This window comes from Ptychodera flava, assembly GCF_041260155.1.
Source record: "Ptychodera flava strain L36383 chromosome 3 unlocalized genomic scaffold, AS_Pfla_20210202 Scaffold_27__1_contigs__length_13241970_pilon, whole genome shotgun sequence".
Lineage (NCBI taxonomy): Eukaryota > Metazoa > Hemichordata > Enteropneusta > Ptychoderidae > Ptychodera > Ptychodera flava.
Genome location: NW_027248281.1, coordinates 7,496,909 through 7,568,997, shown reverse-complemented (window position 1 = coordinate 7,568,997; position 72,089 = coordinate 7,496,909). Strand labels below are relative to the sequence as shown.

The 72,089-nt window shown below is 39.2% G+C and overlaps 4 protein-coding genes across 4 annotated transcripts; 3 read left to right on the top strand and 1 right to left on the bottom strand.

The window, feature by feature from the left end:
- The first annotated feature begins 20,834 nt into the window (after positions 1-20,834).
- On the top strand, positions 20,835-22,139 carry LOC139126215 (uncharacterized). Its single transcript, XM_070692262.1, has one exon. It carries the CDS (start codon positions 20,835-20,837, stop codon positions 22,137-22,139), a length of 1,305 nt encoding a protein of 434 aa, XP_070548363.1.
- An 87-nt stretch (positions 22,140-22,226) lies between these two features.
- On the top strand, positions 22,227-43,221 carry LOC139126214 (uncharacterized). The gene is made up of 4 exons (XM_070692261.1): positions 22,227-22,826; positions 23,003-24,020; positions 38,106-38,348; positions 43,199-43,221. The coding sequence occupies exons 1-4, from the start codon at positions 22,227-22,229 to the stop codon at positions 43,219-43,221; spliced, it is 1,884 nt and encodes a 627-aa protein (XP_070548362.1).
- A 10,342-nt stretch (positions 43,222-53,563) lies between these two features.
- On the top strand, positions 53,564-57,163 carry LOC139126212 (uncharacterized). Its single transcript, XM_070692260.1, has 5 exons — positions 53,564-54,121; positions 54,496-54,555; positions 54,965-55,036; positions 55,863-56,195; positions 57,135-57,163. The coding sequence occupies exons 1-5, from the start codon at positions 53,749-53,751 to the stop codon at positions 57,161-57,163; spliced, it is 867 nt and encodes a 288-aa protein (XP_070548361.1). The 5' UTR covers positions 53,564-53,748.
- A 3,216-nt stretch (positions 57,164-60,379) lies between these two features.
- On the bottom strand, positions 60,380-62,127 carry LOC139126323 (uncharacterized). Its single transcript, XM_070692398.1, has 2 exons — positions 61,843-62,127; positions 60,380-61,288 (listed from the first exon to the last, which is right to left on the bottom strand). The coding sequence occupies exons 1-2, from the start codon at positions 61,948-61,950 to the stop codon at positions 60,605-60,607; spliced, it is 792 nt and encodes a 263-aa protein (XP_070548499.1). The 5' UTR covers positions 61,951-62,127; the 3' UTR covers positions 60,380-60,604.
- Positions 62,128-72,089: the final 9,962 nt, after the last annotated feature.

Below are 72,089 nucleotides of genomic sequence, written 5' to 3'. Positions count from 1 at the left end.
TGTGATTGGTTACCACTCTTACACATCAGGGAAACTGTTCCATCTGTATCAATTACATTTCCGCCATAAGCAATGAGCCTGACTTTCTTTGAAGTGTCTAACTTCTCAGTTGTTTTCACCTGCTTGTATACATTCATGGGCATTACATTACACTTTGCACCAGTGTCGATTTTCAGATCAACATAATTACCATTAATTGATATAGTGCTGTGAATTTCATTTTTATCGGCACAATTATTTGCTCCAATTGATTCAACCTCTAAATCTTCCACCACAAATTGGTACAAATCATCATCCTCAGATGCAGGTTCGAGTTGGTAAACAGACTTGCCCCAACTCTTACCTTTAGATTGGCAACATTTCTGGAAGTGGTTCCATTTTTGACAAGCATGGCACTGTTTTCCATACGCTGGACACTTCCTAGGTGGATGAGTACCACTACAGTTCTTGCAGTTAGATATTTGCCTTTGTCGAAAATCTGTTGACTGTTTGGGGATGTACCTCGATTTATTGGCATGTTCTAATTGTTGGCGAGATTTCACATGCAAGGCATCTACACTTGGCGTAGCTTGTAAAGTGTGCAAATGTTGTTCACTAATTTCATGTACTTGACAAATTTGTATCGCTTTTGCCAGAGAAAGTTCATGTTCATGAAGTTAAAGTTTTCTAACAACTTCATTAGTTATCCCACAAACGAGTCGATCACGAATTAACTCATCTAGTAATTGACCAAACTGACAAGTTTTTGCTTTATTGCGAAGGTCGCTGACATATGCTTGGATGGTTTCGCCATGTTTTTGATTTCTTGTGTTGAATTTGTGACGTTCCATTGTAATATTCGTTTGGGGGTCACAAATTTCTTTGAACTTGCGCTTAAGACAGACTGGATCCTCACGCGATTCTGCAGGAGTTACAACTTCACCGTCCTCATTTATCACCGCAGGTGCATAGATGAATGACCGCTCCCTTTCAATTGCCTCAGTACCAGCCAAATTGAGCAAAATGTAAGCTTGGGTTTTGAGAGGTTTATCACTATGAGCTGCTTGTATGAAAATATCAAATTCCTGCTCAAAAACTCTCCAATTTTCGGCGACATCACCTTCAAAACATAGTGGGTTTGGTTTCCGGAAAGCATCTGCCATTGTGCTAAAATAATCGATGGCTTATATTTGCATCAGATTCTGCAGATTTGAATTTGGCGGTCACTTGTAAAAGTTCTTTGTTGTTGTTGTTCAACTAACCTGTCCAGTTTCTTCTTTGATGAATCCACAAATTCACCAAATACAATCTTCTGAAACACTGTTATACTTGTATCCCACTCCTGACACCATGTAGATTGATGGATGACAAAGATTGATTGTGATTTCATAAGATGTTTACTTCAGACCATTCTAAGTTACATGTCAGCCATACTGGTCCAGGTGCATGTGTAGGTCAAGCAGTGACCTAGAAGATCTATTCATATCACGAACTCATTTGCATATTACATAACTATTCTACAGGTATAGCTATGGCATACTGTGTGAAGTGGTCAGTTATAATCAAAATGTCCTTATAATTGCCTTTACATGGTTCCAGAGTTAAATAATCCATACAGACTAAATCAAGTGGCTGCTTTGACTCCAGTTTACACAAAGGTGCTATGGTTCTGGCTTCTTGAGTCATTTGCCTGCAATTACATCTTTCACATGTCTTCAGCTTTGTTTCAATATCGACACTCATCTTAGGCCAATAGAACCTGGATCTGATCAAATCAGTAGTCCTTTCTTTTCCAGGATGACCCATGTCGGCATGAAGAGCCTCCATAGCTGTACCACGATATACCTCTGGAAGTGTCAATTGATAATACTCTTCACCATGAGGGTCTCTTCTCTTCCGATGCAATATACCATTGCGGTAGCACAGGTGTTCCCATTCCTTCAGACCAATTTGAACCAATCTGGACTCCTTGCCTCTTTCTCTTGGAGTTGGACGTCCACATCTATTGAAATACCAACAGAGTCTTCCTATCACAGGATCTGATCTTTGAGCCATTTTCCATTCTTCTATACTGACATTTGGTAAAGACGACTGTTCAGACCACTCTTTCATATCATCATGAACTTTTCCTAAAGTTTTTGCTTCGGTTCCCATCACTTCAACTGTAGGAAGGACTGAAACTTGACTACTTTGGTTAATTGCATCTACTGTATCACGATTCAGAGTTTCTCTCTCTGCAGGGGGCAGCCAATCCAACCAATGTGAATTACCATCACTGTCTGTAGAGTAGCCTTGGCAAGGTTTCCTGGATAATCCGTCTGCATCACCATGAAGAGTCCCAGGTCTGTACTGAACTTCAAAGCTATACTGTGCGAGTGCAGCCAACCACCTGTGTCCAGTGGCATCAAGTTTTGCAGTAGTCATCACATATGTTAACGGATTGTTGTCAGTTATCACCACAAACTTCCTACCATACAGATAATCCTTGAATTTTTCTGTCACCGCCCATTTTAATGCCAGGAACTCCAACTTGTGAGCTGGGTAATTTCATTCACTCTTTGACAATCTTCGGCTTGCATACGCAATCACCCTTTTTACATCCTCTTGTTGTTGATACAGAGCTGCACCTAATCCGAGGAAACTTGCATCTGTATGCAATTCAAATGGCTTGTTCGTAGTCCGCATATGCCAATATGGGTGGATTTGTTAATCTCTGAATAAGAGTCTCAAATGCTAGCTGACACTCGTCAGTCCACTCAAACTTTGGTCTGTCTTCTTCTCTGACTAGTTTCATCTTACCAACAGGGTTTACCCGCTTGTACAGGCCGACTGTGAGATCATTCAGAGGTTTTGCAATCTTTGAGAACCCCTTCACATATCTTCGGAAGTAGCCGGTTACACCAAGGAAAGTTTTCACTTCTTTCGCACTAGTAGGCACTGGCCAGGTCTTCAGGGCTTTAGTTTTCTCTGGGTCTGTCTTCACACCCTCTTTTGACACGATGTGTCCCAAGTATTTCACTTCTTCTTTGAAGAAAGAGCACTTCTTCGCCTGTAGTTTTAATCCAGCTTCTATCAATCTCCTGAACACTTGTTGTAGTCTGTCTAAATGTTCTTCAAAGTTGCTCGAATATATGATAATGTCATCTAAGTATACGAGGCATATCTTGTAGTTAAGGTCTCCAAGACATTTTTCCATTATTCGCTGGAATGTTGCTGGACTTGTGGTCAATCCCATAGGTAATTTCAAACATTCATAATGTCCAACAGGTGTGATGAATGCAGTCTTCTCAACATCATTTTCATCCATCAGTATCTGCCAATAACCAGACTTAAGATCAACTGTACTGAATAGAGCTGCTCCTTTTAAAGCATCAAATGTCTCCTTAATACGTGGTAATGCATAGGCGTCTTTGATAGTACGACCATTAAGCTTGCGATAATCAATACATAGCCTTATACTGCCGTCTTTCTTACCAACTATTACGATAGGGGCTGCCCAAGGACTGTGTGATTCTCTAATCACGCCACTGTCAACCATGCCTTGTAAAACAGTTTTCAATTCATTATACATTGCGGGGGTACACGTCGGTGACGTTCACTGATAGGAGTGTCATCTGTAAGTCTGATACGGTGTCTTTCTAATCCACAAGTACCAAGGTCATTTTCACCTTTTGAAAAGACATCCTGTTCCTGTGTAAACATTTTCTTCACTTGCAGTAACTGCTCAGAAGTCAAATTAGCACTCGTCATATCGAACTGTACACCACTAACTGTAAACTTGGCCTCAGAATGTTGTTCAGCATCCGAGTTATCTTCAATTGAAGCTAAAGCTGAATTCTGTCCTGGTTGTGTTATCCATGTAACTGCTCTCGCTTCTCCAATGATATCGCCAGGTCTAACAGTGATGGGTTTATCAGTTGTATTGCTGATACGCACTGGCACTTGAGACTTGCGTTTGTGGCATGTCAACACTCCGGCAGTGGGACTTGTCGCTATATTACATGGAGTTTTCATGCTTGGTTCCACTGTAACAATATATTCATCATTAGGAGTACCACCACGAACTCTTCCCCAAACCACTCGATCACTCTCCGGCTTGACAGTTATTGGAGACTTGCACATAGCCTTCACATCTCCTAGGAAGCCTTCCTTTCCGACAAAAGTCTCTCTTTTCATCAATAAGTCACATGTCCTCTTGCCTGTAGTAGACATACGCATTGACCGAATTTTCTTCTGTTTCCTGGTCAGAGTACCACTGTCCATGAAGAAACTCAACAAGTTAGTGCCTGTAGTCACTGGTACTTGTACATTGTAGTCATTGTCAGCAGCAACCAAAACTAAGACATCATGGCTCTCTTCTGATGCAAACACGGACATGGGAAATGACATAGTCGCTTCTATGTATCCAAGGTATGGTAGATGTTCTCCTCCAGCACCGGTTACTACGAAAGAATCATCTAACAGTTTCAGTGGTACATCAGAAAGATTTTGTCTATAAAATGTGTACGATACTGTGGTGACTTGTGATCCCGTGTCAATCAAACAAGGACACTTCACTCCATTTATAAAAACAGACTCCTCAGGTGTTGGTCCGACAAGCTTGTGCCATTGTCTACTATTCATCAGAATTGGATTTCTACTTTGTGTACCAGTCTTTACTTGCCTTGTGATAGACTTCCTCTTGTGCTGAAAATTATGCTTCAATACTGATTTCTCCGAGGCTGGATGACTAACAGATGGACAAACTCTTTGCACATGCCCTCTTCCTCCACAAGCATAGCACACAACTGTAGTCACATCATGCTGCACACGTAAACTCTTACTGCCAGACTGTGTAGACTTCTTGACTTGTTTATCTTTCTTTTCGGTCTTGGGATGGGGACATCGCGTTGATATGTGACCTTCTTCTCCACAATTATAACAGACAACAGACTTCTTTGACTTCTTTACAGGACACTGTCTCGAATAATGACCTTTACCTCCACATGTGTAACAGATGTCAACTGGTGCAGAAGGCAGTGTGGATACTGGCTGAAACTGTTCTGTTTTCTTTTCAAAATTCTTTTGTCTCTCTTCCAACATTTCTATCTTTTCCTTCATCTCTGACATCATCAATGTATTAGCCTGAAGGCTTTTGTTATCTTGGCAATGTCACTTGCACTCACCGATTGTGCTCAACTGGGCGCTCCCCCTCCAAATCTTCACCATCACCTGTTGCTTGCTGTGTTTTAACAGAGGCTTTACGGACTGGAGTAGCTGTCTTGAAGGCAGAACGCTCTATAACTTCTTGTTCAGCACTTCTCACAATACGCAGAAGTTCATCATAAGTCCTTGCTTCCCTGTACCCTTACGAAAATAGTCTGTAGATATTCTATTGAACTCTGATATTCTATAGAAATTCTGTATATTTTATGGAAATCTGATGGAAATATGCTTCTATTGAAATTCAATTGAAAATTTTCAATACAATTCTGTAGAAAAATTTAAATTTTATAGAATTTAATGTGTATAGAAACTTTAAATTCTATTGAAGTTTGCTGACAATTATCTGTAGAAAATCTGCAGAAATTAAACATATTTTTATGGAATTTTTCGATTCCATAGCTTTTGTGGAATTTTTTCTGTTTTTCCCTACTGTTTACACTGTTTCAGACTTAAGTTCATGTTTTTGCATGTTGGCATGAGCTTTGATAAGAACTCAGTGACATATATATAGCTGGTTTCAATATGGAAAAGTTAGTGACATTTACTATGAGAGTTCTAAGCACATTCTCGTGTACCCTTTAATTCTGAAAAGCTATTTTCATTTACACACACGTGCCAGGAAAATGTATACAGTTTCAATTGTACCTTGCCATTGCTTTTGTACATTTCATGACAGTACACAGACCAACCAGACTCTCTTTGCTCGATCCTAGGTCAAGTGAGCTGACCTGTGCCATTGCTTTGTTATGCAAATAGTTTCCTGCCTTTACAATGGGCTGATTACATAATAGTGTAGCCGCGCATTATTCATTTGAACTTGAGGCAGTCCACAGTGCACATGGCTCTTATGAAAAGTACTAAAGTTCAACTCCAAATTGCATGGAACATTAGGATCCAAGGTCCGTTAGCAAGATTCTAACAGTGTTATGGAGAAGGGAGCTCACTAATATGTCACAACTGTAAGGATCCACATTGCAGCATCAACTGAAATTTACGTGAGTTAAGATACACAACACTTTAATTATGCACTTGGCTGCGGTCAAAACTGCTGGACTGGAGAGGTAGGCCTTGCACTCATATATGTAGGTTGCTTTTTATTTTGTAGTCCCTGTATGTTTCATCAAGTTTTGATCGATTGTTAATCATAATTCTTTTAGAAATAAACTACATGTTTATAATTTACTTGCTGACTGATTTTTGTAAGTTTTGCAGTAATTCATTGCTCTGGTATCTATGGCAATATCATAAGGTGGTTTCCTTACTGAATAAAAGTTTAACACATATTGTTGTCATACTTTCTAAGAGTTTGAACTCATATAAGACAAACAAACTTCTGTAAAAGAGTGCAGAAATTAAATATAGTTTTACAGAAATTCTACATAAAAATTCTGTAGAATGTGGTAGAAATTCAATATAGTGCTACAGATATACTGTAGAACGTGTATTGAATTTACATAGAAATTCTGTAAATTCTATAGAAAAGATACAGAAATTCTGTTGAATATCTACAGAAAAAGGGGGCCAAAACTCCATTAAACTCCGTTAATTTCGATATAGGTTCAGTAGAATTTCTGTAGAAAGGTTATACCTTACCATTGAACTGACGTTACGCCCACGAATAGCCGATCATTTCCGAATAAAGCCAACGTTTGTTTCTCTCAAACGCGAAAGAGAAGAAAGAGTCTCAAACGCAGAAGACAAAGTCGACGTCTGAGAGCTTTGGTTTTCTGCTGAAGAGTAGGGCCTTGTCTGATGGGTTTGGTAGGTTTTTGATCAAATGTGAAGCGACCAAAAGTTACTGAGTCTCATTTTTCATACTTTTGAAACGCCACGTCAATCCATCCATTGTCGATCATAGTGTCAATATTCAAGTCGATCGACATCGCGTTTTGTGGAGGGGCCGTGGTTGTGTGCATAAGGGAAGAGAAAGTCGACGCTCGAAAACTTTGATTTTCTGCATAAGAGCTGGACTTTGTCTGTTGATTGCCGGAGATTTTAGATCAAATCTAAATAAACAAACAATTACTTGGTCTCATTTTCGTACATTTTTCGTACTTTTGAAACGCTACGGACAGTCACGGAAATTTGTCCATTGTCTTCTGGTTCTGTGTCAATAACTCTTGCGACCGTCCACCAGCCGGCCTCGTCAACTGCCTCTACCATTTCTCCTTTCTTATGTAAGAGTGGCCATACTGTATACAATAGGTTTCTTGCTAGCAATTCATTCATGCGGAGATGTCACAGGATACGCGCAGCTCTTGGAGTAAAAACCTAGGACACGTTACGTTGTTAGCATGTGCATGAAAAAGCTGTACACGTGGAAAGAACGTTCCATGCTGTTCTGATCACATTTGCATATATGATCAATGTGCCTTTTACTGAAGTGAAGCGTCCGAAAATAGGAAACTTGAATGAAAATGAACGAAGAACGATATTTTGTTTCACCATATTTCTAAAACTTAGTGTAGAGCCTAAATTAAAGAAGAAACTAGATTACTTGACGTTGAAAAGTGGGAAGTTCACTTTTTCCTGTCAACATAGTTCCATGTGCAAGCATATGTGTGTGCCCGTGGTATTGAGTGAGTCGTTACAGCCCTGACGTTCCTATCATAGCACCAGCTGGATAAGATAAACGCAACAATGGAACGTTAACACCTTTAGGGATTTAAAGTCTTCTGTTTGTCACCCGAGTTGAACAGCAGCAACTCGGGTTTCAGGTACCATCCAAGTAATGTAGCCTTCCCGTAATGTTCTGGAATCAGTAGGAGGGATTCGTATCTTGGCCAATCTAAAACAGGCAAAACATTTACACTGTAAAGAAGTACCGGGTCGTTTGTTAAAACACGTATTACCACCAGACAGAATCGCTACATTTACGAATCTCTGGGTAGTTTCCCAGTCTCCCCATCAAGGAAAGGAACTGGCAAGTGAACAAAAGAGGGTAATCGATCAGGAACCAGCCCGTTTTTATCAGCTAATCCAAATTAACGAGGACCAGTTAGCACCTCCCGGCAACTGAAGGAAACTGTACTTGATAGTCCGACGTCATAGGCTAACCTGCCATCACACTAATTTATGTTAATACATAAACAGCCAGATAGACGGTTCATTTTCTGGCGGTAACGTACTTTTTTCATGAAATTTGAAATAATTGTGACATTGGCCGTCTCCGCGATGCTATTTTCACCTCGTAGAAATTTGGTTAGGAATCCTAACTGATAAGGGCACAAAATAGTTTTAAGGGGTAGCCCAACCTTCCTTGAGTGATATTGGTCATTTTTTGTTTTGTGTTAAAGTTTGAATCCGTGTAATATGGCCTTCGAGTAGACGATAAGTTTGAAACCATAACATACTCGGAAATGTATTAGCTTTTAACAAAAATGAACACTTTGGGCCAGTTCGTGTGCCCTCGTTTATCTTATGTCTGAATGGTTTCCAGATTAGTCAAGATTATATCAAGAGCATAAGTAGATTACGTTAATTCCATCTGGAGGAGTGCGCATGCGTCAGTCTTCTTCCCAGCTACCAGCTGGAAGTATGTCATGGCTAACGAAGGCAGCCGTCGTGTGCAAAAGCATGGTCCGCAAAAGCGAAATATCAAGCATATGGCCGGGAATGAGAGAACAGTTGAAATTTGTCAGAATTACAATCAAGCTTAACACACTAGTACAAAAATTTGCGAGAAATGTGCGAGAAATGGACACTGTCTCGCTTTTTGCGAGAAGTAAGCAAGAACACATAACTTTCTCGCAATAACCTAGCGAGAATTTAATTTTCTCGCAATCAGCTGGCGAGAACTGTGTTTTCTCGCTCAGCATCTGCGAGAAACTGAATTCTCGCAATCAGTCAGCGAGAAATTTGTTATTCTTCTGTGTAAGCATTTCACAATTTCTCGCAGATGTAGAGCGAGAAAACATAGTTCTCGCTGATTGATTGCGAGAATTCAATTTCTCGCAGATGCATGCGAGAAAGCACACTTCTCGCAGCTTGATTTCAAGAAAGTATGTTTTCTCGCTTACATCTCGCAAAATAGCGAGAAAGTGTCCATTTCTCGCAAATGTCTCGCAAATTTCTGTACTAGTGACACTCCAGTTTCCGATGCGTTAAAAAGGTGTAAACTGGAACTGGTCGCAAGCGCGCACTGTAACGTAGAAAGCTAAGCTTACTCAGTCAACATTTAATTTAGTAAACCCAGGTTTGAACAAAAGCTGGTGATAAATTTTGCGCACAACTGAGAGGCTGCTTATTATAGTTTACGTTATTTTTACCTCATTTTCCTATAACACGTATTTAATAAAACTGTTCCTGTATGAAACAAATAATGACCGAAAATCCAAATATTACGTCTTTGTCTTATGCTTTACATGTTTGCCATATAAAGTACAACATTCAAAATTAATTGTCGCCGAAAACCAAAACGTACAGACGTGTCCGCTAACAAGTGACGTGGACTCAATGCAAAATATAGTCTGACATTCAAGATGACCCCGCGCCAATCAAACTAGGCCTACTCCGAAAATAAAAAAAATCCGTCTTTTCCTGATTACAGTTTACATGTTCGTCTGCACCTAATGAAGTCCGACATTCAAAATTGATCCCGCTCCGAACTAATTGCGACTAAAGATAAAACCGTCAGATGATTTTTATGGCTACAAATGCCCAGTGAACTCCGGCAACCGATACTGTTCCCGCAATATACGATACGGTTTAAAGCATGCAATGAAGATTACGTTCCTGTACGTCACCATAAGTTTTCTGTCTTTTTTTGTGAAAATGGTTGCGACGTCTTTGTGTTTCGACAGTTGGCAAATATGCCAATAGTTTGAACTTTTATAGCCACTAAATCGCGCCGATGTCTGCTCTGCCCGGTTTGGAAAAAGCTTATTGTTTGGAAAATTCTATGCTGGCACAGAGGGAACGTGATACTGTAACGCACGTAGAGTTTTGCTATATTAGATTAGAAGCTATGACTTACAATGTAAACACAATGCTGACCTAGCATTTGTTTTTCAATCTGTACCTGAGCTAATCATAGAGCAGACATAATTTGTCCCCACCAACTGAACTGTTATTGGTGGACTGCTCATGAAATGAGTGGAAGTCCAGGGTCGAAGTCAATCTCGATTGAAAAGTATGCGATATTTCTCTGTACAAATTCATGTCAGTATAGCTTTAAAATGATTGCGATTGAATTGTTATTAAGTAATTATACAGTCTTATGCAATAAATTTAAAGAAACCAAACTAGAAAATAATAGAATAATTTCAATGAACTTGAAAAAAATTAAACAAGTCATTGACAATGACACAGTCCCCACTTTTACTTTAATTACAAGTCCTCTGAGAGGAAACTTTCAAGAGTCCTCTTCATTAATTAGGTCTGTGATTAAAAATACTGCGATACAGATGGGGCTTAATGGTCCAAAATGGGTTCCATGGTGGTGAAAACAAAAAACCGATGTAAGCCGCCATACTAATTACAAATGGTCATTAAAATGAATCAATTAGTACTTAATCGACAGGATGCTGCCAAACATTTTCGCATCCTTTCCTAACACTGACAGATTATCACCCGTACCATATTTCATAAAGTTTGATGCAGTACTTTGGACAGTCACCATAAAAAAATCAATTATATAAATGCAAACAAGCAATTAATTTATATCTATAAATGATACCACTTGGTGTCATTGATTTGTTTTTACAACACTATGAGATCAAAATCTGTACCAAGTTTAATAAACCTTAACCCTTTTCCAGCCAGACAGCATCACTTCCCCATTAGCCAAGTCAGTAAGAAGCGGTATTGAGCCAAAGCATGATGTATTGTCACCCACTTGGCTTGGTCTGTTGTAGCGTCCTTAGTAAAACAAAATCAAGTTTACGGTATTAATGTTTTCAACAGCCTTCAAAAGTTCAATGTTATGTTAAATACACCATATGGAATATGTTGTGTTTCATTATTTTAAATCATCTTGACCTGATGGTGAAATATGGACTTGGCAGGAAAAGGGCTACCGCAGTATTTGTGGATATATCACTTTAATTAGGAAAGTTTATTACATAGCAATTAAAAATTAATTAATTTGACGCTGATAAATGTCTTTTTCACTGTTAAAGCAATGTGAGCTTAACATCTCTACCAAGTTTCATGGAATTTATTGCAGTATTTCTTGACATATCAGACTGATAGCGAAAATTCAATAATTGACATGATACTGCTATATGCCGTTAAACAAATTGATTTGCATATGTATGACATCTGCCAATGTCCTTGTGCCAACTTTGAATGATACTGGTGGAAATATGTCTGAGTTATAGCTCTGTACATGAAAAAATCGTAACAAAGTGGCCACCAGGCAGCCATTACATTGCATTGGACTGTGAAACCAATAGACATGCATATTTATGACATGAAAGGTCAATGTCCTTTTGCCAACTTTGAAAAAATCAGTTGATACATATCCAAATTATGGCTTGAGAGATGACAAAATCATAACAAAATGACCACATGGCAGCCATATTGCATTTGTTGTGAAACCAATTGACACGCATATTTATGACATTGGTCAATGTTCTTGTACCAACTTTGAATAAAATCCGATGATACATGTCTGAGTTATGGCTAAGGACATGAAAAAAATTTAACAAAATGGCCGCCATGCGGCCATATTGGATCATATAGTGAAAAAAATTGACGTGCATGTGTATGATATAGGTCAATATCCTTGTACCAACTTTGAATATAATCGGTTGAGATGTGCCTGAGTTATGGCTCTGTACATGAAAAAATCAAAAACCAAAATGGCCACACGGTTCCATATTGGATCCTATGACAAAGCAAATCAATGTGGATATGCATGACATAGGTGAATGTCCTTGTACCAACTTTGAATAAAATCGGTTGAGACATGCCTGAGTTATGGCTCTGTACATGAAAAAATTTAACAAAACGGCCGCCATGCAGCCATATTGGATCATATCGTGAAACAAGTTGACATGCATATGTATGATATTAGTCAATGTCCTCGTACTGATTTTGAATAAAATCAGTTGAGATGTGCCTGAGTTATGGCTCCGTACATGAAAAAATTGTAACAAAATGGCCGCACGGCGGCCATATTGCATTGTATCACAAAACAAATCAATGTGGATATGCATGATATTAGTCAATGTCCTCGTACTGATTTTGAATAAAATCAGTTGAGATGTGCCTGAGTTATGGCTCCGTACATGAAAAAATCCTAACTAAATGGCCGCCATGCCGCCATATTGGATCATATCGTGAAACAAATTGACGTGCATATGTATGATATAGATCAATGTCCTTGTACCAACTTTGAATAAAATCGGTTGAGACATCCCTCAGTGTTGGCTCAGTACATGAAAAAATCATAACAAAATGGCCGCACGGCGGACATATTGGATCGTATCAGAAAACAAATCGACGTGCATATGTATGACATATGAAGTAATCCTTGTACCAAGTTTGAATGAAATCACTCCAGGCATCTCTGAGATATCTGTGTGAACGGACAGACGGACGCATGGACATGACCGAATCTATAAGTCCCCCCGGACAGTGTCCGTGGGGACAAAACAGAATTGGCACAGGTATATCTTAGATATCTGCATTCATGAGCCCCTATGAATGGACACAGCATTAATATTAATTTCATCCTGGAACGCCTGTGGATCATACCTGGTGAGTCTGTGGATGGATATCAAATACAGGAAAGAAAACGGCCGTCACACAGCCATTTTTGATCGAATCATTACAAAAATTAGCAGCCTATATATGTGATAAGGATTAATATATGTACCAACTTTCAATGCAATCGCGCCCGGCATCGCTGAGAAATTTACGTGAATGAACGCATAGTATTTCATGGATCGTTCTCGAGAGAACAGATCGTCTGGTTATTGAAAAAAACCAGATTTTCGCGCGATCCGACGGCTGAGCGAGGTCGTGCAAACCTTAGTACAAAGGAAGCAGTCGCCGCAGTGTTAACATAAATACGTGAATCCCAGAACGGCATAAAAACAAGTAAAACATCCAGAATAGCATGCTAATGCGACATTACGGCTATCTAGGTGCTTCCTCAGTTATCGCTGGGAATTTGCATATTGGTTCGCTACTTGATCTGCGTTCTTGCTGACAGCTGGCAGCCCGGTCAACTTGCCGGGGCGAACTTCTTATGTTGTACTTTAATAGATATGTAGGAAATACCGTCAATGACGCTGTAGCTTCTCTAGTGTGTGGCTTGGTAACGTAATTGGTTGTTGGCATTGAGTTGGTGGCAAATAGTTGATGATACAGCTGCATTAGGAGGGATATGGATCCAAAGAACGACTAAGTATATGGATGATCTATCAGAAAAAAAATAAAGCTACAGTAAATTGCCGAAAGATAGATTAATGTTGAAAGAAGTTAAATAAAACAGAAATAAGAATCCATGTTGACCGAGTGCATGTTAAAATACACAAACTTGTGTTGTAAATTTAATGTATACCAAGTGAACATTTTAATGTAAATCTTTGAAGTGCGGAGTATGTAAAACGTATAGGATAAAGCCCGAGTACGAGGGCTCTTCTGGTATATAAAGTCCAACCCAACAATAAAATATCGAGGCCACAGGCCGAGACATTTTATCATAGGGTTGGACTTTATATACCAGAAGAGTCCGAGTACGAGAGTTTTATCCGACTTAAAAACTATCGCCCATAACTGATATATTTTCGTGTCCGATGTGTTTACGTCAACCGTCCCCTTTGTCAATGTAACATGTTTAGGATATGAATTAAAACTTTTATTTGTGAAATAGCCTTCCAATGTAATGGAACATCCTATAAATGCCCTAGGGCACATTAGTTTATGCTTGTACCACCGGATTTTGTGTTGCAGCTGGTTTCCGCTGTGTTACCAAATTTCAATATTAAAACGTACCAGATGTCTACAGAATATGACATATTTACTTTTGATTGGACAGTACTTTACTACGGCGCTGTCATTCGTTTCTGGAATTTGGTGACCAAGGCTTTACGAGTAAATAAAACACCCTGAATTGAGCACTCTGATTTGTCAATCAACAGTAGATAGTTTTTAAATTGAGTTTACTAACTGCTAGTCTAAAACAGTGTGGGTTTTTGTAGTCGTCTGGAAAACATTAAAATTAATACAATAATAATTTCGGGACAATCATACATGTTATTAACACATTTGTACAAAAATATTGTATCTAAAAATTGTCTCCGACGATAAAGAGGCGAAAGGTTAAAACGCTGGCACTATTCTTCATAATTATGTCGGTTGTAAGAATGCTTCGTTTTGAAACAAAGGACTTTAAGGTATTTCATGCTCTATTCTTTCCTGTTGTTATTTTTGCCAAGGAGACCAAACTACAGACGCATATTCTAAAATACTTCTTACATGAGCTATTCATAGTTAATTGAGGGAGTTGATGTTAGAAATGTATTACAACTCCGCATTATAAAACCTACTATGCGAAAAGGTTTACCAATAATAAATGAGACAATGTGCAGAAAAACTCAAATCGCTAGCAAAGATTACCCCAGATCCTTAATTTTATCAACTCTTTTCAGGTGGGTATTATTTAATGAGTAGTAAAAGTTAATAGGGTTTTTCTTTCTAGTGAACGAGATGACTGAACATTTAGTGTCATTTAAGGTTTTTTTCCTTTTGAAACACCATTCGTTTAGTCGTGTAATATCCTCTTGCAACAGCATGCAGTCATCCCTTGAATTAATTATTTTGTATATTTTTGCATCATCAGCGTACATATAACATAACGAATGTCTACAAAGTCAATCCATATCATTAATAAAAATACAAAAAGCAAGGGACCAAGAAGTGACCCCAGGGGAACACCAGAAGTTACCGGGCTCCATGACGACGAACATCCATCCACAAGAACTCATTGAAATAGATTGGTCAAGTACGAGTTAAACAAGTTTTAAACTGTGCCAGTCACACCGTAATGTTTCCATTAATAAATCAGATCCTGGGGCTAACTTTATCAAAAGTTTGCTAAAATCCGTATAAAATGCATCAACCTGGCCCCTAGTATTTAGTACCGCCGCAGTAAAATCGGAATAGTGAACAATGTTAGTTTGTGTTGATCTGTTTTTCATGAACCCATGCTGGGAGTCACAAAGGCCTTCCTCAACATGACCATAAAGTTTTGAATAAACATCATTTTCGAACACTTTACTAATTAGTGGGAGGAATGAAACGGGTCTATAATTTGTAAAGTTTGACTTGTCACCGGAATTGTGAACTGGAATTACATTTGCTTGTTTGAAGCGAGATGGGAATTTACCTTCTGAAAGTGAACGATTAAATAAATGTATAAGGGAATAGATAATTCCTGAGCATACTCTTTCATGATAATACCAGATATGTTATGAGGCCCAATTGCCTTGTATATGTTAACTTGAATCAACTGTTTATACACTTCTTCCAATGATACAGAAATGTAAGAAAGTGAATCAGTTACAGCATCACTAAAGACAGGGTATTGAACAGAGTTGCAGTCTTTTGTGAAAACTGAACTGAAATACTGGTGAACAGTTCAGCTGCCGAGTGTGCATTATCAGCATATGTTGTACCATTGTTGACTGTACTTAAAATGGACCGAGTGTTCTTTTTATTTCTGATATAACTCCAAAAACGTTTAGAGCTGTTGTTAACATGAGATTCAAGAGAAGCAATATAATTAGAGTGCTTTATGTTGTTGGCTCGATGAAATGTTGCACGAGCTTCAGAAACTTCACGATGAGTAGCCTGGTCTCTTTTGAATTTTCTGTAAACTGCTTCTTTTTCTTTAAGATACAAATAAGGTCACCATCAAACCAAGGTGGAAATTTACATTTGCAGGTTTTCAGCTTTGGAATGCAACCATCAATGATAGAAAGCAACAAATCGTAAAAGAGGCCTACTGATTCGTCAAGTGAGGGGCAGTTATGTAACAGTGACCACGACACTGAAGAAATGAGCCTTTTCATGTGAATGAAATCGGCCATTGCGATGATTGAATACCACACGGCCGGGTGTGAATGTTTGAGTTGCAGGAGCGTCAATAGAAAGTTCTCAAAGGATAGCTTTGTGTACAGAAGATACAATTTGATCTACACAGGTGGCTTTAATGTTCGTGTTTTTACAGAAAATCAAATCTTTTATGTAATTGTTACAACTGTTTTCTACATTTACTAGAAGAAGCCCATGTTCATGAATAAAAACGTTAATAAACTGTTCCCACTTTGACGAAGACCATACCGTAGGATCTGTTAAATCCTCTTTGGAGGGACTCCTCCTACGTATATCTCTTCGGTTAAAATCACCACAAATGCAGACGATATCGTTGAGTCCAGTTGTCTTTCTCACTAAATCTAGAGATTTTTCAATTTATCAATTGTGTTTACTGCCGTATTGTCTGGATCGTACATACTAGAAATAAATATCTTCCTCTGGCACAATGAACTTCAACCCAAACAAATTCGGTTTCCGTTTCGAGATCATGTTTTCTCAGAGATGGAAATCACTCTTTACAGAGATAAGAACCCCCCTCCATCTCGTTTTGTTGACAGAGTCGATTTACGATTTTTTACACCACATGGTATATCGGTCATTCAAAACTTTGCTGTCAAGAATCCGAAAGTGGAGCCACATTTCCAAAAGAGTGATAACATCAAAAGATGCATCAGTGAAATCCATATTGAAGTTGTGTAACTTAGTCTGTAAGCCTAGGAAATTTTGGTAAAAACAGGGTGGAGATTGGAATTTGACTTGTTTTGGCAAGGTCCTGGGTTTGGATGTACGTCACCATTTTGTTCTTGTAAGCGAAATGTTGAACATGATTTTTTGTAATACTTTACCGGCTTATTGAAGTATAAGCTTGGCCTTTTAGCTGTATGGGCAGGTTGACTAGAAGCGATAACGGCTGATGGAGAATAAACTTCGCTGGAACGTGATAAGACAACAAAACAGGAGCATTGTAACGAGAGCGCGGAGGAGCCAGCACACGCTGACTGCCATCTTGTACCAATGATTTTCTTGATACTCATGAAGAAAATCATTGCATCAATAAAACCGTTTGACAGGAAGAAAATATGTTTCCCTTGTAAAATCAATTGTCAGATCAAATAAAACAACAAAGAGGGTGTTACGGCCCAAATTGAGCCATGCAATTTTGTTTGTTTCAATGAGCATTCAAAGTTAAATTTACATAACGCAAAATGATTTGTTGGTGATATCTACGTTCTCACGCTGCCAAGTACGGACTCAGAACATTACGTCATCGATATAATTGTTTATGTACTGTTAATGTCAGTCCACTGTTCGCTCATATTCTGCCAAATTAATATTCGTTGATTTAAACTTTCAATCATTGACATTTTGATAGTAACATCATTCAGTTACTGATACACTAAATGCCTTTAAGCTGCACGCGAATATCTTTGTTAGAATTGCAGCTTCTTCTGGGACAAATATCAGTATTCACGATAAAAAATAGGTTCAGTGTGGAAGTTTTTGGTTGGGCATGGAATTGAAAGTGCGCAACTGGCGGACAGCAATTTCACAGGCCCTGTAACGGTGACAGTGGACACCACAGATGTAGAATTTGTTGTCTGACCACAGAAGTTGCAGAATAAAGTCAGTATGTTGAGAACTTCAAGGCTGTGTTATGATGGACGCGTGAAACAAACGATGGTTTCGACCGTATCACATTCTAACAAAGATAGCGTAACAAGTTAGGCCAAACTCTGATTCATATCAAGTTCGTCTGGATTGAAAACATTATTATTATACCTTGGACTTGAAGTACGCGGAGAAGTGTTTCAAGTATAAAAGTTTGTAATCAGTCATCTTGGAATATACGAATATTGGACTGAGAAGTACTAACAAATTTGCATCATGGCAACCGGCGGAAGTCAAAGTAGTGAAGCTGGGGTGCCCGATAAAATTCATGACGAAGTTCCTCGTGATCAGCCAGATGTACCTGCAAGTACAAGATGGGACCAAAGTGAAGTTTCATTCTTGGTTGTAGAAGGGCAGGCCTTGCCTCTCGTGTCACTGTTTGTTATAGTAAATTCTGCAAAGCAGACGATGATAACAAGGCTGTGGAAGAGCTTGAAAGATTATATGGCTGTCTCGAGATTGCCTTCAGAGGTTAAAGAGGTTCATATTCAGTATGCTGGTATTATCGCAGCTTTGGATAAAGTTAAATTCGATCGATGCACAAGTCACTACCAGGAAATGCAAGATGTTATGACACAGGCCAGAGATCGATGTGAAGCTGCATATACCAGAGAGTGTAAAGTTACTGATGACGACATAACCTCTCAAGATAGTGTTTCCATGGCAGGCTCGGATAACTGCTCAAAGGTTAGTAAAGCCAGCAGTACTGCATCAAGTACACTTGCAAAACTCACTGCAAAGAAGACTGCATTAGCTACTAAGGCAAAATTGATGGAAGATCAATATACCTCCAAAGTGGAAATCAAAGAGAGGATGAGGAAAATCATGTTGGAATTACATCGTAGGCAAACTGCAGCCATTGAGAAGGCTCAAGAGGCTGAAAGAGAATTACTAATAAGGAAACGAGATGCAGAAGAAAAGGCAATGGAAGCGGAAGTTAAAAGGGAGTGCTTGGAACTGACGGCATTAATAGATATGCACAAACTTGACATGGAATTTGAGTTGTAAACTACTAAAATAGAAGGAGAAACATTAGCGAAGCTGATAGGAGAAGAGATTGCATTGTCAGCTATGAAAATTGAAGAACTTGCTGTTCAACCAACTGCATGGTCACACGATGTGCCTTCAACTGGTGTGAAGACACCTATGGAAAAATACTTCATAGTCCAAATTTAAACCCTGCAGCAACACAGTGGAAGCCCGCTTCACAAGTCCAGCCTCCTCCAATGTCAAAGGTCAACACAGATTTCCCTTCAGAACAAGCTTGTAAGTTTCAGGAAGCTACTAAGTTTTCCCTGTGTCCTGAATTACCAATAACTTCCGATGAAGACATCGTCAACCAATTAGTCAGCTCATCACTAGCATCTGAGAAGCCCAGGGTAATGGAAACGAGTGGTCTGTTGGTAAACAACACTCTCCAATCTTCGGAAAACAACACCGTTGCACAACGTCAACTTGTTGACGCCATTCGGTTACCTAAAACCAAGATTATGGAATTTGATGGCAATCCCTTGCGATATGCAGTATTTATGAACTCTTTTGACAGCTTTGTTGACAATTCTACAGTTACTGATGCAGACAAACTTACTTGCCTTCTGGAATATTGTGTTAGCAAGGCAGGCAAAGTTATTGAGCCTTGTGCACTCATGGAACCCTCTGCGGGTTACAAGAAAGCCAGAGAATTGCTGAAGAAACGCTTTGGGGATCCTTACACTATAAGTCAAGCATGGGTCAGTAAGATAGTCAATGGACCACCATAAAGCCAAATGATGGTGAAGCCCTGCGCGATTTTGCGGATGACATCAGAGGGTGTTTGGAAACTCTCAGAGCTATGGACAGAACAGGTGACATAGATTTTCAGGAGAGAATGGTGAAGGTTATGATATGTTTACCAATGTATCTACAATCAAGATGGCGAAAGCAGGCATATCAAATCAAGAGAGACAGAGGCAGATATCCTGACTTTCAAGAGTGTGCTGAATTTCTTGAAAGAGTAGCTGAAGAAGCTTGTGATCCTGTATTTGGAAGATTGAATTACAATCAAAAGGGAAAGTAGATAAAAGTACCAAATCTGGAACAAAGATTAAGGGTACCAGCTTCAGCGCTCAAGGTGCTAGAACCGATGCTGTTCAAGATGGACAAGGATCATCTAATAACAGAGCAGAGAGTTCAAAGTCACAGAACAAACTAAACTGTCATATGTGTGGCCAGGGACACTCCCTGACAGTTTGTGATCAGTTTAAGAAGATGACTCCTCAGCAGCGAGTGGAAGCAGTGAAGAAAAAAAGGTCTGTGTTTTGGCTGCTTAGACTATAGTAACCATGGCCTCCGCAAGTGCAAAAGAGCAAATGTTTGTCCTGTAAAGAATTGCGACAGGAAACATGCAGTCCTGCTTCATGATGGTTTCATCTCTGCCTCATCGGCATCTGAAACAAAGTCAACTGTAGGGCCAAGCAATAATCGAGACCAGAAGGTACAGGAAGAAGCACAAAGCTATGCTTCTCGGCAATCAGAGTGTGATACACTTTCAGCGAAGACAGCTCTACCTACTTTGCCAGTCTATGTCAGAGGAAAGGGACAAGACAAGTTTATCAAGACACGAGCACTCATAGATTCTGGTAGTAACAGAACATTTTGTTCAGTCGCTTTAGCAGAACAATTGCAGTTAAAGGGTCAAGAAACTGCTTTGTCCTTGGAAACTCTTGGAGAAAACAAGACTGTTGCTGCTGTCAGTGTGCAGTTAGAAGTTACTTCAACAGCAGGTCGGTGTAAAACACACAAGATGATCGATCTGCCTAGAGTTTATGCCATACGGTCATTTCCGACATTGAAGGGAAATGTGGTGAATGGTGATATTGCCAAATGGAGTCACTTGCGAGATCTCAAGTTACATCAAGATGATTTAAACAATATATCAATTCTCATTGGTCAAGATGTTCCTGCCCCACTCACTCATCCCATTAGAGGTTAGGTGTGGCCGACTTGATGAGCCTTATGCAATCAGAACTGTTCTGGGTTGGATGGTAAATGGACCTATTGCAAGATCAGCAGATGAGTTTGTAGGGAGCAACTTCATTAAGGCAGATTTGAAAAGTAAAGATGACCATTTGGAATCTCAGGTGGAGCAGTTTCAGAAGTTATATAGTGGGCCAATTCTAGCCAAGTCAAAACCACAACCTTCGCAAGATGAAAAGAGGGCAATAAAGATTTGGAATGAGTCTGTTTCCATGAGGGACGGTCATTATTATTTGGATATTCCATTTACAGACTCGACATCAAGATTGCCTAACAATTGGAAACTATCAGAAAGGAGACTACAGAGTCTGGGGAAAAGACTGGCAAAGGACAAAGAACTACATCAGAAGTACAAACAAGGTATTCATGAGCTAATTGACAAAGGTTATGCAGAGCGAGTATCTCAAGATCAGATAAATCAACAAGAAGGATATGAGTGGTATTTGCCGCACCATAATGTGGTTCATCCTGATAAGCCAGATAAGTTTCAGATTGTTTTTTATTGCACAGCAGAATATGAAGGAACTTCCCTGAATAAGCAAGTACTTCAGGGTCCTGATCTTACCAATAACTTGATAGGAGTACTATTGCGCTTTAGGGAAAAGCCTGTCGCTTTCATGGGAGACATAGAAGGCATGTTTCTTCAAGTGAAAGTACCCAACAAACATAGAGATGTCTTGCGATTTCTGTGGTGGAAAGATGGACAGATTGGTGCTGAACTAGAAGTTTTCAGAATGACAGTTCACCTATTTGGAGGTGTTTGGAGTCCAAGCTGTGCCAGTTTTGCTCTTAGGAGGACAGCAGAAGACTATATGCAAGACTTTGCCCCTAAAGTGATAGACTCAGTGAACAAAGATTTTTATGTCGATGACTATCTTGGGTCGTTGGATTCAGATGACGAGGCTGAACAAACGATAGTCAGTCTGAGTGAGTTACTATTCAAGGGAGGTTTCCGTCTGACAAAGTGGTCCTCTAATAGGAAGAAGGTCATACAATCTGTGCCACCTGAAGATCGAGCCAAGAAGGTAAAGAATCTTGATTTAGACAGAGATACTTTGCCAGTGGAGCGTGCATTGGGTACTCACTGGGATACTGAAACTGATATGTTTGGTATCAAAATACGTCAAAAGGTTCCGGTCTTCACTCGTCGTGGACTTCTGAGAATTACCAGTTCCGTATATGACCCACTAGGATTTGTATGTCCTTATGTGCTTCAGGCATAGAATATATTTCAGAAAGTGTGTAAACGTGGAAAGGACTGGGATGATGATATCGACCCTGTTAACTCCCAGAAGTGGAAAACATGGCTGATGGAATTGCCTGAATTGGAGAAGTTAAAGGTACCACGGTGTCTGATACCAGAAGGATTTGGCGTAGTGACGCATAGGCAACTACATCATTTTGGTGATGCTTTAGAAGATGCCTATGGTGTTGTTTCTTACTTAAGAATAGAAAACGCCGTAAAGAAAGTACATTGTGCTCTTGTGATGGCCAAATCAAGGTTAGCTCCCATACATCAGATAACAGTTCCAAGACTGAGGTTGTGCGCGGCGGTGACAGCTGTAAGGATGGACAGTCTGCTCAGAGGCAAGCTTCGGATGTCTTTAGAGGAATCAGTATTCTGGACTGACAGCACAACCATTCTTCATTACATCTGGAGTAAGACCAAAAGGTTTCAAACCTTTGTAGCAAACAGGCTTGCTATAATCCATGACGGTTCAAACCCATCACAGTGGCGATATGTAAGCTCCAAAGATAACCCAGCTGATGATGCTTCAAGGGGTTTAACAGCAAAAACTATGTTGGAGAGACGTAGATGGCATGAGGGTCCTAAGTTCATGTGGAGGAATCAGCATAGTTGGCCCTTAGTGCCAGTATACAGCCCAACTATGTTGGACAGTGATAGTGAGGTGAAAAGGGAAACTAAAGCATGCACTGCACTAGTAAATTAGAAGACCCAGCAAATCAACTGCTGCATTACTACTCTGAATGGTTCCGGCTTCTTAAGGCTGTAGTGTGGAAGATTTTATCGATGGTTAAGCTGTGGGAAACCAAAAATGAAACGGTTTCTTTTACTGTGGCACAGATAGTGGCTACTGAGAAAGCTATCATTGCGTATATCCAGAAAATAAATTACGCTTCAGAGATACAATGTCTGAAATTGGGAAAGCCAATTACCAAGAAAAGTTGTCTATACAGCTTGGAGCCATTCTATGATGCAGATGGCTTGCTGAAAATCAAAGGAAGATTAGAAAGGGCGCCAATAGCAGACGCAGCGAAACATCCAGTTATCATTCCAAGAGATCATCATATTGCGGAGCTTTTGGTCAGAAATGTTTATGTGTGGGAATCTCATCATTGTGGTCGAGAATTTGTAATGGCTATGCTCCGTCAGAAGTATTGGATTCCTCGGGCGAGACCATTGATGAAAAGGATCTTGCGAGGATGTGTCGTCTGCAGGCATCTAAAGGGAGTCTTGCAAAAGCAAAGAATGGCAGATCTACCAGTTGACAGAGTCACTCCACAATGTACCCCCTTCACGTACACAGGAGTTGATTGTTTTGGACCATATTTTGTGAAAAGAGGACGGTCACAAGAGAAAAGATACGGATGTCTGTTCACATGTTTGACCATGAGAGCAATTCGTATCGAAAAGCTGCATTCCATGGATGGAGATTCATTTATCAATGCCTTAATTAGGTTTATTGCTAGGAGAGGTAAACCAAAGAAGATCCGCTCGGATAATGGCAGTAACTTTGTTGGAGGGAATAAAGAACTGAGAGAATCTATCAAGAAAAGGAATGACAGTAACAGCACTAGACAAGAATTGTTAATGCGTGAGATAGAATGGGAATTCAACCCACCCACTGCCTCACATATGGGAGGAGTCTGGGAGCGAGAAATTCGCACTGTGCGATCCATCCTAGTATCCTTGCTAAGAAATCAAGTATTGGATGATGAAAGACTGGATACAATATTTGCAGAAGTAGAGAATGTGGTAAATAGTCGTCCACTTACAGTTGTATCAGATGATAGTAGAGACGCGCCTGCATTGACACCAAATGACCTGTTGCGTCCTGGTGAAGGCCATATGTCGCCATCAGGTGTTTTTGGTACTAGGGATGCCTATAGAAAACGCTGGAGACATGTGCAATTCACTACGGCCCAAAGGCGCCCCATTTAGTACGGTATTAGCGTCCCGAATTTTTGCCACACATACGTGGAGTGCGCGTTCAGAGAGTAAATTTCACCTCCCGCGTCATGTTGAAAATTTCGCCGTATTTCCTTGCTGCACAGCTAAATATTAATGAAAGAGTAACAGGTCATATTTCCCGTATATGCTGCCCTTACAATTATAATATTTTGGGAAGAATTTCACATGGGAATTCCAAAAATACGTAAGCGATAACAGCCATATGCAAAATTACGTAAAAACACAGTCAACAGCAAAACGATCTTCAACTCGTCATGTCATAAAAATAAGAGGGAAACTCAAAAAAATAAAACCATAGAGTTTTAGTTACCTTCATGATATCTGTCATACCAAATATTATAAAAAATAACAGCGAAATGAAAAAGTTAAACCAACGGTTTTTTCAGATGTATTTTCATTTTACGATGTGTCTAATCAGCTCGATTTCCCATAGAAAACAATGGCGTTTAATGTACTGAACAGACCGTACAACTCTCGCTCGTTCAAATTTCTCAATTTTGAACCAATGATAGTGAAAAATGGCACAGTGTTTCTTTGATTTATATACAAAATTCCTGTTGTTTTAGTTTTTTGAATTTCTCGACGAAACATGTTTTAGTTGCATTTTATTTTTTCGATCGCTGAATTTTTGCTCTTGCCCTCAATAAAATGGCGATCTTACGGCGTTTGCATATGCAGAATCAGGGTCTTATATTGACGCATTTTAATCGGTTAGCGTCTCTTAAATTGTACAGATCAAATACCTGTCAGGTTGTTGTAATTTACACCAAATTTTGGCGAATATCAACCATAAAAATTCCAGTAAACTGCAAAAATAACACAGAACAGAGGCGAACCGGCACAGAGTCTCCACTGTAATCATGCAGTGAACGTTATCGATCGATATTCTTTTGTCCGAAGTTGTTACATTGTTGTCTCACTCACTCGCGTGTAGTTCCCCGTTCACAATGGCGCCAAACTACACTGAACTGCGCCAAAATGTGCTGAAACGGACGTAAAACTATCACCAAAACTGAAAAAGTGTCATCGATATACTTTCAGTACAGGAAACCAACGGATACCTTGATGTTAAAGTGTATAAGTCAATATACGGGTAATCGTGGAAATGTTTATGACGTGACCGCAACACACGAGCGCCCGGCACGAGCGGCACCCAAACAGATTTTCGATCGATAATCTATTGAAAATAAATTGATACAATGTTCACCGTTGTCAATAGCGACCGGCTGAAAGCGCTGTTCCATAGAAATAATGCTTCGCGGAATACCGTACACTGAGGCATACTTTTGGGCCGTAGTGTTTGTGGTAAATGAGTTTTTTGCGCCGTTGGGTTCAAGAGTATCTCCCTACTTTCATAAATCGTTCAAAGTGGATCTCCAGAAAACGAAACATCCAGGTTGGTGATGTGGTTATCCTCTTTGCTGAATCACAGCCTCGAATGCATTGGCCATTGGCTCGAGTAAAGAGGGTTTTCCATACCAAAGATGGAGCTGTGAGATCGGTTGACGTGAAAACTGCGTATGCGGACAACGTATGCAGACCTGTAGCGAAGATCTGCCTACTAGAAGTTGCAAGGGAAGAGAACTGATAAACAGTACACCTTTCTTTCAGACTTGAGACAGTCACAGTTCGTTGCTAACTGTTGCAAGTGTTTATATCCAAATTTAAACATTTCTTGTTCAAAACTAAATTCATACATCTAAATTTTTGTTGTTTGTTCATAGTTCATTGAAAGTATTGTAATACTTTGGAAATGCTTACCCCTAAGGACGCATTTGGGGAGCAGCGTGTTACGGCCAAAATTGAGCCGTGCAATTTTGTTTGTTTCAATGAGCATTCAAAGTTAAATTTACATAACGCAAAATGATTTGTCGCTGATATCTACGTTCTCACGCTGTCAAGTACGGACTCAGAACATTACGTCATCGATATAATTGTTTATGTAGTTGTTTAATGTCAGTCCACTGTTCTCTCTATTCTGACAAATTAATATTCGTTGATTTAAACTTTCAATCGTTGACATTTTGATAGTAAAATCATTCAGTTACTGATACACTAAATGCCCTTTAAGCTGCACGCGAATATCTTTGTTAGAATCGCAGCTTTGTCTGGGACGAATATCAGTATTCACGATAAAAAATAGGTTCAGTGTGGAAGTTTTTTGGTTGAACATAGAATTAAAAGTGCGCAACTGGCGGACAGCAATTTCACGGGCCCTGTAACGGCGACAGTGGACACCACAGATGTAGAATTTGTTGTCTGACCACAGAACTTGCAGAATAAAGTCTGTATGTTGATAACTTCAAGGCTGTGTTATGTCTAACATTGATGGACGCGTGAAACAAACGATGGTTTCGACCGTATCAGAAGGAAATGGTCAGTGCTACAAAAGATCTGACTGGGGTATGGGGTAAATTTTGGTCATAGTTCATGAAAACTATAGAAGATATTGCGTATTACAATATGTCACTTTAAAGACTAGTAAATTACCTTTCTAATAAAACCTTACAGGCCAGGTTATATTCAATAACAAGCTCCGCAGGACTTATAAGAAGACATATTTCACAAAAATGCATGCGAGTCAGGAATACAGACATGCCAGGAACTGCTAAGAGAATTTGACCGGCTAAGAAGGGCTTGAGAACGCGATTTCTGCGTAGTGAAGAATCATTACGTATTCATGGTAATCCCTGGCCAGCTGTCAATATCTTTGGGGGCTTTTGTCTTTTTGACCTGCAAATCACCCAGGTAGTCAATTAAACTATTAATTGACTGTTTACCAACCCAATTAACACTATCCAGCAGTATCGGTCATATTTTAATCGCGTGGCCCGGGTGGGCACAACGTAGGAACGTGTGTATTTCTATGGGTATGTTTCACTTGTGGTGTTGTTTGTACCATGGTGCGTTTGAAGTCCCCGTTTCACCTACAGTATTACTTTCAAGGTGAGAGGCTTACTATTAAAGTTCAGTGTCATTGCACTGAGTTCTGCCCACGGTGAAAACCACCTGTTTTTCCTACTAATTACTGCCCGTCGGTGCCCGTCCCGAATGTAGCCTATTTATAGCTACAGTAATCAGTCAATATATAATACCCCGCGCCTTATACTTTTTATATAAACTTGTAAAATATAAAATCATAGTCCGATCCGCAAAATTGTTGACTTTCGATCGGATATACAGGTTTATCATTGAATCGCACCGGCGCATCAAGTATACATGCACCATAAGCTTACTACTCTGCAAATGGTGGGTAGATGGAATTCCTGGGCCAAGAATGAAAACCGGGGCGAACCTTTTTGTGAATCCAAGTGAAAAAATAAAACATGTATCAGTTTTGATATATACTCCTAAATTGTAAGTTTGATCAAAATCGAGACCATATTCGAGGGCTATGCAGACTGTCCATGTACGCACACAGGCAACCGCCGGTGAATATCAGCTTCAGCAGCATAACTATCAGATCGTAAATCGATGGTTTGGGGGCCTGGACTATGATTTTATGAGTTTACATCACAAGTAAATGTTGGGGTTTATTAAGATATCGACCTATTACTGTATTGTATAGGCCAATTTCTTGACGGGCAGTGCTAGAAGAATGACGGGCAGGGACGGGCAGTAATTAGTAGGACCGTTTCTTTGAATACTGTTCGATATTAACACTTTCACTGCGTAATTAATTTTTATACGTGCATTCCTGTGCGTAGTTTTCTATGGAAATATGGCCTTATAAATATTGATTTACATGCATGAGCTGTATCTTTGTAATTATAAGAGTATTCGGGACAATTTTTTCAGTGAGTATTGCAATATGACAGAGCATCATAAAAATGCACAAAAAGTCATGTGACACACCTAGAAGATCACGTGATCGTGGCGGCCATATTGGATTTTACAAAAAAATCAAAAAATGTTGCATTTTTTGTTATTTCAATATATAAATGTATTTTTTCAGCGTAACACTTTAAAAAGTACTACATACGTTTTATTAACTCAAATTCAGTAGGAGGGAAACATACTCTAAAACATATTCCACATAAATGAGGTTAATATGCATATTTATTACAAGTTCATCTTCGAATAACAGGTATCATCCGACATTCAAAAGAGAGCTATATTATATATAAGCTTATATACTGGTAGCAAGTCCGATTGTAATTGTCATTGACTAGATTGGTGTCATACAACCTCCACAGGATACCCCATCAACGTTTGTGACGTCGGTCACCGGCCCTTTGTCGCACTTTTCTCTCAGCACGCTCAGCTGGCCTACCTGCCTGTCTTGCTAGCAATCTCTGTCTTTGCTCAACTGGTTCTGGAACATGTTCAAGTTTGGTATTAGAGTTGTAATTTGAAATTTGACTTCCGCTATCTCCGTCGAGTTCAGTTTCAAAATCAGTAACAATTCCACCATCACTGTCCAGAAAAACATGCTCAAGGGCTTAGTCGTTGTTAAACTGTGCCTGCGTCGCCATTTTTAAATACTCTCTGACAGAAAAACAACAACCGATCACACGATCCTTACAAATCACGGCGAAGAAATGACCGAGTATGGCGGCATTTGTTTACAAATTTGACGCGCATGCTCATTTAGGTTTGACCTCTACCTCGTACGCTACGCTAGGCTTGAGGAAATAGTCAACAAACATGATGTAGATCAGACAAAGTCAACGTATATCGAACGCATATAAACGCGTACGTTCTTGGCGCGTTTACGCGCCTCCCGCAGTCTGGCCGTTGGCGCAGAATGCGCCCTCCCGCGGTGAAAGTGTTAAGTGACGGTCAAACTTTTGGGTGGTGCGCGTGACCGGCGGCACTGACACAAAATGGGTTGACAAGCAGATAATTTAGGTTTTCGTTCAGTATTGTTACCATTTGTCCATTGTGGTATCACTACCATAAAAAGGTGATAATGGTCAACACAGCCGGTATTTCATAGTACCCTAATAAAATACGGATATACAGCCACACTTCACTAATGCCAACAATAATAAAAAACTTGAATATACATAGCGATTCATGTGCCATCCTCTGTGGTTGTTTTCTCAAATTAACTTGGAAAATATAGTCATTTATGAACGATTTCGTCGGTAAGCAAGCATTTGCGAGTTTGTTTCAAGAGTGTGAATAGAGCGGAGTGGTGTTTTACATTTCATTATGTAAACCACGCAATGTTTTTTTTTATATCGCAAGTATTAAAGCAAAAAAAGGAAATGTTTTCTGGTCAGCGCGCACGTCACTTGAACAACAGCGGGTCACCTTTTTTCCTGGTTTGTGGCCGGCGGCTGCGGCAAACTACGTACTGATTACTATAACACCAAACCAAAACGGCTGAAGTGAAAGAGAAAATTCTTTGGGGCACATGATCAGTAACGGCATGAACAGTTTAAATGTTATTATATTGATAAAACGATAAAACTGACCCTCCTCCATCCCTTGAGAAAAAAAAATCGCGTCGCCGCACCATTTTTTAAAGAAATGCCTGACCAGAAACATTTCTTTTTTTTGGCCTAATTTTCGCTTTTTTGGCCCTCACAAAGTTTGCGAAAAATGAACTCTTCTCTTCTTTTCTACCATAGTCAGTTCTCGCTATACTGTCTATGATTCTAAAAATAAAGTCATCTGCTACTTTTAAATTTCTGTATACGCGGTTTGGTAAAACTCATCTCTTAAATCGAAAGTCGGGCGATTCCATGTTTCTTTGGGGCACTTAAGTGTACGTTGAGCTTAAGGAATGTGGTTACATTCGCGATGTTTTATTCGAAATTATTTCTTCTAGGGCAAATGCACATAATTTGTGCTGTTGCAAATACTGGCCGCTCATAAACAAGACAATAAACTCAATATGTGTGCAGCTTTACTTTTATTGTCAAAGTACCACCGACAAAAAAACAAAATGGTTCAGTCCAGGTATTTGCAATTCCGCCATCCGACTGGTCAACAGGAAATTAACCATAGGTGTCTTTTGGCACGCGTATACGCCAGTCACCTAGGCGACGGTAATCCGCACCACTTATCACCATCGGGAAAGTACTCCTCCCCCTATAGCACTGGCGATCCCGCCCTCAAGGCACTGCGTCATTCGACCAAGCATTGTTATTGTAATTTCCTGCATAAATTTAACAGCTGAGTTAACCGGTCAAATTCTCTTGGCAGTTCCTGTCATGGAGATTTTACGGTACCCCTCAGAATACGAATGTTACAGCTATACAATCCCAAATTTTTTTTCTGTAAAAAGTCCATTTCATATTTCTGATATGGTCCAGTACAAAATGAAATAGATTTAATACAAAACATTGCCAATTTTTTTGTGTCAACGTAAAAAATGGCTAGAATTTGATATTAGCTATGACAGTAGTTTTCAATGTAAACTTTGGGGTATGGGGTAAGTTTTGGTCATATTTCATGAAAACTATGCAAGATATTGGATATTGTCATTTTACAGACTAATGAATTATCTTTCCAATAATACCTAACAACTTACATGATATTCAATAAGAAGCTCAGGAGATGAATTATAAGAAGACAGATTCAACAAAAATGCATGCGAGTCAAAAATACTGAGATTTTGACTGTTACAACTACAGAATTCCAATATTTTTTCTGTTAAAAGTCTATTTTATATTTCTGACATGACCCTTAACCGAATGAAATAGATTTAACATAAAAAATTGCCTGATTTTATATGTCCAGGTAAAAAAATTGGTAGAATTTGATTTTAGCTATGACTGCAATTTTCAATGTAAACTTTGGAGTATAGGGTAAGTTTTGGTCGTATTTCATGAAAAGTATGCAAGATATTGCATGTTACAATATGTCACTTTAAAACTAGTAAATTATCTTTTTAATGATACCTAACAAGTAAGGTTATAATCAATAACAAGCTCAGCAGATGACTTATAGGAAGACAGATTTAACAAAAATGCATGCAAGTCTGCAACACTGTGATATTGCGGTACCCTTAAAATATTTTTCCTGTTTAAAGTCTATTTCATATTTCTTACATGTCCTTGTACCAAATAAAACGTATTTCATGCAAAACATTGCATCTTTTAACATGCCTAGCTAAAAATTGGTAGAATTTGAGATTTACTATATGTGCAATGTTAAGCTTTCGAGTACGGGGTAAGGTTTGGTCATATTTCACAAAAAAACCCAAAAAAACTGGAGAAGTTTTGCATAGTACAATTTGTCATCTTAAATGAGGATAAATTGCCTTTATAATGATACCAAAAAATGAAGTTATGTTGAAAAATAAGCTCAGCAGATGACTTACAAGAAGATAGATTTGACGAAAATGCATGTGTGTTGCAAAATAGTGATTTTGCGGTGCCCTTCAAAACATGACCGTAACAGCTATTGCATCCCTGTATTTTTTCTGTTAAATTCCATTTTGTATTCTAGGGATCCCAAGGCTTCTGCAAAAATACAGGTTTTTTATCCGGGGGGGGGGGGGGAGGTTCAAGTAGACCCCCTCTAGCCCGCGGCCTAACAATCCTGCTGGCTTCCGATTTGGAGCGCCCAGTTCCTCCGCCTAAAACAATCGATTTTTAATCAAAAATGGTGATCGATCTGAGTTTTCCAGCACGCGCCCAACTATTCTAGATACGCGATGTGCTGAGCTGCTCTTGTAAACGTACCCAAACCCACTTTTCTCTCTCTATGCGAGGGGACCGCCACCGTACCAGCCGCCATTGCGAATCTCCATGTACAATGATTTCTGTGTAGGGTTCAAATGCAGATCAAATAATGAGTTCAGATAATAAAGGACGTCAAATAATTGCAAGATAATTTCGTTACCATGACCAGATAATCACATAATAAAGACCAAATAATGACATAAATATGCCAAATCACCAAATAATGGCATAGTAATGATGAGATAAGTTTAACATCAAAACATGAATTCCGAATAATGGCAAAACAATTGAATTAACTTAATAATTTCAAAATAATATCAAGATAATATCAAGATAATATCGTTATCATGACAAGAATCGCACAATAAAGACCAAAGAATGTCATAAAAATGACCAAAGCACTACATTATGGCATAATAATGATCAAATAAATTCCAAATTAAGACGTACGTCAATGCCGAAAAATGGCAATAGAACCAAATTAACATAATAAATTCATAATAATGTAAAGATCATATCGTAATAAAGACCAAATAATGACATAAAATGACCAAATCACCAAATAATGTCATAATAATTATAAGATAAGTTCCAAATCAAGACATCAATGCCGAATAATGTCATAATAACAAAATTACCAAATAAGTTCATTAATAATGTCATGATAATATCCAAATAATGATCAAATAATTGCATAATAAAGGCCAAATACTGACATAATTATCACCAAATCACCAAATAATGGAATAATAATGATGAGCTAAGTTTAAATGAAGATTTCAAGATAATTTTGGCGGTATTCTCACCCAATACACTTTAAATCTGATCTTCCTCATACTGTTCTCTGCAAAGCTTGATTAAAATATCAGTTGTCTGCAGTTAAATTTTGTTCAAAATGAAGCATAACAATTCATTGATTATGACACCAATCATTGTCGTTCTAGATCGTTGGCTCCTTCTGTCTATTTTTGCATCACTGCGTATCCTAGTATTGTCGTCAACTCTATCACAGGCTTTTTGTTGCAACTGGGGCATAGATGAAGATCATCCTGGCAGCAGGGTAATCTTGACGTCACTTCCCCACAGTATTCACATCGAAGCATGATAGTATAGCAATAAAACACTTGTTTGTGACGTAAAGCTACTCTCTCAGTCTGTTAGCGTTCACGCTTGCTACCTGCGAGTAAGAAAACCACTCCAAAAATGTCTAAAGTCGTCTAAATAGTACCAGAAATCACAAGAATAACACCTATATACACTCAAAAACAGGATGTTCAGCAATGAAACGTAGAACCTCCAACAAACACGAGAAAGTTTAGCTTCGAAAAGAGCGCATTCAGAGCAAAGCATGACACACGTACGTATGGTTTATGTAGTGGTAGTCGTGTTTTACTTCAAGAGGGGAACGTTCCATTAACTTGGACGTACCCGAGTAACCCGAGTTGGTTATCAGAGGATTAATCTCTATGTCAACAGATGCGAACAGATTATCTTTTAGTGTAAACAAAACATTGGCACTGCCGGAACTACTTTTAGCATGGCCAACACCAGTCGGCGCCTGACTTGATGATGGCCCCCCTGTCCGGCACTCAGGATTTCCAACCAGCGTTAAAAGTGCCGTCCAGCACTTGCTGTTACTCTGAGGTCATCATTTAGATCATAAAATTGCATGAAGAGATTACAAACACGATGGTACTATAGAATCCCTTTCAAATAAAATGCTGTTTAAACAATACTAGCAGTTAATTAACGTACGCTGATTTTGCATACGAAAAGCTATTTTTGTATGAATGTTTATATCCCTATAAAAGAAAGTACGGTAGCGAAAATCAGCACAACAAAACAGGACTTTTACTAAAACGTACTCTTTCAATTTCAGTTCAGACTCACATTGCGGAAAGGTGCATGCAATGCAATGAAAGTCACGAGCAAACTTTGGTGTCAACGGATCCAGTCTTTGAATTATCAATGAACACTCACTTATTTTTCTGGTCAAAAGCCAAAGGCTACTTGTCCATCGCAACAAGCCTCTCTGTTTGAATCCGCGTGTTCATTTTTAGCCGGATGCCGGCCAAATTGACCGGCTACTTCCGTATTTTGGCCGGCTACTTTTCAGCAATGTTTCGCTCTCTAGCCCCGAAATTCTGGTTTTGATAATAATATTTTGATATTTGTTGTCTTGCAAGCCGAAGTGCCTATGTGGCTATATGTAATCTAGCAATTTACGCGGTGAACTATCTACTACCAGCCTGTAGTACCGCGATCTGCGAACGTGTACGTACTGGGAATCGCTGGGAATCGCTCTCGAGGTCATCCTTGCTTTCCCGACTACAGCCCGAATTATTCCGACGTTCACATCGGGTGCAACTTACCATTGGACTGACTTACGCCCACCAATAGCCGCCATTTCCGTAAAGCCGACGTTTGTTTCTCTCAAACGCGAAAGAGAAGAAAGTCTCAAACGCGGAAGAGAAAGTCGACGCTTCAGAGCTTTTGTTTTCTGCGTAAGAGTTGGGCCTTGTCTGATGGGTAGGTTTTTGATCAAATGTAAAGCAACCAAAAGTTACTGAGTCTCATTTTTCATAGTTTTGAAACGCCACGTCAATCCATCCATAGTCGATCATAGATCTACATCGCGTTTTGTGGAGGGCCGTGGTTTAAGCGGAAGGAAAGTCTACGCGGGAGTCTACGCCTGAAATCATTGATTTTCTGCGAAAGAGTAGGACTTTGTCTGTTGGTTGCCGGAGGTTTTAGATCAATCTAAATAAACAAACAATTACTTGGTCTCATTTCTCGTACTTTTGAAGCGCTACGTCGATCACAGTGTCAAATTTCAGGTCGACCACAGTCCATTTATCCACCGGTCTGGAAACGCCTATTGTAAAAGGTGTCAATCACCTAGACCGCACAGCCAAACCGCGATACGAGGGGCAGTCACGTGATAATGCGTAGCTTGGGTTTGTCCTGCATGCCACAGTCCCCGATTGTGTGTACGCTTTTCTCGAATTTTCGCTGTTTTTGGCTCTATTAAGTGTTCTCTGCGTCTATCTACGACACGAAGACAGAAATTATCATATCCTGAAACCAGTGTTTGTTTTTCGTGATCCTTCTCCCATCGTAAATGATGATAGTGTGCGATAATTTCTGGGGTTGATCGCTGCGAGTGTGTTGACGCACGTAGCACAAGCAACGGCTAGAATCGAACCAGAAAATTTGTCGTCGCTTTCTCTTGCAATGCTATTATTCAGTGCCTCAAAATATGATAAAACATGTTTTCTGTGTAATATTCTGTGAAATCATGTCTGTTAACTGAGCAGAATAGGAAAGACAACTGCAGAAATGCATGGATAGAGGGACTCTGGGTCGACCGATATTGCATTATGTGTAAGCTTACTGTGTCACAATCGACTAATCGACTGCAGGTGTGTTGTACACATACGGTGTCGTACAGGTTGACGTTGGGTGTCGTCAATTTGGAATTTTATCAAACATGAACACTGGAATTTAGCTCTCTTTTTCAATTATATTCAATATCACCAAAAATCAATGGTAAGCTCGCGAATTCGTTTTATTATGAAATTAATACCGTGAATTAAATCACTGAAAATTGTGCCGTCTGCCGACCGGCCTCGTTAACTGCCTGTACTATTTCTCCATTCTTATAATATGTACGATGGCCATACTGTTTATAGACGGATCCGGCTAGCAATTCATTGACTTAAATTCGTTCTATAGGAGATGTAATGTCACAGGATACGCAGGCTCTGGAGTCCTTACTCACTCGTTACATTGTTTGCAAGTGCAAGAAAAATCTCGCCACGTGGAAAGAACGTTCCATGCTGTTCTGATCACATTTTGCACATATGATCAATGCGCGTTACTGAAGTGAAGCGTCCCAAAATAGGAAACTTGAATGAAAATGAACGAAGAAAGATATTTTGTTTCACCATATTTCTAAAACTTAGTTTAGAGCCTAAATTAAAGAATAAGCTGGATTACTTGCATTGAAAAAGGGCAGTTCACTTTTTCCTGTCAACATAGTTCCATGTGCAAGCATATGTGTGTGCCCGTGGTATTGAGTGAGTCGTTACAGCCCTGACGTTCCTATCATAGCACCAGCTCGATAAGATAATCGCAACAATGGAAAATTAACACCTTGGGGATTAAAAGTCTTCTGTTTGTCACCCGAGTTGGCAGGCAGCAACTCGGGTTTCAGGTACCATCAAAGTTAATGGAGCCTTCCCCTAATGAAATAATGTCATAATAATTATAAGATAAGTTCCAAATCAAGACATCAATGCCGAATAATGTCATAATAACAAAATTACCAAATAAGTTCATTAATAATGTCATGATAATATCCAAATAATGATCAAATAATTGCATAATAAAGGCCAAATACTGACATAATTATCACCAAATCACCAAATAATGGATAATAATGATGAGCTAAGTTGGCTCCTTCTGTCTATTTTTGCATCACTGCGTATCGTAGTATTGTCGTCAACTTTATCACAGGCTTTTTGTTGCAACTGGGGCATAGATGAAGATCATCCTGGCAGCAGGGTAATCTTGACGTCACTTCCCCACAGTATTCACATCGAAGCATGATAGTATAGCAATAAAACACGCTTGCTACCTGCGAGTAAGAAAACCACTCCAAAAATGTCTAAAGTCGTCTAAATAGTACCAGAAATCACAAGAATAACACCTATATACACTCAAAAACAGGATGTTCAGCAATGAAACGTAGAACCTCCAACAAACACGAGAAAGTTTAGCTTCGAAAAGAGCGCATTCAGAGCAAAGCATGACACACGTACGTATGGTTTATGTAGTGGTAGTCGTGTTTTACTCTAGATTTTGTACAGCTTTCTAGAGAAGTTTTGATGTTATTACATGCACTTGCAGTTTCCTGTGGGTTGCTACTTTATTCGTAATAAAACTGAGTTAGTTTTTCTCCAATGCGATGTGGTGTATTCATTAAGTTTAATCTGTGTTTAACACAGGTGTGTTTTGTGAACTTGCCACTTGAGATGTGAAACAGACTTATTTCAACAACTTATCACTTTGCACATACTTGGAATGGAATCACTATCTGCCCTGTTAACTCTCTGTCTACATTTTTAAAGCACACAGAAAATACATTTTTCCAGTGCCTGCGGCCCTCCAGTTATGCTCTTATCAACGTCTAAGCCTTGCTTGAATCTAATCGCGGAGTCTGCTTGGTTCAATTTCTACATGCTGCGGTCACTTCAAGTCATTTTTCCTTCGTTTGGGCCTTGGATTCCATCCTAACCCCCAATACTCGGGAATTTTGTTCGGCCTTGCAGGAGAAATTTCAACCGTGCTTGACCTTGGCTGTAGGTCATCAACTGCCCCTTTTCACTTCGCTTGCTTGACTAAGGGACAGTCTCCAACGTGCACTTTGGTAGTGGTAGTCATGTTTTACTTTACTTGGATTCATAGCATAATTTTGTACTGTAACAGCTTTTTAGAGACGTTTTGACCTTATTACATACACGTGCAGATCCTATGGGCTTCTTTTTTACTCGTAATAAAACTCTGTTAGCTTATCATCAATGCTGTGCTGTGTTTCACAAACTGGCATTTAATGTGCTATTTATCGTCATATAGTTGAGAAGTAAAACGATCTGTATAGGGAGGTCCGAATACGAAACAAAGAATTATTCAGGTACACAGAATAGCAGGACTTGTCCCGAACACATAAATGGCCGTTACTGGCTGTTTCCACAATATATGGACTCAGTAGAAAAAGAAAAAGGGGGCGGCTCAGAGATCTAATATATAAAAATGCTGAAAAATACAAATGGAGAAGAGCAATGTATGATATTTGAACGTACCATGGTAATAATTTTTCTAAAAGTGTACAAAAAACTGACGTTTTCATGTAAAAGTAGTTTATCAAATCGCTCATACCCCGAAGCCTGAGTTTCCTCGAATATATATATATATATATATATAGAGAGAGAGAGAGAGAGAGAGAGAGAGAGAGAGAGAGAGAGAGAGAGAGAGAGATAGATAGATAGATAGATAGATAGATAGATAGATACATAGATAGATAGATAGATAAATCTATATAAAGAGATTTGCTTTAATGGGGGGGGCTTGAAGGCACTGGAGTCACCTACTTTTTCTTCAAGATACACAAAGAAAATACTTAAAAGCCCTTTTACAGCTTTCACAAATTTACTATTGGGTAGTCAGCTGATATTTGTACGGTCTTTAATTGAACGAAGGCCACACCATCCAGCTAAGAAATATGAGAGCAATATATGTTCTGATAAAGTGCTTTGCTCATATCACTGTTTCAGATGTAGTCATCTATGTTGGACGAGCAAATACCATTAGACGAAGGCGAGTAGCTCTCGGCATTGATGCTGATATCACTGATCTGACAGATAACATTCAGAAAATGTTCACATTGGGAAAAGACGAAGACGTAATTCTCTATGTACAAAAGGATGCGTCAGGAAATATCGGTAAAAAAGTACCTGCTGTCGGTGACCTTAAGGAATATGCCGGCCAAACAATTGTGTTCCACGTTAATCAGCAGGGTAAGTAGGAGACAGTCTCTTTTATATATACATACATAAATACATACACCCATATATATATATATATATATATATATATATATATATATATATAATATATATATATATATATATATATATATATATATATATATATATATATATATATTTATATATATGGGGTTCTCACACGAGGTTTGGGCGATTCCGCGTCTTATTCGAGTGATGTGTCCGTATTTGCGCATCGAGTTAAAATTCGGACACATCACGAGAATACGACGCGGTACCGCCCAAACTTCGTGTGATAACCCCTTTGTCATACATGCATTCTTTGGTTACTACTGTTTTCTTATGGACGTTCCGAAATTAGCGACGAAATCAACTGAAATCCGCCTAGCTTTCTCCTTGCTGTACTTATAAAAGTTGGTTGCTAAGGAATAATGACAACCGTATCACTTCTTGATAATATTCTTTAAGGCTCAGCCCTTGCTGTCGCGCCAGGTGTTAAAGCCGCGTTTTCAATGCCAGGTTCGCGCATTACTGGGTGCTCCAACCTGTCAACATAGTATCGTTTTCATGGTTTTGCGTCAAACACAGCTATATTAGTAGATTTACAAACATAAACTATTCACGTCGAACGTCGATGGGCGCGCTGGAATACGTACATTTTGTCATGAGGTGTTTTCACCGTACGTGGTGAGAACAGATTTCACAGATTCCAGCAGTCTGTCGCTTGGCGCCGGATGCAGACTGATCGGGATCCTGATGCGGATGTCCGCGACCAACCAAATTACCACTACAAGTCAATATACTGGTATGCAAAAAGCACGATTTGCATCGCTCGAATATTTCAAACTCTTATAACTAATATGTTTTTTCATTAAATTTTGAAACATCTATGTCGAAAAAGGATAAAACGAATATTTTCTGAAGCCCAAGTTATGTGGCAAAGATGACGGTCGGAAGTCAGGCAACAAGCCCAGATTATCGTGTGTTACATTATTTGCCAATTTGTGTTGCGAGATTTTGTTGTCATTGGAACCAAAATAGTACAAAAATCAGATTCATTTCCAAAACGCCCACAGGAAATCTCGTAAATTTCTCAGAAGTACGTTGTGAACTTTGACCGATATCCAGATCGGAACTGCATCACGTCGGTTATCGTCATAATATCGATGGCAATAGCACACATGAATACGTCTTACGCTCGAAATGATGGTAGAACAAAACAGAGGAAGTCAAATAAACATTTGTTTATTAGAAGACTCATGGAGGTACAAACGACACTCCATGGGAAACTATACACGTATACCGTACCGCTATGCCGGGGTATTGAACATTTCTTGATTTGTCATTCTGAGTATTCATCATTAGTTTGGCAATGACAATGCGTCTGTCCGACTCCGACTCTGTCGAAAGTATTGGGACTGCCTGGATCGGACACACGATTAGGATGATGAACTGTGAGAAACTATGGCGCACGTCTTTCGACACTAGAAATCTTGGCACATATTTTTATTTATTTCTAGTCAATGTTAGCAGATAAAGCGAATGCTAATCGGCATTAGGTACACAACAAGCTGACTCGTGCCTTACTTTGTACAAGGTTTTTATTGGCAGTGATATTCAAATCCCCATCGGCGTCCCCTTGGTCGACGTTCTCACTGGTCACGCACAATTACTCACTAAAATTGGCCCGAAAACTTATGATATCGGTTCGAAAAATATGGAGTCATTATGCATTAATAAGGTATTCACCCTACTGTAGAGCATTCCCATTTCATAATTTTTCATAAAAAAACACGCAAAACAGCCAATCTCTGGAGTTCTCAGTTCAAGCTACTCGTACGGCGTCCCTTTGCATAATGAGCGTACTTTCATGTAATCCGGTATTTATAACCAAAGGGCGTCTTTAAGATTAGAAATATTATTTGTATTGATTCATGTTTAGTAATCGTAAAGGATAAAATAGAATTTATTGTTACTTGCTATAGGTTTGTACAACTATGACCGGTTTACCCCCTGATGAAAACAGTTCACGTACACGATGGTAGACCCTGCAGGTATAAATTTTCTGTAATGTGTAAAAAAGTTCATCATAATTGGCAATTTTTACCATGATAACTACCTATTGTGTTCAATAAGGGACGTATTGTGCAATCATTAACGTTGCAATAGTAACTGTACCGCCCAACTTCCGATATTGTAAGCTGAAAACCAGCGTTACTTCTAAAAACGGGTAAATTTTGCAAATAGTTATTGACACAGAGGGTGCTTTTCTAAGATTCAATCCCAGCAGTCTTTGCGAATATCCTCGCTCATATGCACGACTATTTTTTTAGGCGTGATAGTAACGATATTTTGTATCAGTGACAGGGTGGATAATAATAATTACTCGCTAATAAAAAAGATGTATTTTATTAATGGCATGTTATAAAATAATATTTTGCACGTTTCGTATTTGTTTTGTTGACAAGCACTAAAAAAAAACATGGCGGCGCCCACGAAAGTCGGGTACACTTCCGGTTACTCGCATAGTATATTATGAATCTGCACCTGCGTAGTCAGTACGCCGCTGGCGCGACTATTATTCCGCTCTTTTGGGCCATTACACTTCAAGGGAGGGTTTATGGCACACTTTTAAAGCCAAAAATATTAAGATTAAGATGTCGACACAGGGTTTCCCAATTTGGAGAAGACTTATTTGAAATTAAAATGGCGGTGGACGTACAAATAGGCTTGAGTGTGTAAAATGAGTCTGTTTTCGTGTTTTGAAACATAACGTCATCCCTTCGCGAAATTCATAAGGCCCGCCCAAAATTTGATCAAAATACTCGCGCCGTGCCAGTGTTCGATTTCAAACACAATCGAGTATGAATAGCTGAGAGTATGGAGTTAGAGCAAGCAGCTCTGCGACACCTATGAATGCAATTGGATCTAATAGCCGTACCAGTCTGTTTATCTGCAAGAATTTTACATGTCCTCAGACGTCAAATATCCTGAATTTACCATCTTTGAAAGGAATTTGTGAATGGATTAGGGAAAATGTGAAGTGAGTACACTGTAAGCTGTTACGTCGTAACTCGATCGTGACTTTGTTGCTGTACGAATAAAACATTTCAAATGTATTTACATCGTCTGCTTGTATATTTTCGTTACTGACTTGCCATAATAGAACTAAACTTCTTTGAAGAACCTTAAGGTGAGTTTAACGTCCCCTAGTATTTTACATTGTATCCGAAACCCGCACTGGACACTATCAAGCCCTGTGAATCTCACTGACAGGTACAAATCGGTTAATATGTGCAGCTTGTCTCTCGCGAGTATTTTCAGTGCGGTTGAATATTTGTGGCTCCCTTATGGCTGTAAACGATGTAATTCACCATCTACATACTTGAACTCGTCGACAGGAAACTTGTCGTATAGCGGTTCTATCATGATGCACTGTCAAAGGGGACCGTAATCTGCAGCATGAAGACGACATGAAAACTGCATTGAGTCCGGCCGCGAAAGATGACAGGTGTCGGCAAAACATATAAATTCGTTTGTGTGTGTTTGATACAACTGTTCTTGTACCTAAGTGCAATGCACGTGAACTGACTGCAAACCACACAATTTGGACCATGATCACAATGACGTTTCAGAGTGTCATCAGCCTTATTCGCTCAGCTGTTTTTACATGTATATGAACATACCAACGAAGGTCACGCATACCAGCTAACGTTACGCATACGCGTCGCTGTAAGTAGTTTGGTTACAGTGAAAATATAATTCGTATTTTAACATGCTAAGTACGGGTTCATATTAGTACCGACTAAATAATAGGAGAATGGTAGTACAGGCATTCCTCGTAATTTTACAGAGCTGTCAAAGTTTATGTGCTCTTTAAAATAAAAGAACAAGGTCTTTGACGTCTCGTCAATTATATTGACATGACATCGAGTTACTCTAGCATAAGCAAGCCATGTAAACTTTGCATATCAGATGAACTGGACATTATCAATGCTTGCAAATCTACACATTTATGATTTCCAGGGAAGAGGTTAAAAGCAGTCCAGATAAAGCCAACCCAGTGAAAAACTTGCCAACTTCAAAAAAATCCATAAAATCCGTAGCTTTTTAGGGCTGGCATCATACTACTGACATTTAGTTGCATTGTTTGCCACAGTTGTAAAACAATTAATTCAGAGGACAAAGAAAAATAGGCTTTTTAACTAGGATTATGAATGTGAGGACACATTTGAAACTCTCAAATTTCTGGCAGTCCAAGTTCTGGCACACCCTCTGCCCAATTTGTCAACATTGACAATGGCTATAATGTTACACATACATTGTATGGGTACCATGTAGACAAGCATGCCAGAACACAGGAAATCTTTGCAAGTGGAAAATGCTGATACAAAATGCACAAAATTCCTACTGACAAATTGCCTTCACTTACATCAAATTTCACTCCAACTTACCTCCATTTGTGACCATCCAAGTTCAGTCGCGTGCCCTGCAATTACATCCATTGCTGTGCGGAGATTCTTATCACAATCACTAGAAAGGAAAATATTCCAAACCACAGTATACTCAACACTATTTGGCTTTTCTACATTTAGGATCTGAAATGTAGAGTTGATCGACCCACCACCATGGTCTCCTCCAACCTTTACCAATATCTCATTGGTTGGTATTTCCTTGCAGGGCACAAGTTTCAGTGTACTAGTAAAAGCAAAATAAGATTAATATTTATGATGCGAGTCTAACGTCGCTCAGTCTGACCCCATTACTACCTCTCACTGGAAATGTAAAAGGTAGTTTCTGTGAGATCAACTCTAGCCTAAATTGATCAGTACGCTCTTTATCTCTCTTCTCTTTTTGAATAGGACAATTCCATCCACCTACATAGTTGTATGTAAAATGAACAAATACTGATGACATTGACTCAATGATTTACAAATGTACACAGCGTTATGTAATTTTTGTAGGTTTGACTATTCAACACCAAAGTCGCTTTTCAAGACCAGCTCCTGATGGGGCATTCGAAATCAACCCAAGAGATTTAAAAACAGCCTCTCGATCTTTCTTCCTCATTCGGCGAACATCTGCACCAACCCGTACACGTGCTGCCACTAGCTCTCTGACGGAGATCTGCAACACTCTCTGCGCTTTCAGCAAGTGTATACTTGCTCCACACTGTGCTGGTCCTGAGTGGTCTTGTGTCCTGTGTCATAGTAAGTGGCTTCAGGTACACAATAATATGAAAAAATATTTTCCCAGTATGATTATTGTCCTTTCAAAATAAACAATATACTACTTGCTACAGTCTGCACTCTCAATAAAAATACTTAATCTACCATCCTAATTGACATAATGCTGGTCCAACTGACAAAGCCATTCAAAGTTACAAAGTTAACAAGGAATGTGATTCAATAATTGCTGTTATGAATTGATGTTCATAATATTAAATCCTGTATTATGAAATAAATTATGCCTTAAAATATTGCTATGTGTAGATTACTTTACTTACCTGTCCCATGTCTTAAATTTGACAGTTTTGTCTCTTGTCATTTTCAGTTTTTTCTTGATCATTGTAGTGGCAAGCATTTCAAATTTTTTCGTGCCCCTGAATCACACATGTTGCCCAGCAATGTAGCAGAAGCTGTTTCTGTGGTAGTTGAAGTAATTTGTTGTGGTTACTGGATGTCTTTTTCAATGGGACTGATTACTTTACAGTAATCATGATCCAAGTATATTGATGAGGAGTACTTGCACTGTTGAGCATGGTTTTGACAGATGTTCAAGAGGTATTGTGACAGTTCACCCCTACATAACATTGTCAAAGGACACAACAAGAGCAGACAAAACATTGGAAAACGGCAGTGGAACACTTTAAATAGAAGGAACAGAAACAGGTACACGACACACAGGACATGAATATATGGCTAGTTTTCAATCGGGTTCGAGCCCGAGAAATGTGAGGACGACTTAACAAACCATTCACAAATACATTCACAACAAAATGTATGAAGACCATCACATTAAACCTGAACACATGCATCGGTCACATCTTTGCATATTGGACAAAGCAATTCTTGACAGAGGGATGTTGTGAACCTCTCATGGTTCAGCTCAAGCTTATATCGTAGTGTTTTGGTGGCCTTGGAACGGTGTTGCATAGTTCTTCAATGTCTACACTCATAGTTTCTTCAGAGTCAGTCAGCTTACCAGAATTTTGGGCTGGTGATGGTCCACTCAAATTTCCACGTCCACCCCCTCTTACCTACTTTTTTCGACCAACCCTGCTTAACTTGATGCAAACATTGCAACTTACACTGTGGTCTTTGGCGTGTACCGTCTTACGGCAACTTTTGCTGTGTTGAAATAGTCCAAGGTGCGTTTGCAGTGTTTACATATAAAATTTGGGTGGACAATTTCGTCGTCCTAACGTAAATGTATGCCAAAACATTCACCTATCGCTGATGACAGTAGAATTTTTCCACACTTGGTAACATCATCTTACAACTTGTCAGCACAAATTCGGCATCTGTTTTCAAGCATCTTTCTGTGAAACTAAACATTTCTATCCATGTTTGACTTTGTCAACAGAAACAACTGGAACAAAATTGGCACATTTATTTATCCGGTGGACGCTGTGCTGTGACAATAGTCCTAGACCATGATCCTACAATTACACACCACCTGCACATACAGCCAGTATCAGCGGTTGACATTCATCAAATCTCGATCAAACCGCAAAAACAAGCCATTCCGGCAACACGTAAACGAAACAGAATGACAAGTAAAATAATTACATCAGGGGGTTCACCACCAGGGTTGCGGCTTAGTATTCCGTCTCTTTCTGCATACAGCACCCCTTGAGTTTTGTTTGCAAGGGCTAGATCGTCTTTGTAAACTACATATTCGGGCTTGAGGTCAATCAACCAAATCATTCTGTCCTCTATTGCCTTATTTTTTCTGTATTACCCCTGGCATCCTCTTTGAGCTTGGTCCGATGATCTCACAACTGGCTATTATAAGTCATCAGGAATTAATGAACAACACAAGGGAGATCTTGGCAGAAAAAGGAGGTGCTTTATTACTGTAATAATAAAGGGCTAAGCACCCCACACCATGTAACAGGAAATCGGAAGAAAGAACATGGTAACGAGGAAAGGGTGGGTTGTAAAAAGCGCAAAAGTAGCGGAAAACATAATGCTAGGAAGCATGGGTAATAAATGCCACCAAAAGCACTACGGAGGGCGCTATGCCAACACGTCATGCAAGTCCATACATTAACCAAATGCGCGACAATATCTGTCTAAAATTTTACAAAATTAATGGACAACACAAGGGAGATCTTGGCAGAAAAAGAAGGTGCTTTATTACTGTAACAATAAAGGGCTTAGCACCCCACACCATGGCAAAGCACTGCCAAAGATCTGAGAGGGAGAAAGTACAGACAGATAGAAAAAAGAGGAAGGAACGAGAAAAAACTGGAGGAGTGTAATGAGGAAGGATAAATGGGACAGAAGGAATTATGTCAAGCTATGAAAAGGAGGATAAGGAAAGAAACAGAGGAGGGGATCTATAGGAAGGAGAAACTGGGGACATGAAAGAAGAAGAAAGAATAGACTACAAAAGACTAGCCATGGCTTTTGTAATGCTAAAACGCTGTGAGACAGGAAGATGAATGTAACTGTGGTAGGCTGATGAACGCCAGTCACCATTAATTTTGATAAGATGGTCTTGAACTCCTGCTGCCACTGCCAGAGAAGCACCACCTCTCCTGAGGCTATGAAAAGAATAATCAAGGGGGAACGGCCAATTGCCAAAATGAGAGCCTGAAATTTACGAGTTAAGGCATGAGCAGAAAGAAGGATAAGAGCCTCTTTGCGATCATGGTAAACATAGGCTTGGCTTGAAGCAGAAGCAGGGATACTGCTGATCATCTGAGAGTAGGCTATCATAGGACAAAGAACAGAATAAGAAATACAAGTAATTGGAATTGCATTCACAAACTGATGAGTCTGCCTAGCTTTAGACCACTGCACATGAATGATCAAACCTTCCTTAGTAAATGAATGATCCATACGGCGCAAATGCTCAGTAGGTTTGAATTTGAATTGAGGAGGCACAGCATTCGATTTGCGTAGAAATGAAAAGAAAAACAGTGTGATACATGACCGAATTGCCTGATCAAATTCAGAGCTGAGATCAAGGCAGCGCCGCGTTGATAACAAATGATGAGGTAATATTGGAAGGCAAGGATGAGGAATATTTGCGATAGTCTTGTCAAGGCCACATAAGGTAAGTCGAAGGTCCATGCTTTGAAATGCACCATCATTAACTCCTTTCAGCTTGTGCCAGGTATGTACACCAGACAAATAATTACGAACAAACTTTGAACTATGAAAACTATGCAAAAGGACACAAGCATACATGCACAGATTCTGAACTTGTGCTGGAAATGGCTGCAATTGAAATTTTAAACAGAATGTCATGTAAGAGTTCAGCTGTATGTTCAGGTTGCGATATGTTCGCAGTCAAAAGGCTGCTCGTTGAATGGATACTTCTGCTTGTAGGGCTTCTATATCTGAAAGGGAAATTCAAATGCCAGAGATAAGGTTAAAATGTTCAGGCTGTGGAAAAACCTGTCTTAATGAGTTATTTTGCGTTAGGGTAGCGAATTCATAGTTATGGCTTGTGCCTAATTGCCATTGTGAAAGATGGTCAGCAATTTTGTTGTCAGCTCCGGGTATGTGAATTGCCCTCAGTAGAATGTTGTATTCAGCAGCAACCAGCCAAATGTATCTGGCTATCTGAAGGAGCGTTTCCTCTCTGCCAGAGCCAGCATTCATAATCTGAATGCAAGCCATGTTGTCACAATGTAGCTGGAGACATTTTCCAGCTACCTCAGTTGCCCATATCCGTAATGCCACCAGGATAGTGAACATCACAAGTATTGCTATGTGGTACCAAAGAAGTGTAATTGGAAATTCCGTGTGGAAGTACTGCGCTCTGTCCCCCCCCCCCATCTGCAACCATGCACCACAACCACTCAAGCATGCATCTGTGGACATGACCTCATCAGGTGCAGTGTAGTGACTGTCCGGTATCATGGTAATACCGTTGTATGTCTCATGAATGTTCTCCACCAGGCTACATCCCAACGAAATTCTTTGTCGAGGCTGATCCTGTGATGTTTTCGCTTGACTTTTTGGAGGAGACCCAGCATGCGACAAATGAACAGGCGTGCTTGGCATACACATTCAGCTTTAAATGAGAGAGTACTGATGAGCGATTGCAAATTGCGTTGTGTGCATTTCTTCTTGGTTGCAAACTCTTCAAGCAACGATTCAGCCTCACTGATATTTCGATCAGGTATGGTTATTTCCATTTTAATGGTGTCCAGCTGCTACCCTAGGAAGGTGAGCTTTGTAGTGGGAGGAACGCATTTGTACTCTGCCAGTTGGAAACCATGGGTCGTAATCACAGAACAGAGAACATTATAGGCTTGTTCAGCTTGATTTCCTCATTGGCAACATATTTGTTGAATTTGGAGGACACATTTTCCAACAGTGTATAGGAATTCCCATGGGCACTAACTGTGCTCCCTTACTTGCCGACTTATTTCTGTTCTCATATGAGGCAGAATTTATCCAGAACCTTATCAAGCAGAAAAAGGTCTCTGTAGCTCGTACTTTCAACCTTACATTTAGATACATAAACGATGTTATTTCATTGAATAACTCTGAATTCAGTAAATATCTCGCTATGATTTATCCTCCAGAATTGGAGATTAAAGAAACTACAGAAACTGTCTCTTCTGCTTCATATCTGGACATTTTACTAGAATTTGACTCTAATGGTCACCTTTCTACTAGGCTATATGACAAGAGAGATGATTTCAACTTTAGTATAAACAATTTTCCACACCTCATCAGTAATATTCTACTCTCACCTGCTTATGGGGTATACATTTCCCAGCTTATTCGATATGCAAGAGCATGAAGTTCATATGGTGATTTTGTAGAGAGACATGGCCATCTCTCTTACAAACTGTTAAATCAAGGTTACACCAGAGCAAGACTTTTCTCTACATTCAAACGCTTTTTTGGCAGGTATCGCAAGCTGGTAGATAAATACAATATCTCTCTTTGACAAATGGTCACTGATGGCATCGGTGACATGGGGCCTTAGTTAGTGACCACTACCTATCTGACTTACAGATTGATATATGGCGGGTGCCACATGTGGGGCAGGATGCGCTTACTATTTTCGAAACACCTGACATAACTTCTTGGTCTTTTGGCCAGAGGTCCATATATCTTTCTTTCATGAATTTGACTTTGTTTGTGTACCGTCTATTTACTGTCTGTTCTGTGCTGTTTTGTGTCTATGTTTACAACTATTGTCTCACAAATTTTGACCTAGTGTTATTGGATTATAGATTGGTATGGATGCGATTATTTTTCCAAGGGTTTGGCCCCACCAGCAAAAATAGACATCAAATCGGGTCCAATAATCGTTATCATTCAAGGTAAACTATGAAATTTACCAGGTCCAAGGAACATATAGATGATGACAAAGACAATGGGGTCATCTTGAACCACTAAATAGTGGTGGTAACAGGTGTCCGGAATGGGTAAGCGTACCCTGCCAGCTAGCCGCACCCATCAAGATTGACCCAAAGCGACAAATCCATTGTTATTTGGTGAATTCACCAAATTATTTTTGTGAGTCAAAATTTGGTATGCTGTCACTCATCATTTGAGAAACAGACAGGTCATATTTTGATACAACATCTCCGTATCTACCGTAGAACTTCTTAGATGATTTCACTAATCTACTTTCTGAGAATCCTTGCCTCACTTACTTTTGAGCTAATAGGCTGTGTCTAACTCGAAAGTCTTCATATGAATGGCATGCTCTACTGTATCTGAGGAGTTGTGAAATATACACACCATAAGCTGGAGATGATGGTATATTGCTCGACAAAAAGGGAAAGTTTATGATTTCAAAATTGAAATCGTCTCTTTTGTCATAAAGCTTAGTATATAGTGTATTATGTCTAATTTCAAACAATACATCTAGGTATGATGCCGAGTCCACACTTTCAGTTGTTTCTTTTATTTCTAAACCATCTGGGTATATGTGGTGCAGATAATTGGATATACCAGGATTGTTTAAACTGATGAGATCATCAATATATCTGTGGGTGTTGTTAAATCGCTTGGCAATCCTTTTACACCCTGATTTCTGAAGTGATTGCATGAACTATGCTTCATACGAATACAAAAATAAGTCTACAAGAAGTGGGGCGCAGTTTTGCCCATGGGAATGCCTATGGTTTGCCTGAATGTCATGCCAGCAAACTCGATAAATATGTTGTCAATTAGGAAAGAGAGCATTTGAATCACCTCAACATCACTGTATTTTAGTTTGGCATCGCTGTTGTTGGTGAAATAGCCTAAGTTGCCATTGATGGCAATGTATTCATACCTTCAACTACCATTCTTGTAAAAGAAGGCTTTCTTCACGAGAGAAGATAGCCTGTCTTTAAGTTTGTTATGTGGGATGGTTGTGTACAACGTTGAAAAATCAAATGTGTGGATTGAATTGTACATGTTTTTGTTATTTTGTAAAATATGTAACAATTCGTTGGAGTTCTTTAATATCCACATTTGATTGACCCCACTAGTTTCATAAACTCTGTCACAATACCATAGCAAACCAGATTTAATGGTTGATGAAATGATGGTTGAAAGTTGTGACAAGCGTTTTGTTGTACACTTACAGGAACCAGCTATGAAAAATTGTTTATAGGGATTCTTATGGATCTTAGGAATCCAATATAGATTAGGTAATACCTTGTCATCTTGCGCTAACTCGATGCCAAATTCACTCAAAACTGTTGAATGGTTCTGCAATATTTCATCTTCAGATAAGATTGAAAGAGAGTATATTGTGCTACTCTCATCATCTGAGTTAATCTGAAGTTCGTTCTTTAAACATTGAATGTAATATTGCTTGCAGACAAAAATGATGTTGTTTGATGCTTTGTCTGCAGGCACAACAACATATTTATCGTATAGAGCATCTAAACATTCAGTACAGAAGGGTCATAAAAGGCAGATGTAGTGTTGATTACAGTATGTAAAGCACGAAGATGTGAAATGCGAGATTTTACCTTATCACGGACTGTGCTAAGCCAGTCTGAAAGACATCCAACGTCTTCGTCTTCAAGGGCAGCCCACTTCTTAGCATAAGCCTCAGCAGCATCCATAATTAAGTGAAAGGTAAAGTTCCAGTTTACTTTGGGTGGCTCGTGATATTTTGGGCCAAACTGGAACAGCTGCCGAAGCTTAGGATGTGTAACTAGCTTCATGTCACCTGTTATTATATGACCGTGAGATTTTTAACAAAAAGGAGATGACATAAAATCACAAGTACCATCATGAACATTGTTCCTAATATCAATTTCTTTCAAGACCCTATTAGAATTAAACAATTTCCTACCTATGGTCTTAGAATAGGTATAGGACACTATAGGAGATCCTTGAAATGTAAAATAAGGTGGTACTTTGTCCATAACGTCCTTGTTGTGTAAGATATTGCTGATGTTAATCATGTCGATCCCTTTGTTAACAAACCTCAAGGGGAAAAACAATCTCAAGGGGAAAAACAATCTTTGCTGACTGTTGATGCTTTCTGTCCGAACAGGTTTGAATAGGCAATATTTGCCTATATCCATAATAATGGCGATTAACCGGTATTCGGGAAGCAGAGGGTCGTATACATTCATAACTTCAACAGTCAGGAGAAGAGACCTGAGACCGAATGGTAGTTTGGTGTCAGAGAACATGCAACCACGCCACTGCAATCCAAGCAAGTGATAGTCATGAGGGTCAACTGGAATCCATCTGTAACATCTCCGAATATCACACTTAAAAATATGGCAGCCTGGCCCATGAAGGTTTATAATATCTACTAAATTGTCAATCGATGGATATTTGAGCTTGTATGGAGTGCCCATTAATTTATCAGAAGGAATGCCATCATTGACAGACGTGCCCATTGGAAATGATAGGTCCACGACGGTGCATCGTGAGGCAGTGTCTTTCTTGGGAACAGACGATAATGTTGAAAAGGCCATAGGCGTGGAAAAACAATCTTTCTGGACAGGGCCGGCAAGCGCACCCAACTTACATTCATTGAAAAAGTACTTGTCCGTATGTTCAAAGAACTTGACGGCAGAATGGTGGTTGCGCATCCCTGTACTGGGTAGATGGGAAGCTGTGTAGTTGATAGGCCACCCAAACTCGAGGTAATCCACAGTTCTGATGTCATGGTAGCCTTCGAGATCATTTTGCCAAAAGGGAATGTCGAATGCAGAGGGGACTGCAATACGCTCTGCACAGTAATTAGGCTTGCCTGACATTACTATCTGGTCGTGGATTTTTATCAAGTGTATGGTGTCAAGTGTACTTTCTGGTGGCCATGCAAAATGAGGCTGACATGGAATGGCTGAGTCCAAGGTCATATTAATATGACTTAGGGTATTCGCTGAGCATTTGCTGTACACAGGATATTCAAATACGTGAGATGAGGGTTTTCCATTATTGGTATTGTGTTCGGATACAATTACTACCAAGTCTCTGGCATCAGGTGGGTGTGCAATATTGATGGCAGTGGAAGATGCGCTGTAATTACAATGAAGAAAACAGCTTGATTCCATGTAGCTGCTGCATGATGAAGTTGAGAATTGGCTCTCAATGGGTGGTATGGCTGCACCCCTATTGTCAACCAGGGGACAATGTTATTAGTAATGCGGCAACAGTCGGTTGTGTCAAGCAGGATGTCGCATTGTGGAATAGAGCAATGGGAAATGGAATTCACATCAATACTGTCCATTATAGATATAAGGGAATTGAGCGGGGCCACGATGTTGGTGGGAAATCCAATGACATTGACAGTTGGGTTGGACGGCGAGTTATTGTCATAGACCCTGTCTGTGCTGTGCGTGGTAGATGAATCTTCATGTGCAATAGAATGATGGCGAATTGCTGTAATTTTACCATTTGGCGAAAACCTGAAGGTGTTGTGGTTCTCAAATACGCTTAAAGTAGTGCAATGGTATTGTGTAAGAGTGTCCTTTGATTCTAGTGTAACTGATAGAAGTCCATGGAGGGAGTGGTCTGTGGAGGGTGTTTCAAGCCATTCTTTTGTTGGTTTAGGCTCGTGAGGGCAATCTTTGGCTGGATGAGGTGCCTTTGATTTTCTTATAAACAGACATGGACGTCAAATGTGACACTCTTTAATGCCAGCTTGATTAATATGATCTTTGCTGTGTTTGCACTGCCCTGTCCGATAATCTGCACAAAATCTTGTTTGGCTGGTCGCCTTCTGCACTTTGGTATGTAGACATCTGGCTTTTGGCTCGAGAAAAATCATCCTGCCAATCCTGTGATCCCCGTGTTATACTTTTTAATACCTCTGCATGATACACTCTAATCTCTTCCCATGTATACAGCTCTGCAAGGTGCAATATTTCGATAAGATGCTCTGCTCTTGCATGGCGGTATTGCTTTGGCTCTTTATTGAAGAGTATGAATAATTCTCCTCGTACCAGTGCTGGTAGTACTAACTGTGAGTAGGGCAATTCATCACCAGACACATCCGAAGCTGACATTTTGGTTGTGTACTCGTGCGGCCATGGAACCATGTAAGTGACTTGCTCACTGGCTTTTCTTGCTGATCCTGACTTTGGTTTCTTTTTCTTTGATTTTGCAGTGAATTGATCATATGCTAGTTGCCTACCTGGGGTTGTAGAGCTGTTTGATATGCGGCGAGTGTGTATTTCTGAACATACACCATCGGATAGGGAGCCATCTGTAGTCGAGTAGGAGCAATCTGTGTCGGAGTTTCTGGATTCGGAAGCTTTTGGCTCTTTCTTGACTTATCTTACCTTATTTTTGGTTTCATTTTCTTGCTTTATCTCGTGAAAAGTGATGCTGTTAGTGTTAGCCGTCTTTGACACTAGCTTTTGTGCACGTTTCTTGAGCAATATGTTTTTCGCCAGCTCTGTCTCTAGTTCAAGTTCCGGTTGTATTTGCTCATTTTCGGCCTTAACAGCTTTTAAGAGGGCCAATTTATCACTGGAGGGAGTTGATGCAGCTTGCTTCCATGCGTCAATGACTTTGCGAGTCTCAGGTAAACCTTTAGTTGTTGAATCCAGCACAGTCCCTCCACAAAACGGTCAAGAAACGCTAAGCTTTTTTTTGTTGTAGTGCGTGTTTCGCCAAATACGAATGTTTATTTTCCCGATTAGGATTATCACCGTTCTACTAACAGTTACGTTTACACATCGTCCGAAATTAGCATATGTAATGACGTCATTTCTCCCAGAATACTTTGTGTTTTCCTTCTACGCATGCTCAATGACACAGTCACTGAAAATTTCCACCGTGTTTATAAACAACGTCGTCCCCGTGTGAAGGACTTCAGCGACCCGTTCAGCGATCACCCCGGTAGAGTTAGTTGTTTTGGGGCGATGTCAAACTCAAACGATGTTGATTTTCTCGATTTTGATGATTCTGACATTGATTGGGATTCAATCATGGAGGAAGGTGGCATGGAACCCGAGAAGAGATCGGCGCAAGCAGTACAACAAGTACCCTCACAAACGAGCACTATCAAGCCAGCTGCTCATAGCTACGCGTGTTCCCTCTGTTCGAAGAAATATAAAAGTGTCAGTGGTTTTAGAGGTCACATGAAGAATGTGCACGAGATGCGAAACGTGAAAGGTAATTTCATATTTTATGTAATGTCTTTCTCGTTGTGGCTTCATGCGTTTTAGAGCAGTTGTACATCTGGCGCCTTGAGCAGTCCACTATAGTATGAGTGATCGTCGATTCTGTCATGTCGAGCATCGAGATTCAAGTTCAACAAAAAATAGATTCGTAACATTGAGAATTTCTCTGTACGTTTTTTAAAGCAAACTTCGGAGTATGTTTTTAAGTCCATTTCAAAAGGCGATTTCAGTTAAAAAGTAGGATACAAAACGGACTGTGCCAAGGTCACACCGGATGTGTGTCAGCTGTCGACTGTTGCCTTATCACAGTGCCATTGTCAATGAATTCTGTGAATGGCAACAACTAAAATACATGTTTTGTTTCAGTTTCTCAATACAGGCAGCCGTTGGAAGAAGACTGTTCTTCATCAGGAAGCATTTCAAAACGTGGGTATTTCCCTGTGTTGTGAACAGATTCATTTCTGCTTTAAAACTTAATCTTTGCATAAACGTTTAACTTTTTATGACATGAGATTTATTACAAAACCCTTAAGGTGACACATCTGCTTTTACAAAACTATCAAGATGACATGTAATAATTGACAATCATTACTTTGTTCTTTGCATAAACTCTTCATGAAATTTTTTAGAAACATTACAAAATCTCTCTCTTCTCCTGTGCAAATAGTGTGTGACATTCATTCATTTTTCCATGTTTTGCTTTCTATTTTTGCCCGAGAAAGCTGAGCATGAAATCACGAGTGTGATTTTTGTTTTGAGGAGATTCATTCAATTTATGACAAGGTGGCCACATGTAGTTATTTACAATTCTTACTTTATTCTGTCAACTTTTCAGACACTCCAGGGGATGGTCAAACAGTTTCCAGTGACCAGATTACTGCAGTTTCACATAAAAGAAAGCAACCAGGTGGGTTTTTAAACTTACTTCACCTCCATCGTTCATTTTTTTCAAGAACATGTAGACACAGTCACTCCACAAGACACAGTCACTCCACAAAAGTGACTGTGATGTTGATAACAATAATGCTGAACATGTGTAATGTAATCTTCAACTTGAGTAAAGTGTGGAGTTTCACTTTATAACTGTTGTCAAATTGATGCAACATTGAAATGAATGAAATATGATACTGATATAAAGCTCTCTCCTTTCAAAAGAGCACGTCATCAATGGACCAACAGAATCCACCACATTTTAACAGCTGATTATTTTCACAGTTGAGTAACAAACAGATGGTCCCAAACAGCCATTTTCTCAGAATTCTCACAGGTGATAATTGAACCAGTCACTTTTGTAGGACTGTGATTGAACAGATGGGCTCAGAATATTTTTTCTTTTCTTTAAAATGTTATCACTATTTAAATAGTGTAATCAGTGTATAACTAAAACCAGGGAGTTTAAAAAAAAGTAAGGCCCACACATTCTTGCAGATAATATTCATATGTTGAATTTAATGTATTTTAGGTTAATTTTACCAAATCAGGCGATTTCAGACCCCAAAACAAAAATTCACTTTTGATGGTAGAAAGAAAAATTCAATTTCGATGGTAGAAAGAAATAGAACTCATAGAAAAGGCTTTCTAGTAGTATACATGTCTTTGGTTTCAATGTACTATTTGTGAAGTCTTTGTGTAAAATTATGTTGTCACAAACCTATCATGCCACCTTGAGCAGTCACTCCATACAAGAAAACTACAGAAATAGTCACTGACAGCAAATATTTTATTCTTTATAGGCTCTTTCACCCGTCACATGAAGTACAGCAATCTAGAGGAGAAAATGCTAACGTATGTAACCAATGCATGTGAAGGGGTTGGACAAGACCCCAACCTGGCTTTTGAAGGCAGTGTCTTTGGTAATGAAATTGCAGCAATAGGGAAGTTGATTGCAGCAAAATTGAAGGGTGACAAATTTATGGACAACTGCATTATGGAACTGCTGTGTCAGCAACTATGGAAGACGGCGACTGCTGGGGAAAGCATGAAACTATTTTCCAGCCATATGGAAGAGGTGTGGCACACATTTTTCAACTTCTGGGTGGATGAAGACATCACACAGCAACTTTCAAGTACTTCAAGACATTCATCGATGGGAAATATGATGAAAAATGCATATTTCTCTTTACCAGAATGTTTTTATTCAAACTTATGGCCATTGTTAAGACCGGACTTTGTGCATTTGACGGGTCCCAAACAACACATACGAAAGGCACGCATCTGACAGATGAAGAGAAGAAAGCACTCCGTTATTTTGCGGGTTACATCCCATACAAGTTGAAGCGTCGCTTGAAAAAGAAAACCACTGACTGTGATTACATTTCAGTACTGCAGGAAGAAGAGTCTTGTGGCAGTAGTGAAGATATGTCAAAGTCTAAGGAATGGTTGAATAAACAGGACCGCGGTGGACTTTTCCATGTCACTGATTTGGCTTTTACTTTTTTCGTAGAAGTTGAACTAATATGCAAACACCATCTCAATACTGACAACATTAGTCGTTCATCCCAGTACAAGAACATTTGTCAACCGGTAATCGATGACGTTCTCTCAGACACAAAAGTAAATTCACTATGGTCTATTGCTAGAAATGCTGAAAGTGATGATGTATCAGCTACACTTGTCACAATGCTGGTACACCTTTATGTGCAAGTTCGGTGCTTTTCTTTTAGTAGGAGCATTGTTGAGGTGTTTAAGTCAAAGAAAAAGATGCATATCAAGGGTTCTAAAGGATTGAGACAATCTTTGAAGTAGTCTCAATGCAACCTAGTTGAGTGATTGTCTGAGATGATTAGTGTGATTCATTTCTGCCAAGCAATCTATGTACACAGTCATATTCAGATAGGAAATTTCTTCTGGAATAACTAATTGTATGCTTAAGTGTATCTCAAATGGTTTCTCTGCTTGATGGAAAAATAAAATGCTCAGAGGGGATATTTACAACTCATTGCGACATAACATTTACAAGTAATTTTCTGCAGCTCTTACAACTCATTGCAACATTACATTTACAGGTAATTTTCTGCAGTTCCTACAGCTATAGTAAAGACAGCTTTACTACCATTTTCAACAAGCATCATTTACACTACATGAATGTACATATTTGTAAGTTATTTCAGTTTGTTTGTAAGTTATTTCAATGTTTTCAATAAATTACTATGATTTGAACTGTTGAAATGAAACATTCTGTCTATTCCTTTCTTTGGATATGTGGTCTTTCATTGATTACTTGTTCTCGGTCTCTTTGGTAGTGGTGTGTTGTCAATCACTTCCTCTCTCTGCCGCCTATAACGTCCAGTATTGCCAGTGATGCTCTGCAGATGATGTGATCGTTGTAACCGTATTGCATTTTCCTGGTACCCAAATGCCTGAACTGTGGGGTCATTATTGGCTCCGCCACGATGTCTGTGCTTACTGAAGTGGGCTTCCAATGGATCCTGGCAGAGTTTCTCACTCAGCACATACTCAACTCCATGCCTTAGTAGATATTTCGTTATTTCAACAAAGGAATTTACTGCAAGAGAGAGAGAGAGAATGTAAAAAATTCAATAATGAGCCAAGTGTCAACCACCATTTCTCTTCTGTTGTCTGCAAAATATAGTGACTCAAATTTCCTGTTGAAGGTTGCCACAGACACTGCAATTCTGTAAAAGTGTGAGAATTTATACAGGAAGACATCCATTTGTGTACTTGACTCATAGTATATTGTGTTTGTAACTGACTGGGCTATTTTATAATGAGTTTTGAAATACCAATTGATCTGCTTGTCAACACAGTGTATGTAATAATGGTCTTTTCAGTGGAGTAACAATTGCAAAGTATGGAATTGCTGTTCACAACACAAGTCTTGTAAGACATGTCAATTGTAAGAAAATTACACATGCTAAATATTGTTGGCAAGCTGAATGATTGGTATTCCAATATGATTTAAGGTGTGGAACAGCAGCCTAGTCAGTATAAATGTGCATATCAAACTAAATGTTTGAAGTTATAGAAGCTGTACATACCTGTCATCCTTAAACCTTCCAAAGTTTGCCAACTGAGCATCATTCGATCTCTCTGTGATTTGGTGTATTCTCCCGGCCTTGTCCTAACAGCTGCTTCCCAATTCGCAAAATAACCTAAAAAGTCATTTTGCAACCACTGTAATTAAAAAAGGGGGAGAGTTTGTTAGATGAAGGAACCAACAAAAAGTGATAATTTATCACACTGTCATTTACGCTAAAAACTAAACACACTACCAGAAAAGACCACTCCAATTTTAGACAAACTGAAGACAATGACTGTTGCTGTCCAGTAACAAAATCAACTTTCTTCTTATGACTTCTGTTGTGAATTGTACATGGTACAGTCAAACTTGAGAACAGTGAACCACGGTACACTAAATTTAACCATGATACATGGAGGTGGCCTTACAATTTCTATCAGGGTTGGTGTGACATTACTTATCGGATCAGCAAAACCAGAGGGGATCAGTGCACCAATAGACATCACAATTCTTTTACATCTTTCTAATGAAAACTTATATTCATAACTCACTTCAAGTCTTGGATCATTCACATCAGTGTAGGGTGCAAGGTTTGGCTTCCGTTTCTGCTCGTAATGTTCTCCCCTGTTCTGCACATTCAAGCAATCAAAAAATTTGTCCATATACCGAACAAATTTGGCAGTTTCTGTGGCTTCAGGGGGACCAAAGGCTTCAATAGCATTTGCCACAGTTTCACTCAAAACCTGCAATTTAATAGAAGTAGAAATGTTACCAACAGCATGATGCAGATCTGTTTTACTGCCTTCCTGTTTCCACTATTGAGTCCATTGTCCAACATTGTACTGTGAAATACAACTGAGTTCATAAGTCACTATTTATGATGTTGTACAGTCACTCCACATTTTTGTGGAGTGACTGTGTGTTGCATTACAAATATTTCACATGGTAAGTAGTAAGTTCTGTTCCTATCAATTTTCCATACGTAACAGCACATCAACATGAAACATACCTGTGCAGCTAGGTTTACTCTCATAACTGAGAATGAAGTCAGGCTGATATGTTCGTATCCAAGTTTATGGAGTAAATGTATATCCCTGGCTCTGTCTTCCACCACCAAGTTAGTCAAATGTCTCCACAGGATCGGGTTACCATTCTAGTACAGAAACAAAAAAAAAAAAATACATTAGTTGAAAATACAATCAGTAAACAGCGTAATGATCAATAAAAACACCAAACAAATTAAAGTCATGAAATTGGTTAATACCAAGGATGTAAATGAATGTACACTAGGTACACATAAGCCAACATACACACAAAAACATTACAAGCACATATATTTTGTATGCATTGTACTGCAACCAACTGTTGGAAAAGTATGGTTGGATTTGTATGCTCCACAGATTCTTTTCCTAACTAATATAATTGTTTTCTATTTGAATCCATTGCTGTTTTAAGAGAGTATAAGGATCCTGATTTTTTTTACAATGTATCAGCAAACTGTACAACAAAGATAATAAATCTTACCAATAAACTTCTTGTTTGCCTATGTGCTTCAGAGTGTGCCCAGCAGTTTCTGGCTGTTTTAACTATGCGGGGAACGTCAGAGATGAAATAAATAAATCTCTCGTCTGCGCTGGCTGCATTTTGGTCTTGAACATTAGGGTGTCTCTTGGTGCTCCATATACCCTGTGCATTCTGTAGAATTTGCGATTCCATGATGCACCATCGCTAGTTGATGCTAGGACCTTCAAACCGCATGACATCTCAAGATAGGCAATTGCACTCCAAATGATGGGGAAAAGGTGGTCTGATCTGCATCCATCAGTAGGAAAGTAGCATAAACTGCTCTCCAGTTTAAAAGCTAACCCTCTCACCATAAGAACAAGTATATGACTGGCAATGTCTGACGTTGTGTCATCAGTTTCGTTGCATCGCCTTTCAAGCTTTACAAGTTCTTCATTGATATCACCCAGGTTTATAAAACCAATAAGCTGCCCTGTATACTTATCATAAACCAGATCACGTTTTATTTTTATCTCTCATGCAGGAGGACTACATATCGCCTATCATCTGGAACACCTTGAGCATTTATTTCAGCAGTAATCTCTTTCATAACTGCATGGGTTATACCTGGTTGTGGCTTGATGTAGTTGGAATAATCGCAAAGTGTTCTCTGGCTGGGAAGTTTGATGAATCCAGATTCTCTCAGGGCATCATAGCCAGCAGAGGATTTAAATTTTAGAAACAAGCACCAACGTAATGATTGTGGGGTGCCAGCGCATTTGTCTTGGATTGTCAGCACATCTCGCATATTTTAGTTGTTCTTCCCAGAACAATCTCTGGAAGCTGTCCTCGCCGTATCTTTTTGTCACTTCTTCTGCATTGTCTTCCATAAGATATTGTATGTCTCGTTCCAATTCTTTGTCAACCTTAATCCCATCTTCCACAATTGCACGTCTTGCCATCCTAGAGAGTGAGAGTTTAGTGGAAACCAACTCATTGTGTAAGTTTTTTGGCCCTCTGTTGTAGTTGCTGGTTGGTGAGGTATCTGAGATTGGTCCTGCTGCTTGAGTGTGTTTTATTTTCATCTCCAAGATTGTCACTTTTTCGTCTGGATACGAGTGATCGCAGATTGTTCCGGTACTTGCAGCATTCAGTACATCTGTTTTTGTCTGTGATCAGGGAACACTTGCTTGTCCGGACTGTGTGGTGATATGAAGTTCCGTCAAGTGATGTAGCATTGAAGTCACCCTCAAGATATGCAGAAACTTCTTTTTCACCAGCGAATGATATTGCTTTGACAATTTCTCCACCCTTGCTTTGCAGTAACTCTACAAACATTTGTTCAGGATTTCCACAGCATATGTTGCAATCACTTATTAAAGCCAACAGTTTCTCCAGCATTTCAAAGGAATCAATCACTGTTGAAGTATCATTAAAAGCTGGATGTGTGTTTGGAATGTCATGTCCGTGTATCTTGACCTTCCAATGCAAATCATCACTGATTGTCACAGTTCTTGATACTTTCATGTCTTCATCTGTACACTCAAGTTGGCTTATCATAAGCCTAGCTGGTGATGTACGGGGAGTCCAGCCTGAAGGCAGCTTTACTTGGCTTATATTCTGTTGCAGGTGGGCAAATGTGAAGTCTCCGTCATCAGCAATAGCCACATCAGTAACCTTTTTATGCAATACACGAAAAAAAAATATTTTCAGTACTTGATTGAAACGTATTATGATTTCAAAAAACCTGCGTGATATTTTTTCTGAGAAATACAGTTTGCAAAAGTTCTGCAAAAGTTCTGCACTTAGACTTGGTTGCTGTTGGCTGACAAAATTGAAAAATAAAATGACAATTGAAAAAATTGCATATCATTCAAAATACAATGAAAGTCACTTTAGCTATAAGCTGGATACAAAGAATCAAACCACTATTAATTTATTTTAGCTGAACAGAAGAATTAAACAATTCCCTTTAATGTCAATTTTCATGAAATCAAGAAGTTCACTGGAATTTTATTACAGAATAGAGAGGAATCAGTGAATATAGTAAAAAATTACGAACTAAAAATATATATATTTGATGCGGGTTGTGTGAATGACATAATGACAAAAAACACAAAGAAGGGTTCAATTATTACCAAAGAATTGTATATCTACATGTATTTTCTTTATGTATCTGTAATATATCTTTTCAAATTTGTCCATGTATATATACTTCTGTATAACCTTACCTGATTGCTGTCACTTCTTTCACTACAGACATTTAAAGCCGTATGACCTTGACGCTGCTTTTGCTTTTCTTTGGCCAAATTTTCACGATACCCCTTGGTCGAAACCATTTATTCATGCGGTATGGCATAATGAATCAGCGTATTGTACCAACACCTGTAAGTCATTAATACATAAAAATGATCAGTAAAATGTGAGATCAAAACAAAAAACACAAAAAGTATTTTTCCTATCTCGCCATGTTACAGAAATTGTCAATAAAGGGCATAATGAAATGAAATTGAACCCCTTCAAATGCCATCTACTCTCATAGACTGTCACAGAAAGTTATAAATTATTACAGACATGACGGTAACAGCTCTCTGTAATAGTTTTTTTTTCCTTTTCCACGAGGGCTGCATTCAATTAAATATCCAGAGAAATCGTTCTGTATCCGCCGTTCTCACACTTGGAAGGGTATCCCCTGACGTGACTCTTTACCGTTTACAATCAGCTGTAGGGTTTCACTCAGAGCTGACATTCAAAGGTCAAAGGTCGGAGATCGTGTTGAAATCAAAACAAAAAGTTTCGGCGTAAAAAATCTCAAATAAATGAGAAAATATAAGAAAACCAATGAAATTGCAAGTTTTTACAATATCAACCTTGCAAGTGACGCAAAGAATGCGACTTAAAGCGGCTAGAAAGATGGAAAAAAGGATTCGGTAAGATAGGTCCCAACGTAACGTCACGCCACATAAAATGCCGCTACTCGCCGTCAATCTGAATTTATTCACCGGTACGGTCATCACACAAATCCAGCGATTTTCCTGGTATACACGCGACTGGTGTCATATCTAACATTGCTTTAGATTTTTCAACACATTGCAACTATTTTACTATGATCATGTCGATGACAGAACAAAAAAACAATGCACAATTTCGATCTAATTTTCCAATACAGCGGAAGAACGCTCCACATTTACGACGCCATTTTGTTTGCGATCAAAAATTCTGACTCAGTAAAAAGAGGTCGATCTGCTGTCGATTTTGAAACCAAAACACGTAAATAAGCAAAGTCACATTTTTTTCAGCTCTCTATCTTGCAATAAATGTTATTGTCTCAGAACAGCTCAGGTAAAAATGTCTGATTTGGGGGTCGGTAAAAATCGAGACGCACCCGAAATAAAAGAAAGACAACACAACGGCGAGGCATGAGATGACTCCCGTGAGAAAAAACACTGTTTTCACTAAAATGAATAAGGTAATTGATGAAAAACCGGTGTACTCACCTTCTATCAGAAACACAGAATTGTCCTAGTGTACAAAAGATTCGACAAACTTGCGGATGGGATGACGAAAATCAATAAAATTGCCAGCGTAATGGAGCGAGGGAGCTCACGAACTAGGGGGACGCTAACTGCTGTGACGTCATCGACTCCCAAGCGTTCCCGAAACTCGGATTATGCTAACGGAACCGGTGATTGACACCTTTTAACAACAGCGTTTCTTGACCGTTTTGTGGAGGGACCGTGGTTGAGGTGGTGACTTAGTTTTTGGGCTGTTGATGTCCTCTCTGCTAGTAAAATTTGTGGCGCTCTGCAGACGATCCAAGTAGGTTGAACTGCAATGCTTGCCAAGGCCATGCTGTCGTATTTAAATTGAAATGGGTTGTGTTCATTGAGAGCGCAACTGTTACCCGAAGGACCTTCGTGGATGTGTATGTAGTGGAACTCTACAAAAACTACAGGAACGTTGCTGGCGCCGATTCATAACTTTTGTATCAGGGAAACAAGGCAGCATAAAGTTGTAAAAATTGTTCACATAACTGCCGCGCAAACGTAGCGGAAAACATAACGCTAGGAAGCATGGGTAATATATGCCACCAAAAGCACTACAGAGGGCGCTATGCAAAGACGTCATGCAATTCCACAAATTAACCAAATTTACAACAATATCTGTCTAAAATTTTACAAGGTGAATCTATTTCCTTCTATTCCCAGGTTAAGGAGTGGCCTTTCTTTCAGGGTAATGGAGAAGAACTTAATTAACTTATTGTCATCTCCTGGAGCCTTTCCTTTGATAACTGTGGGTCCCCTCCCAGCACATCTCTTAAAACTTTTTCCCGCTAAAACGTCCCTTTTATTTCGACACTACATATTGTTTACTTCTTCCGTCGTATGTTAGCTGCAATCTCTTGTAGTACAGCACTTCATTTTTAACCTTTGCATCAAGCCTCAAGTGTACTTCACCTACTTAGTTGATGCCCATTTGCTTAAGTGTAAGCATCAACTGCCTGTTGTCCGAGATATACTCGCTGTCTTGTCAGTCTGTGTACCACAGGAGTAGACTCAGCGTCAGCAACCACAGTCCCCCAAAAGCAGTCTCCTCCAAAATCTCTTCCGGATCATAATGATACACCTCAATCCACAGTCCTGATAACTTAGCATTTTCGTCGGCCATTTTATCATAAATATTAAAGTTCCAATAGCTGTATCTTATAGCATTTTTATGATTTTACTTCAAAACTAAATTAAGTTCGTGGGAATGTACTCATTGAGGGTTATTTACAAATGTATATTAAACTGTCCACTGGGACTGCATGTGCAATTTTGAGCAAGATAAGTAATAAACGTTTGCCAAAATATAAAATGGCGCCCTCATGCAAATAAAGTGGTCAAAGTCTAGGTTCTTTACTCTTATCCTCCAGCCATGAACCCTTAGCGTTTCACCTTTTTCCGTCTACTACCTTATGAGCTGCTTACGAGTTATATGATCGGAACAATAAGCTCCCAGATCGGCTGATCAAATTAATGATAGGGATTAGCAAGGGTAATTAACAAATATGGAATGTTTTCTTTGAAATAGTAAACATAGATAGCTAGGGTTAAGAAATAGGCACATACTAGACACAGGTGAGGCCTTGTATAATGAAAAAAATGAAAAAAATGAAAAAAAATTATTAATTATATTCGTAACTTCTAGATGAATATTGATTGCCATACCCTGTGGCAATACAATAATACCAGACAGTCACTTGTCCTGTTCCTGGCCACTGTTCTGCAGCATGGCCATCAGACTTCTTTAATGGACCTATCTGATATCACTGAGGTCGAAACCAGGCAAACTATTTGAGACTCATACCATTCCACATTCAGCTGCAGCTGCACAGCCAAAACCATTGTGCCTTACAATATCCCAACAGAGCTGCTGGAGCTTCTGGGTGCCCCAGTGGACGATGTGCAACAAGAACTCCTACCAGATGCGCCTTTTCTTATATTATATTGCTACAGCGAGTAGTTGTTCCAGTTGCATTATCTTCGAATATTCCTGCCAAAACCTCGCCCAGATCTCACGCAAATACCCCCACATCTGAAATTGACTCCAAACAAATCAATATAATAAAATTAGGCAATGAGCCAAAGCACATAAAAAACAGTGGCACCTGGTATTGTAGTTAAAGCGCCTAGGGTGCTGTTGGTCTGTTTTGTAATACAGAGGAAATGGTGATTGGGTTGAAAAAAAAAGATGAAGTCCCAATCCAACTCGTGATAGGTAGGAATGAAGTGATGGAGGAACTGGTCTTCATTACTGACGGGACACTTCTCATCAATTGTATCAAGCTGAACACCGAAAATGAGTTTGAAAAACTACGGCAGACATTTTGCTCAATACAACAAAGAGAGCCCAGATAGGAGTTGCCATCAGAAAAATTTATGAACATCTTTGTGTCGCCCTCTATAGCACTGACACTGAACACATTGAGGTAGGATTCTACCAAGAAATAAAGAAGGTCGATATCAGCATGATTACCTTCAAATGACTCATCCGGCAGGACGTGAAATACACCCTACAATTACTGAATCATGATGTAGTCAGAGATATCTGTTTCCATATTAAAAAGTAGCTTGCATGCAAACATCTGTGAATCCACAGAATTTAGCTCTCTCAGAAATTAACTACGTCAAGGGCGTTGAGAGGATAAAGGGAAAAATAACCATGAAAATGCCTATACTCTCGCTTATAAAGATGATATTGGGGTATTGGCTTGAGTGTGGAGATGTCTAGCTTGGTGCAGACATAAAATACTGGGATGTCCTTTTCCTAGTAGGTACAACGATAATGAATGATATACCATTCATTATTTTGTGTATTCTGAGTGGCTTGGAAAGCAAAACGTATGACGTCTATTTTCTTTGACAATCAAAATAAGCTTCAACAGTCCTCGCCTAGAGCAAGTAGGCCAAGCTCTTCCATCAATGGTGTGTCCGCATAAAGCTCTTTCAGCGTCCTGCTGGCTAAGGGATGATAGCACTGTTTTAGTCATAAAAATCGATAATAACAGCAATGCCCAAATAGTCCTACGACCCATCCCACTTAATTTATTTCATACTGAACATGCTCATTAGATACCATGACTCGGTCCCGAATAGAATATGGTCTTGTGAAAAGTCTCTCACATGAATAGGTATCAGCATGGAGACTCCATCTACGAATATACAGAATTTAGCTCTCTCAGACATAAAAAATATCAAGGGCGTGGAGACAGCAAAGACACAAAAGAACCATGGGAACGCCTTAAACCTTGTTTATCAAGACAAGTCTTGGTAACATTGGACTTCAGGCCCGTGGTGCCTCAGAAACCTGGCACAGGCATAAAATACTTGGATTTTATGGTTCCAGAAAGCATGACAATACAGGACTGTGGGAAAGCAAAATGATTCACTGTGCAAAATGTTTGATATGCGTCCAGTATATTGACGTATATTGACGTATATGGAGCACAATATCAATTGCATACGTAAGATATACCTTTGCATATATGGATCATTCCAATACGTTGATATGTGTAGCGTATATCTATGCAGATCATGAGTATACAGATCTTTGCAATCGAAGTGTACACTGTTACAGTAGTTTTGCATTTCTTTAGTATACGTACGTGTATACTATAGTATTTGATACATGTACAGAATCAGTATATGTGTATATATCATTGTATATAAAGCATTTTGCAAAGTGTATGGCGTCTATTTTGTTTTCTATAAAGAAGCAAGTTACGTACGAAAAGATATAGCTTAAGAAACGTTTCTTCCCTCAGGGCGTGTGTCTTTGAATCCAATCAAAGCTCTATTAGCACCCCTTCAGAACTAGGGAAAATTCATCACGATTATCCTGCAGGTGACAAATAGCAATTCCAAGCTAGTCTTGCCAGCCATCCCTCCTGGGCTTTGTTTGGTACAAAACATATCCGTAGAATTTGGGCATGTGACAAGTCTTTGAAATGGGAATGTCGTCCCTCAATTTGCATGACTGACCTAAGAAATTGAGTTTTCTGTCTCCGTATATAGACGCCTACAGATCAATACACTCTTCACCTATATGTAGGGCTTCCTAATGCTAGGGGTTTCCAGGAGAGGTGATTTGTAGGACACACAGAGATGCCAGTGGATATCTTTCCCTTATCTGTTGCAGAAGGATTCGCTCTTGCCAATCTCAAGGCGCATCTGGGTTTCATCGCTAGCTGGTAAGCAGTAGAGGTAGTCATCATTTCAGCAGGCCTTCTTGCGGGAAGGCCATGCATATGTCCTCAAGGATCATGCATGGCCACGCCTTTTGTCGCCTAATAAGAACACAAAATTGAAGAGCTAAGGCTCTGCAGCGAGACAATCTGCAGCACGACACAAAGGCCTCGTAGCTACTGTCCCTCCCTTACGGAAAATGAGATCTAACATCTAGTCCACATTAGATCTACAGTAGACTTTATTTTAATTGGCCTGTAGATGAACTGCTTCATCTACTTTTGTGCATACAAATGAGGTCATAGTTCAGAGAGTAGATGAAATGTAGACAAAATGTGGATGAAAAATTAGACGAAATTTAGATCTAAGGTAGATAAATGTAGACAAGATGTAGATCTATTGCTTTGTCTACTTTTGTGCATATTAATCATCAGGTCATAGTTTAGAGAGTAGATAAAATGTAGATGAAAGGCAGACAAGATGTAGATGGAATAAATTACGTATAAGATGTAGCTTAGACAAAGAACAAGAAATTAGTGAGGCATGGAGATCTTGCAAAAGTGTTGAAAATGAAAATGTAAGTATGTTAACATGTCAATCTATTTTAGACTTGAAAAATTGACCGTTGGCCATGGTGTAGCACAGGCTAGGGCTGCAGTTCATGATGAGTATCACAATATTGCATATCACAACATCCTCTTGATGTAATTTGGTGGCAACTTCACTGAGCACCATGGTATCAATGGACCTTTGCATAACATGAGATATCTCACGCTGGAAAAATCAATCATTCAATGACCGATCATGAGTGGTATTCAGGTCGAAATAGAGAGTAGAACATTGTGCATGCTTAGGCCTACTAAAATTTTTCACAATCTTTTCTCAACTGTACCATGACTGTACATACATCATTACATGATTAACAGAACAAACTGCATACAAAGCATTTCAGTACATTCAACGACGCTTTATTAAAAAAATTAGAACTGAAATATTCTACATGTTACACAATCAAAATTCATATGGTCGTGGTATTAAAACAGGCGATCAACAAACCTTGCCTACCTCACGGGCCTACCTTACAGTTACAAGTTGCATTACAATTACCGCATGTACCAGTAGCTGTATACTGGCAGTGTAGAGGCACTGCCACCGTCAAGTTATCGATGCCAGCCTATGTCTCAACCCGATTTAATTCTCGATCGGAACACTTTCTATACATATCAGAATTGATGTCACATTGTTTCCAAGGTGTACAGATGACGAAAATGTGCTTGAAAAATAAGATTTGTTGAAGTACGAATGATGAGCAGGCAGGCTTCTCTCCCCGATATGCAATGATATGCTGAACCGTTGAAAACATGGCGCCTTCTGATTGCGCATGCGCATAAGGTCAACCTCTCACAGTTGACCCGGAAATCGAAGCCAGTTACAAGGTCATTTGCTCTAAAAGAGCAAGAGGTGGAGGCTGAAAGGTGGTGGGGAGATCAGTCCATGCGCGAACTCTCCATGAAAATGCAAGAAAATACGTCGCTCAGGTGAAGAAATTACTTAAAGTAGTACTGGTAATTTTTAAAGCTGACTGGTGTTATGCATGTGTACTGAATGCCATTGCCAAAATAACACTGTGTAGTCTTATCTGTTACGTGGCAATGATAACAATGTCAATACAATTATTTGTAAGTTGACTGAGAGATAGGGCCGTGGCTGCTGATTTTCACACGATTCAGAAGTGACTTAATGATACTCAGAAAGTTTTATACGAGGATAGTTTTGATTATATTTTTTACAATAAAAAGCAGCTGGGATATCAAACAGGTTCGTTTGATTGTTTGTTGGATATGAAGCCGAGGAAATAAAGTTATCAGTTAACAAATAGCTCACTTGCACATTTATGAAGTTTTGTAATTAGTCACATAACTCAAAAAAAAAAAAAATATGAATTAGATCAGGGTCCGGCCCGTGGTTAGATGCTACTGTATTGACCCATCTGAAGAAAGTATCAATGAAAACATTGATTTTTTTATTCTTTTTATTGTGATTCACTTTAAAGTCACTTTTTCAAAAATTAATTACTGGATAGTCTTTACTTTTTGAACTTTACCACAAAATTGTAGTTTGATTCCTGTGATATTTTGCATTTGTGTTCCTGGAGTTAAACAGGAGTGCCTTAGGATGAAAAGAAAATTAATTCACTAATTTCTTCCCTCTATTGTTGTACAGTGTATATTCAAATGTAAGGTAAAATGTCTTGTCTTTTACTCATGCCTTCTGCCATGGAGCCTGCAGTTTGCCAATCATAGAATTTGAAGGGATTCGATCGTTGGACATAGTATACAGCAAGAAACAGTATATTAGATTAAATGTAGACAAGATGGGGATTTTCGAAGTAGAAGTAGATGAGTCTTTGTTTGCCTAAGTGAATTTTGTGGATGAAACTCCCTTAGATTAGATGGATAGATCAGTGTAGATCAAGTGTAGACGAAGTTAGTGCGAAATGTAGACATAGTCATGTCTGGTGTGGACAACATCTGTAGACAAAGCTTCATGTAGACAAACTGCTGTGGCTGTTCATCTACAAAACCCTGATGTAGATCTACATAAAGTCTACTGCAGACGATCCGTAGATCTACTCTCATCTACTGTGGACATAGGTTTTCCATAAGGGTTGCGCTTCCTGCCAAAGCCCAACTCCCCGACCTGCTTCCAAGTGATGAGTCTAATCTTTTTGGCAGGACCGTGCACCGCCATTTCTACCTTGCCTCTGCCAGTCTCCCACGCCTCTTTGGTAACCTCCGTTGCGCATAAAGGGGGTTTCAAATATAATATTTTTTGCAGTTTGATCCTGAAGGGGAGGTTTGCACTCTAGTAAATGGGTGTTCGAACTGAGAGAAACTGAAGTGCTTTTTGACAGCTTTCTCCAAAGTGTATGCATGTGACGAACTTTGTTTCAATAATAAGCCCAGCAGAGATGTATTATGCTCTGAAATCCCTTCCTAATAGACCTACAAGGTACCTACTGGAATTGATCTTGGCTAAGTGAATCTTACATTATTTTTGCTGCAGCGTTTTCCTCATACCTTGACCTCTTCGACTTCCAGCCTACCACGCCTGTTATGTCCTCAATGGCCTCGCATATCACAAAACACGTACCTGAGGTATACAGTGCGCAATGAGTCTGTCTAACTGCAGAGCCTTGGCTGGCAAGAGTGGTTTGCCTACCCAGCGGCTCTCCCTATGCCTGCATGGGCCCTCGTCCACATGGTCCCCCTCTCCAGGTCACGCTCTAGACCCAAATTTAGATAGTGCTGAAGAATTCGTTTGGGTGGTTCTCCAATGACGGTGGTCCAATCACTCCCCGTGCTGCTAAAACTAATATGACCATCTTTTTTGGCCAAGCCACATGTGTTGCAAATGTTATTGTATTTTTACCTTTATTAAGCTGTTATGACTATCTCCAACTTGAACATTTAATTTCGATTTGTTGCAGTTCTGTTGTACCCCAACTCCCCGGATAATTTCCTTCATTCTCGCCGCAGAACATCCTGGTTTTTTGAGTCGCGATTTAGTCATTTTTTGCGTCACATCACAATGAAAACAAAGATTAAAGGTCGGATTTTTCGACTGCTATACTGTACAATATATTCAATGCTTCATTGTACACAAACGTTTAGTTTTACTGTATGTCACACAATTTCTGTATCGTTTGCTGTCTTGTGGTGTCTGATAATAATTTACCTCTGCGTAAGAACCAACTGAGTGGAACAAACTTGCCATGGCTTCTCAAACGAAACTTTGTAGTAGTGTAACTGCTTTTTGTAGTTTTAAGAATGGAGATTGCTCCTTGTTTTGAGTAACTATAGGCAACAGTACATAGGCCTAGGGTCATTACAAATGCTTGGAACAGCCATTTTATCCAATCACGTACGCGTTTTGTGTATGTAGTCAAAATACTGAGCTGATCTAACATTTGTGTGGGGAAAAAGATGGAATGTTTTTAGGGAACCACGTTACAGTGTTTACATCAAGACATTCACACTCACACTGGACGAGCCAGCAAGCCTCATCTATCATAATGCCCGTCTACGCCCAATTCTGTGGAGAGAAGGAGTTTTTTTTGTGCCACCAAGCTGAGATAAGAAGCCTGTAAACCTCTACAGATTGTACTTTATCACCTGACTTAGTGATTAGTTTTAATAAATTTTATTTTAAATAAAACCGTGACTTCATCCTTTTTTCTGTCCGAAAAAGTGTCAATCATTTAGTTAGTATCAATAAATTTGAGGAAACCGCATAGAAATATTATATGTATGAATACGCCATGGAACACCAAAAATTAGAATAAGACATGCAGGCAGATTCAGGTGGCTTCAGAAAACACAAGCGTTTCAACTTTAGTAACTTAATTGGAGGAAAGAATACCAAACAATTAAAATTTAACTCTGTCGAACAGCGCCCTCTAGCGATCAAACGTAACATATAACAGATAGAAGAGCCCTGGAGGTTATAGTAGTTATTGTTGTATGGTACTTGTTAAAAGAATCGCCCTAAATAAATTCACAATATATCTTGGTTTATGATTAAAATAAAAGTTGAAATTATCATTGTAATGCAATTTATGATACATATCACAAGGGAAATTTGAAAAGAATCTGTTAAACAGTATTTTTAGCATACTTTAAGTAGTGACATTGAGTGCAAATTCAGAACAAATATTTCCTTTTCTAGTATAAATGCATACTTCGCAGAAG

Coding starts and splice junctions, on each gene's coding strand:
- LOC139126212 (XM_070692260.1), top strand. CDS start 53,749: ATGCTCAATGACACAGTCACTGAAAATTTCCACCGTGTTTATAAACAA. Junction 54,556..54,964: donor ATCAGGAAGCATTTCAAAAC/GTGGGTATTTCC, acceptor TCAACTTTTCAG/ACACTCCAGGGGATGGTCAA. Junction 55,037..55,862: donor ACATAAAAGAAAGCAACCAG/GTGGGTTTTTAA, acceptor TATTCTTTATAG/GCTCTTTCACCCGTCACATG.
- LOC139126323 (XM_070692398.1), bottom strand. CDS start 61,950: ATGGTTTCGACCAAGGGGTATCGTGAAAATTTGGCCAAAGAAAAGCAA. Junction 61,289..61,842: donor AAAGAAGTGACAGCAATCAG/GTAAGGTTATAC, acceptor TTGCATAAAAAG/GTTACTGATGTGGCTATTGC.
- LOC139126215 (XM_070692262.1), top strand. CDS start 20,835: ATGTTCCTGCCCCACTCACTCATCCCATTAGAGGTTAGGTGTGGCCGA.
- LOC139126214 (XM_070692261.1), top strand. CDS start 22,227: ATGGAATTGCCTGAATTGGAGAAGTTAAAGGTACCACGGTGTCTGATA. Junction 22,827..23,002: donor TGTTGGACAGTGATAGTGAG/GTGAAAAGGGAA, acceptor ACTGTGGCACAG/ATAGTGGCTACTGAGAAAGC. Junction 38,349..43,198: donor GTTCCACGTTAATCAGCAGG/GTAAGTAGGAGA, acceptor CTTTTTGAATAG/GACAATTCCATCCACCTACA.